At 43.7% G+C, this 60,948-nt stretch overlaps 1 protein-coding gene across 1 annotated transcript; it reads left to right on the top strand.

Annotated features, from left to right (window-relative positions):
- Positions 1-11,303: 11,303 nt before the first annotated feature.
- LOC141172001 (sialic acid-binding Ig-like lectin 13) lies at positions 11,304-37,461 on the top strand. The gene is made up of 9 exons (XM_073655762.1): positions 11,304-11,433; positions 15,079-15,191; positions 17,905-18,282; positions 21,504-21,767; positions 29,335-29,376; positions 30,925-31,182; positions 34,005-34,124; positions 34,680-34,738; positions 35,988-37,461. Exons 1-9 carry the CDS (start codon positions 11,384-11,386, stop codon positions 36,039-36,041), a joined length of 1,338 nt encoding a protein of 445 aa, XP_073511863.1. The 5' UTR covers positions 11,304-11,383; the 3' UTR covers positions 36,042-37,461.
- The last annotated feature ends 23,487 nt before the right edge of the window (positions 37,462-60,948 follow it).

The raw sequence follows: 60,948 nt of genomic DNA, 5'->3' as shown, positions 1-60,948 counted from the left end.
CCTCTCTACAGTTTAATGGGCCTCACATAGCCCTCTATACAGTATAATGGGCCCCACATATTCCTCCATACAGTACAACGGGCCCCACATAGTCCTCCATACAGAATAATGGGCCTCACATAGCTCTCTATATAGTATAATGGGCCCCTCATAGCCGTCTATACAGTATAATGGGCCTCACATAGTCCTCCATACAGTATAACGGGCCCCACATAGTCCTTCATACAGTATAATGGCCCCACATAGCCCTCTATACAATATAAAGGGCCCCACATAGTCCTCCACACAGTATAATGGCCCCACATAGTCCTCCATACAGTATAATGGGCCCACATAGTCCTCTCTACAGTATAATGGGCCCACATAGTCCTTCATACAGTATAATGGCCCCACATAGTCCTCCATACAGTATAATGTGCCCACATAGTCCTTCATACAGTATAATGGCCCCATATAGACTTCCACACAGAATAGTGGCCCCACATAAGGGTGGTGGCTCTGGTTTTGCTGGCAAAATAAAACAACCCTGCAGACCACATTTGACCCATGGGCCAGAGTTTGACATGTATGTCCTAGGGTAAGCTTCATTGTTATGGATCCAATGGGAAAGTTTGGGTGCGGAAAGCTGGTATTTATCTTTATCACTTTCAGAAGTATTTTTATTTTCTTTCATGGTGATTTTTTTTGGATGAGTGTTTCCTTTTAAAAAAAAAAAAAGAAAAAACAACATCATTTCTTGAATGTAAATTATCAAAGGGAAAAAACAAAAATTTAGATCCTACATTACGACTAAATAGTAAACTTATATGCTTATTTAGAAAAAATAACACAGTCTGGTGCGGTCCCCTGGTGACTTTTCATGGCTCTGCTCTGTATACACATTGGACTTGTCAATCACCTAGAATGGAGGGGTGAGATGCTGGCTGGGAGCCTCGCTGGACTAGTCTAGTCTCTCCCTATAAGAGTAGGGTCACACAAATGTTTTCTCTCCATCTTAGAAAAACGGTCCGATTATTCTTATCAGATTCTGATCAGAGTTTGATCAGAGTGCTATCAATTTTTCTAGGACATGGAGAGAAAAAAAAAGTTTCTCCACCTTCTCCATGTCAGTCCATCAAAATTGGATGTCATCCAAGTGCGGTCCGATGTTTTTCGCGGACCCGTAGACATGAATTGCCAATTTTGATCTGAAACTAGGATCAAAATTGACATGTCTCAGATTTTTTTCTTGGGTCATTTGGTCCAAAGAAAAAACTGGACATTTGCAAACTCTCATAGAATATTATGGAAATAAGTGCTATCCGTTAAAACCACGGATCGTTCGTGTGCACAAGCCTTAATGCTGAGTTTACCACTACCCGATTTGGAATGGAAGGAGAAGTTCAGTGTTGGAGTGAGCAGTTGGAGTGTTTTTTCAGGAGTTTTCTGGGTGGAGTTGGTTTTTGTGTTTTACTCCCTATCCTCTGCCCGTTTGTTTTGTTTCTCTTATTCCTCCCCGGATTCCCACTTTATTGATTTGTGAGTGCATTTGTATGATTGTAGTTTTCTTTCATCCCTGTCCGTTTACCCCTGCTTGTTTGGTTTGTGTTATCCTATATACTTCGCTCTCATACTTCCCTGGGTGAGGCTGAAAACTTAAAAGAGTTAACATAGGAGCATAGTCCATTGTCCTTTGCAATTACGTGAAAGATTATCTTTAATCTGTAGGAACCCAGCAGCAGGTGTTCCAGCTCCCTACAGCACCATCACAGGTGAAATACAGCATTAAACAACACCAAGGGACAACAATATGGTGTTTACAAAATGAGTGGACATATTAGGTCCTACACCATGCAAAATCTTTGCATTGAATAACACAATATAGGAGGGTCTTAAATAAGATGACTCATCTCCTGACTAAGTATTGTATAACTGTATATTCTAAACAGGACAATACTTTCAGAAAGCACCTCCACCTCTCTAAAGCGTGCAAATCTGTGAAGCAGAATATTTTAGATTTGACACTGAAATGAACATTAAGATTTAAATGAGACATTTCACAACATTCAAGATTAGTTTTGAGCGATACCTTCCGATATCGGGAAATATCGGATCGGATTGGATCGGACCGATACCCAAAAAGTATTGGATATCGCCGATTCCGATACCGGAAACCAATGCAAGTCAATGGGACAGAAATATCGGAATAAAAATAAACCCTTTCTTTCCTTGTAGGTTAATTCTACATGAAGGAAAACAACTAAGAATAATGTAGAATGTATTGGGGGAGATGGGGGAGGCAATAAAGGCATAGAGGTTTAGCCCAATCAAATGGAATAGCAGGAATTAATATTTTTTTAAGAAGTTCTGAGTTACGGAAATATTGACTATGTTAAGTTTTTTTATATTTTGTCAGATATTTATGTGTCACTACTTCCATGCTCTTCACCTTCTTTTTTACTTCTCCCACACTTTCTCCTTCATCGTCCTCAGCATCAGCATCTTTTTCATTAACTTCTTCTTCACCTTCTTCATCTTCTTCTTCTTCACCTTCTTCGTATTATTCTTTTTTTTTACATACTTCATATTCTTCTTATTCAACTATTATTCTTCTTCATATTCTACTTCTTCATCTTCGTCATATTCTTCTTCTTCAACATATTCTTATTTGTGACAGTCATTCCTGTAGTTGTTATCTATAAAAGTTTGAACATTACACTTTTCGTTCTGCCTGTCACAAAAGATTTACAGCAGGTCTTTTCCAGGGGCACCACGAGGAGGAACGGACTCACCCCCATACACTGCTTAGTCATCTTCTGCTTATAATTTAGATAATATCTTTTGCTCTGATTTTTAGTCTTATGCTTAATGTTCTTCCGCTTTTTGTTCTGCAGCTTCTTGTACTTCTGCTTCTTTGTTTTCTGTCTCTTGTTCTTCTGTATCTTGGTGGTTGTCTTCTTGTTCTTTGTCCTCTTGGTCATCTTCTTCAGGGTCATCTTCTTGGTCTTCTTCGGGGTGGTCTTCAGGGTCATCATCTTCAGGGTCGTCATCTTCGGGGTCCTCATCTTCTTCGGGGTGGTCTTCAGGGTCCTCGTCTTCAGGGTCCTCATCTTCGGGGTCCTCGTCTTCTTCGGGTTGGTCTTCAGGGTCGTCATCTTCAGGGTCGTCATCTTCGGGGTCCTCGTCTTCTTCGGGGTGGTCTTCAGGGTCGTTGTCTTCGGGGACCTCGTCTTCTTCGGGGTGGTATTGAGGGTCCTCGTCTTCAGGGTCCTCATCTTTGGGGTTCTCGTCTTCTTCGGGGTGGTCTTCAGGGTCGTCGTCTTCAGGGTCGTCATCTTCGGGGTCCTCGTCTTCTTTGGGGTGGTCTTCAGGGTCCTCATCTTCAGGGTCCTCATCTTCAGGGTCCTTGTCTTCTTCGGGGTTGTCTTCAGGGTCCTCGTCTTCAGGGTCCTTGTCAGGGAGATCCAGTGTGATTACCAAGAACCATTTCAAAAAGCTTGAACTTGGAAATGTAGCAGAAGGTACACGAAGACTGAGGAACTGCCGAGAACCAGCTGATGGGACTGAAACCCGGATGGGTAGCAGAAGGTACAAGAGCCAATGGAACTACCGAGGACCAGCTGACGGTACTGGAACTAGGTTACTAAGCAGGAGGTACCTGTGCCAGAAAGCACTACCAAGTACCAGCAGACCTTGGTGGAACTTGGATACCAAGAAGGAGGCACCTAAGCCAAAGGCACTGCCGAGAACCAGCTGACGGTACTGGAACTCGGATGGGTAGCAGAAGGTACAAGAGCAAATGGAACTACCGAGGACCAACTGACGGTACTGGAACCCGGATGGGTAGCAGAAGGTACAAGAGCCAATGGAACTACCGAGGACCAGCTGACGGCACTGGAACTCGGTTACTAAGCAGGAGGTACCTGTGCCAGGAAGCACTACCAAGGACCAGCAGACCTTGGTGGAACTTGAATACCGAGAAGGAGGCACCTAAGCCAAAGGCACTGCCGAGAACCAGCTGACGGTACTGGAACTCGGATGGGTAGCAGAAGTTACCCTTGAAAAAAAAAGCGAGCCGGCCGCAATTACCGAAACCCACAGTCCTACAGGGGGTGCTTGTCTTATTGGCACTATGGAACCAGCCTTCGTTGCCAGATCCCGCAGCCCACATAGGAGTCACCTAAACTGCAGGCACCATAGAGTCGGCTAACCCGACCGCAACACGACAGGACAACGCATTGGAGGCAAAGTGACGTTGACACTACCCGGAATCAGCTGGCGTGCTGGAACCAGGCTGGACAGGAGGGAGTACCCATGGGCAGGAGGGAGTACCCATGCCAAAGACACTGCCGAGAACCAGCTAAAGGTATTGGAACCCCGATGGGTAGCAGAAGGTACAAGAGCCAATGGAACTGCCGAGGACCAGCTGACGGTACTGCAACCCGGATGGGTAGCAGAAGGTACAAGAGCCAATGGATCTACCGAGGACCAGCTGACGGTACTGGAACTCGATTACTAAGCAGGAGGTACCTGTGCCAGAAAGCACTACCAAGGACCAGCAGACGTTGGTGGAACTTGGATGCCGAGAAGGAGGCACCTAAGCCAAAGGCACTGCCGAGAACCAGCTGACGGTACTGGAACCCAGATGGGTAGCAGAAGGTACAAGAGCCAATGGAACTATCGAGGACCAGCTGACAGTACTGGAACTCAGTAACTAAGCAGGAGGTACCTGTGCCAGAAAGCACTACCAAGGACCAGCAGACGTTGGTGGAACTTGGATACCAAGAAGGAGGCACGTAAGCCAAAGGCACTGCCGAGAACCAGCTGACGGTACTGGAACCCGGATGGGCAGCAGAAGGTAAAAGAGCCAATGGAACTACCGAGGACCAGCTGACGGTACTGGAACTTGGTTACTAAGCAGGAGGAACCTGTGCCAGAAAGCACTACCAAGGACCAGCAGACCTAGGTGGAACTTGGATACCAAGAAGGAGGCAGATAAGCCAAAGGCACTGCCGAGAACCAGCTGACGGTACTGGAACCCGGATGGGTAGCACAAGGTACAAGAGAAAATGGAACTACCGAGGACCAGCTGACGGTACTGGAACCCGGATGGGTAGCAAAAGGTACAAGAGCCAATGGAACTACCGAGGACCAGCTGACAGTACTGGATCTCGGTTACTAAGCAGGAGGTACCTGGGCCAGAAAGCACTACCAAAGGACCAGCAGACCTTGGTGGATCTTGGATATCAAGAAGGAGGCACCTAAGCCAAAGGCACTGCTGAGAACCAGCTGACGGTACTGGAACCCGGATGGGTAGCAGAAGGTACAAGAGCAAATGGAACTACCGAGGACCAGCTGATGGTATTGGAACCCGGATGGGTAGCAGAAGGGACAAGAGCCAATGGAACTACCGAGGACCAGCTGACAGTACTGGAAATCAGTTACTAAGCAGGAGGTACCTGGGCCAGAAAGCACTACTAAGGACCAGCAGACGTTGGTGGAACTTGGATATCAAGAAGGAGGCACCTAAGCCAAAGGCACTGCCGAGAACCAGCTGACGGTACTGGAACCCGGATGGTTAGCAGAAGGTACCCATGAAAAAAAAAGTTGCAAGGCCGTCAGCTGGCCACAGTTACCGAAACCCACAGTCCTACAGGGGGTGCTTGTCTTATTGGCACTATGGAACCAGCCTTCATTGCCAGGTCCCGCAGCCCACATAGGAGTCACCTAAACTGCAGGCACCATAGAGTCGGCTAACCTGACCGCAACACGACAGGACAACGCATTGGAGGCAAAGTGACGTTGACACTACTCGGAAACAGCTGGCATGCTGGAAGCATGCTGGACAGGAGGGAGTACCCATGCCAAAGGTACTGCTGGGAAACAGCTGGCAGTGCTGGAACCCAGGGTAAATACTAAAATCATAGTGGAGCCAGAGACCTAATTGGAGCAAGTTTAAAATCAATAGTAGTGTGAATGTGGACAGAGCAGGAGAAATTGCCGCACACACAGCAGGGGTACAGCTGACGTTACTGAACCCCAATAACAGGGCAGCAAATGTTGACTGTGCAGACGGCACTTCTGAGCGCCAACTGGCGGTATTGGAGCTCAGTGATAATAGTGAAAACAGAGGAGCCAGAGGTGTAATTGGAGCAACGTTAAAATCTGTAGTAGTGTGAATGTGGACAGAACAGGAGAATTTGCCGTACACACAGCAGGGGAACAGCTGTCGTTACTGAACCCCAATAACACGGCAGCAAGTTTTGACTGTGCAGACAGCACTTCTGAGTGCCAACTGGTGGTGTTGGAGCCCAGGGTAAATACTATAAACAGAGGAGCCAGAGGTGTAATTGGAGCAAGTTTTAAATTTGTAGTACAGTGGATGTGGACAGAGCAGGAGAATTTGCCGGACACACAGCTGGGGATCAGCTGACGTTATTGAACCCCAATAACACTGGAGCAAGCGTTGACTGTGCAGACGGCACTTCTGAGCAGCAACTGGCGGTATTGGAGCTCAGGGATTACAGTTCATCTGGTAGAAACATGAACGCAACAGGAGACCTGGATACTGTTGCCAACCAATTATTTATTCTGAAAGAGGACTGGCGAATTCATGCGAGATCCAGGCCTTGTTCATTTTCAGAAAAGTAAGCCGGTCAACGTTATCGGAGGATAGGCGCATGCGACGGTCTGTTAGTACACCACCTGCGGCACTAAAGACGCGTTCCGATAATACACTAGCAGCAGGGCAAGCCAGCACCTCCAATGCATACTGGCTAAGCTCTGGCCATGTATCCAGCTTAGAGACCCAAAACTTGAAGGGGGAAGAGCCGTCTGGGAGTACATTGAGAGGGCAAGACATGTAGTCTGTCACCATCTGACGGAAACGTTGCCTCCTGCTGACTGGAGCCGTCTGTGATGGTGTAGACATTTGTGGCGGCGGGGACACAAAACTTTGCCACATTTGGGCCATACTGGTCTTGCCTTGTGCTCAGGCGCTGCTTCTGCTCCCTCTTTATGCAGAGCTTCCTCCACTGCCTCGACGCACTGAGCTGCTTTGTAAAGCACTAGCAGCACTGCTCTCGGTTGGAATGGAGAACATGAAGGAATGCACCAGTGCGTCTTGGTACTCCCGCATTTTACGCTCCCGGTTCAACGGTGTTATGAGGCTTTGTAAGTTGTCCCAGTAGCGAGGATCTAGGAGGGTGGACACCCAATAATCAGCCATGTTGAGAATGTGGGTGATGCGGCGGTTGTTTCTCAGGCACTGCAGCATGAAATCAACCATGTGCTGCAGACTGCCAACTGGCCAAGAAACGCTGTCCCCTGCTTGAGGCGTGATTTCTGCCTGCTCTGCATCACCCCACCCTCGCTCAAGATACTGACTACTAGAGCATTGTGTACCTCCCTCCTCTGGACAGATGTCTTCCTCCTCCATTGACTCCTCCTCATCCTCCTCACAAAGTGTCCCCTGCCTAGGCCTTTGTGAGGAACCACATTGCGCAGACTATACAGAAGCAGATGGCATTTGTGACTCCTCATCCTCCACCTCTTCCAAAACCTCCTCCCTTAGTGCTTGCAGTGTTTTTTTAAGCAGGAAGATAAGGGGGATAGTCATGCTGACTAGTGCATGATCTGCACTCGCCATCCGCGTGCAATAATCGAACGCACGCAAAACGTGGCAAATGTCCTTCATAGAGGCCCACTCAGTGCTGGTGAAGTGTGAACGGCGCACACTGCGACTTGTTTGTGCGTGCTGCAGCTGGTACTCCATTACTGCTGCCTGCTGCTCACACAACCTCTCCAACATATGTAATGTTGAATTCCACCTGGTGGGTAGGTCACATATGATGCGATGTTCCGGAAGACGTAATCGGCGCTGCAGAGCTGCAATGCGCGATCTTGCGTTGCTGGAACCCCGCAAGTAAGCGCACTCTATGTGGACCTTGTGAAGCAGTGCATCAAGATCCGGATAGTCCCTCAAAAAGCTCTGCATGACAAAGTTGAGCCCATGTGCAGACATGGGATGTGAGTGAGGTTGCCTAGGCCCAGAGCTGCCACCAGATTTTGGCCATTGTCACACACTACCATGCCTGGCTGGAGATTCGCTGGCACAAAACCACACGTCGCTCTGCTGCTTGATGGCATTCCAGAGCTCCTGCGCTGTGTGGCTTTGATTACCCAAAGAAATTAATTTTAATGCGGCCTGTTGACGTTTGGCCATGGCTGTGCTCATATCGCTCATCATAACAGGTAACCGTTCACGGGTCGATGTGGAGGTAGACCGTGATGGCTCCTGCAGCGCCGATTAAGAGGAACAGGAGTATGAGGAGGAGTCAATGTGTACAGACTGGATTCCTGCAAACCTTGGAGTTGGCAGAACACGTACAGCGCCACTCTCAAGATCTGTACCCGGCTCCACAACATTTACCCAATGGGCAGTGAGGGAAAGGTATTGTCCCTCTCCATGCTTACTGGTCCACGCATCGGTGGTCAGGTGGACCTTGCTACTGACGGCGTTTTGTAGCGCATGTTTAATTTTTCCCTCCACATGCTATTGCAGGGTAGGGATGGCTTGCCTGCTGAAATAAAAGCGGCTGGGCACGTTGTATTGTGGGACGGCCAATGCCATAAAGTTACGGAAGGTGTCAGTCTCCACCAGCCTGAATGATAGCATTTCAAGGGCCAGTAGTTTTGCAATGCCAGCGTTCAGAGCCTGTGCTTGGGGGTGGTTTGCCGAGTATGGGCGCCTTTTCTCCCATGCCTGTGCTAACGATGGCTGTAGACTGGCCTGGGAGTGTGAGGATGACAGGGAAAGTGGTGCTGTGGGTGGAATTACACTGTGTCTCTGTAAAGCAGTGCCAGAGGTTCTTCCATGGCGATCCTGTGAGGAAGCCGAACCAGCTGTGTGTGAGCTGGAGGAAGAGGCTACAACACGAGCTGAAGAGATGGTAGGTGGCACTGTAGGTTGGCCTAGGTCTTCAGTGTGTTTTTGTAACTCCACCACGTGCTTGGTCCGCACATGTTTCCACATATTTGTGGTATTGAGGTTGCTGACACTTTTCCCTCTTTTCACCTTCTGATTACACAGCTTGCATTTGACAAAGCAAATCTCATCTGCAACTGTGTCAACAAAGGACCAGGCACTGCAAGTCTTGGGAGCGCCCGCTTTGGATTTTGGAAGAGACATGCTCCTAATGGGTGCTTAAGTGGTGGCTACAGGCAACCAAGTCTGCCCCCTCCCTCTCCCTCCTTTTTGGGCCATTCGGGGAATCTCTTCCGCAGAGCTGCTCCCACCACCTTCCTGTCCCTCACGCCATGATGGGTCAAGGACCTCATCATCTACACCACCCTCTTCAAACAACTGCTTCTCCTGGGTAGTCTCAACAGCACAGTATGCACCAGAAGTGGCACCTGAGTCTCATCATCAGATGCGTACTGAGGTGTGCTACTGACCATAGGCACTGGCCCACCCGCCTCTTCAGATTCAGAGAGACAAAACTGTTGCGCATCACTGCATACTACCTCTTCTTCAAATTCTCTAATTCTGCTTGGCTGGCCCCCTCTTTCCAAGCCAAGAGATTCAGAGAACAGAAGTAGAGATGGCTCCTGTCCAGGGCTCTCTGACTGCCTGGACAATTGGGCAGGTAGTGAAGAGACAAATGGGTGCTCTTCAGTGCTCAGGACCTGAGAGGATCTGGATCTAATTGAAGTCGATGCGTTAGCTGCCATCCATCCGATAATGACTTCAATTTGGTCCTCCCGCAGCAGTGGGATACGGCTAGCTCCTACAAAGCTGCGCATAAAGGACTGTTCCCTGGTAAAACTGGGGGATGCTGAGTCACTGGTGCCCGCAGCAGGCACAGAATCCCCATGTCCTCTCCCTGCAGGCACAGAATCTTCATGTCCTCTCCCTGCAGAAACTCCACACCCATGCCCACGACCATGAACACATGCCATACTCCCTGCCTTCTTCATCTTGGTAGACTGCTAAAGATGCACAGAAAAGTAGTAAGGGCTTAGTGTGCTTATTCCTGAACAGCTGCTAACAGGTATAAGAAACACTAATTTTCTAAAGTGTGCACTAGACTTTAATATGAGCTAATGTGGCCTACACAACTGTAAAGTGGAATGTTTGGTGAACCTTATTTAGGGTTTTTTTATCACAAAAAGACACTGTATGTGCCAAAAGATGCAATACCGATAGTATCACAAACTTTTTGTAGCTATTACAATGCAGGAAGGTAACCTACAATGCAATAGATGAGGCTTCAAAAAATAGGCTAATACTAATCTGGCTGGGGCTGCAGGGCACAATGCTGCAGAAAGGCTCCTCTATCTACTCCTATATAGTGTGTTTGGAACCAATGTAGCTGAATACGGATGGAACCACCACACTAATAGAAGAAATCAGGAAAAATGATCAATTAGCAAAAAAGGACAATGTATGAGGCAGTGACGCACGCTGAGCGCACTACAACCAGACGTGGCTGAAGCACACACTACAGCGTGAGCTGCACTCACACACAGAGACCTTGCAGAAAGGCGAGAACAGTGCAGATGCAGAGCACTGTGCACTAGCGCTGCAAGACCAAAAAAATTCTCTATCTACTCCTATATAGTGTGCTTGGAACCAATTTAGCTGAATACGGATGGAACCACCACACTAATAGGAGATATCAGGAAAAATTATGAATTGGCAAAAAAGGACAATGTATGAGGCAGTGACACACTCTGAGTGCACTACAACCAGACGTGGTTGAAGCACACACTACAGCGTGAGCTGCACTCACACACCAGACCTTGCAGACAGCGGTGAACAGTACAGAAAACTGTCCACTAGCACTGCAAGGCACAGCAATTTATAAAGTAGCTTGGGTAAAGCAGAATAGAGCAAATAGGTAGCTAAAACTGTCCCTCAGAACAACAGCGTCCTATCCCTAACTGAATTCACAGCAGAGTGAGCTCAAAATGGCGGCGGCGGCTTTTATAGTGCATCATGACATAATTTCAGCAGCCAATCACTGCCATGCCATTAGTTAACATGCCTACATGCCTAACAGGATGTGCCCACACTTCTTAGGATCCTCATTGGCTGAATAAAATGAAACTGGCTCATTGCATTATGGGAACTTCCGATTCCGGTATACGATATTCTAAAAGTATCGGAATTAAGTATCGGAATTCCGATACCGCGAATATCGGCCGATACCCGCTATTTCAGTATCGGAATGCTCAACACTATTCAAGATAGCTTCCTTGCTTGTTGCAAGCATCTGTTGTGAAATTCAGATGGACTGCTTATACTAATATGAAATATGAGCATAGAAGCGATGTGGCAACACTCTTCTCTGAGTACAAAATAGGGAAACAATAGAAACGAGAAGTAGGTGAGAATAATGTGATGTTCTCCAGTGCCAGACTGAAGAACGCAACGAAAGGAGAAGGGAGTTGGTGAGCATTATGCAGTATGATAAGAGACATATATTCATGTATTTCTTTATTTATGGTTAATATGTGTCATCTATAAAACCGGTGTCTACTTACAGTAAGTGGCAGACTGGCCTTTTTTGGGTCTCCCCAGCCGCCAGGGTCAAGGTGTGTCTGAAGATCCCTGAATATTACAGCACACAGTTGTCACAGGGCAAATACTGAGTCACTTACAAATGTGAAATCCAATAGTCTAAAGGACTTTCTAAAGATGATCAACATCAGATCTAACATTTCCATAGGAGCTGTTTATGGCTGTAGGTCCATGATGGGATCTAGGTGGAAAAATAAGATCAGATAGCAGCAGATTTTAGGAAAGTGTCTAATCTGCTCACTATGTTTACATGAGATTGAAGGGATGCAAGTGTAAGGAGGCTTGTAAGCCATGCAATGCTCCTCTGGGAAATTAAATATTGCCCTCTGAAGAGACAATTTGCCTATGTCTATATGATTATTTAAAATATTCTTTGAAAGTTTACTACCAAGAATCTTAGTTAACAGATTTTTTCAAAATCAATACATAAAATGAAGCATTCTAACCTCACCCCTCCATAACACTTGACTTCTAATATGTCCTGACCCTTGATTGGCCGCCGCTGTTGCGATTCAGTGGTGACTTGACCATCCTGGATTAAAAAGAAAGTCTCGAAGAAACATAGTAATAGGGAATTAAAATTGTGAGCCTTAATGTTTACAGTGATCATGTCTACATGATGGAAGGAAAGTATATATTGGTACTATATGAAAAACAATATTGTTAGAGTGTCTCTTCCAGTAATAAAGGCTGGATGTGAGCTCTGTGTGTCTCTCCCAGTAAAATAGGCTGGATGTGAACTCTGTGTGTCTTTCCCAGTACATTAATATAGACTGGATGTGAGCTCGGTGTCTCTCAATTAATATAGGCTGGATGTGAGCTCTGTGTGCCTCTTCCAGTACAGTAATATAGACTGGATGTGAGCTCTGTGTCTCTTCCAGTAATATAGACTGAAGGTGAGCTCTGTTTCTTGCAGTATTATAGGCTGGATGTGAGCTCGGTGTCTCTTCCAGCAATATAGGCTGGATGTGAGGTCTGTGTGTCTCTCCAGCAATATACGTAGGCTGTATGTGAGGTCTGTGTGTCTCTTCCAGTAATATATAATGGATGTGAGGTCTGTGCCTCTTCCAGTAATACAGGCTGGATGTGAGGTCCGCGTGTCTCTTCCAGTAATATAGGCTGGATGTAAGCTCTGTCTGTCTCTACCAGTATAGTAATATAGGCTGGATGTGAGCTTTGTGTCTCTTCCAGTAATATAGGCTGGATGTGAGCTCTGTATCTCTTCCAGTACAGTAATATAGGCTGGATTTGAGGTCTGTGTGTCTCTTCCAATAAAATAGGAGGGATGTGAGCTCTGCATGTCTCCCTGTAATATAGGTTGGATGTGAACTCTGCAGGTCTCCCTGTTATATAGGATGGATGTAAGCTCTGAGTGTCTCCCAGTAATATAGGCTGGATGTGAGCTCTGTGTGTTTCCCTGTTAAATAGGCTGGATGTAAGCTATATGTGTTGCTCTCAGTAATATAGGTTGGATTTGAGGTCTGTAGCTATTTCCCAGTAATATAGGCTGGATGTGGGATCTGTGTGTATCTCCTGGTAAAACAGGTTGGATGCATACATCTCTCCTAGTAATATAAGTTAGATATAAGGTCTGTGTACAGTATAGACCAAAAGTTTGGACACACCTTCTCATTTAAAGATTTTTCTGTATTTTCATGACTTCGAAAATTGTACATTCACACTGAAGGCATCAAAACTATGAATTAACACATGTGGAATTATATACTTAACAAAAAAGTGTGAAACAACTGAAAATATGTCTTATATTCTAGGTTCTTCAAAGTAGCCACCTTTTGCTTTGATGACTGCTTTGCACACTCTTGGCATTTTCTTGATGAGCTTCAAGAGGTAGTCACCGGAAATGGTCTTCCAACAATCTTGAAGGCGTTCCCAGAGATGTTTAGCACTTGTTGGCCCTTTTGCCTTCACTCTGCGGTCCAGCTCACCCCAAACCATCTCGATTGGGTTCAGGTCTGGTGACTGTGGAAGCCAGGTCATCTGGCGTAGCACCCCATCACTCTCCTCCTTGGTCAAATAGCCCTCACACAGCCTGGAGGTGTGTTTGGGGTCATTGTCCTGTTGAAAAATGAATGATGGTCCAACTAAACGCAAACTGGATGGAATAGCATGCCTCTGCAAGATGCTGTGGTAGCCATGCAGGTTCAGTATGCCTTCAATTTTGAATAAATCCCCAAAAGTGTCACCAGCAAAGCACCCCCACACCATCACACCTCCTCCTCCATGCTTCACGGTGGGAACCAGGCATGTAGAGTCCATCTGTTCACCTTTTCTGCGTCGCACAATGACACGGTGGTTGGAACCAAACATCTCAAATTTGGACTCATCAGACCAAAGCACAGATTTGCACTGGTCTAATGTCCATTCCTTGTGCTCTGTAGCCCAAACAAGTCTCTTCTGCTTGTTGCCTGTCCTTAGCAGTGGTTTCCTAGCAGCTATTTTACCATGAAGGCCTGCTGCACAAAATCTCCTCTTAACAGTTGTTGTAGAGATGTGTCTGCTGCTAGAACTCTGTGTGGCATTGACCTGGTCTCTAATCTGAGCTGCTGTTAACCTGTGATTTCTGAGGCTGGTGATTTGGATAAACTTATCCTCAGAAGCAGAGGTGACTCTTGGTCTTCCTTTCCTAGGGCGGTCCTCATGTGAGCCAGTTTCTTTGTAGCGCTTGATGGTTTTTGCAACTGCACTTGGGGACACATTCAAAGTTTTCCCAATTTTTCGGACTGACTGACCTTCATTTCTTAAAGTAATGATGGCCACTTGCTTTTCTTCACTTAGCTGCTTTTTTCTTGCCATGATACAAATTCTAACAGTCTATTCAGTAGGACTATCAGCTTTGTATCCACCTGACTTCTGCACAACACAACTGATGGTCCCAACCCCATTTATAATTCAAGAAATCCCACTTATTAAACCTGACAGGGAACACCTGTGAAGTGAAAACCATTTCCGGTGACGATCTCTTGAAGCTCATCAAGAGAATGCCAAGAAGGAGAGTCATGGGGTGCTACACCAGATGACCTAGCCTCCACAGGGTGAGCTGGACCACAGAGTAAAGGCAAAAGGGCCAACAAGTGCTAAGCATCTCTGGGAACTCCTTCAAGAATGTTGGAAGACCATTCCCGGTGACTACCTCTTGAAGCTCATCAAGAGAATGCCAAAAGTGTGCAAAGCATTCATCAAAACAAAAGGTGGCTACTTTGAAGAACCTAGAATATAAGAAATATTTTCAGTTGTTTCACACTTTTTTGTTAAGTATATAATTCCACATGTGGTAATTCATAGTTTTGATGCCTTCAGTGTGAATGTACAATTTTCAAAGTCATGAAAATACAGAAAAATCTTTAAATGAGATGGTGTGTCCAAACTTTTCGTCTGTACTGTACATCCAGGGTCCTATTGTCTTAGCTGGTTGATATATCACATATTAATAATATAATACATATAATAATCAGAGTAAATCATTTTGTTTACTTGATTTCTATTTATTCATAAAGTAAGACAATACACACATCATCTCAACCAAAAGTTCATCTAAGTGTCAAGATGTGGCACATAAGGCACAGCAGCTTGTGGATCAGTCGTGCGATTATTCTCCTCTTCTGGAAAGGTAAATACAATGTACTGATGTCTTTATGATATGAATTAGAGTTGTTTTGACACATTCAAAATTACCCTCCTTTTCTAGTGATCTTATTATGTGTGTAAAAAATAGTAGTATATTGCAGTCATCATACTATATAGCGCTGTGTACTTATTGCTCATTTTGCCCTTCTACCTGAGAAATTCTCTTTTTCCTACATGAATTATCATTAGAACTACAATTCTACATCACTGCAAAGTCCATGGCAAGGGAGAAGAGTAGAGTAGCGGGGTCGGGAGTTGAAGAGGAGATGGCGCTAGGCTGCGAGTGACTTTACAGTGATGTAGGATTGTAGTTCTAACGAAGACTCATGCAGCTTAAAGAGACATCCTGTTTCTACTTAGAGCATAGAAGGATTCAGCAAGTCACGTGATGTCATAGACCGAATGGAAAAGAGAAGGATTAACTAGTTAGAAAGGCAAAATGAGCAAGAGTTAGTACACAGTAGTGTTTTATAATATGATGATTGCTATGCATTAAGAGAATAAAAGCTTTAATGGGAGTGCTTCTTTAGTAACGCTTTAACTTAAAGGGGTATTCCCATCTCCAAGGTCCTATCCCAATACTGTATGCAGTAGATGTAATAATAGTAATATTAGCAAATATCTCCAATTAGAAATGTAGTATAGTATTTTAGATTCGCTATCTCTCTTACCTCATGTGCAGCGCATCGCAGGACCTTAGGTATCCATGGTTATGACCACTAGCAACTAGCTAACTAACTGTGACTTTATCAGTGCACGTAACTATGGATACCTAAGGTCCTGCGATAACTGAACATGAGAAAAAAGACATAGCAAATCAGAAAAAATATACTACATTTCTAATTGGAGATATTTGCTAATATTATTATTATTACACCTACTACATATTGGGATAGGATCTTGGAGATGGGAATACCCCTTTAAGTCAGGTTTGGTCAAAAGAAAGTTTTTATCATATTCTCTATACAAAAAATAAAGGGAGTTCAAAAGTAACGGTCAAAACTGGTCATTTATGTACGATGTGATGATTCCTCTTCCCATTGTGTGGAACAATGAGGTTGATCTGAAAAAGGGAGTAATACACTGATTCTTTCTATCCTGTAGAGGATTTGATAAGATCAACCGTGGCTGGACCTCCTTTTCTGATTGGCCCTGTAGCTCTGTGCTTCAATTTTAATAAACTATTAAAATAATAATAAAGGATTAGTGAAGAACCTTTGTTTATATCTTAATAGATGGTATAAAACATGTACACTACTAACAAAAGATTTAATAACAACATCTAATGATGAGCGAGCGTGCTCGGCACTGCTCAGTACTTGATCAAGCATCGGGGTGCTTGGGCATGCTCGTTACTCAGCCAAATATCTCGTGCTGATCAAGAAAATGCTCAAGTTCCCATCAAGCATGTTTTGCAGCTGTTAGGCAGCTAATAAACATGCAGGGATTGCCGCCATACAGAGTAATGTCGTTGCCATGTTGGCTACTGGCATTACTGTGATTAGCCGGCCTTATCGAGTCATGGGGTCTTTATAAGACCCTGTGACGCGATGCTCGGCATACTATCCTCCCTCCCGCCTCTAGACACCTGAGATTTTTACTGTCACTGACCTGGCGCCGAGATGTGGGAATGGAATGGGGAGCAGTGAATGTCCATTTTGAATTTACATCTGATTAACTGGGCAGCGCGCAGCTCTCACTCCTCCAGTGCTGACCACAAGAATATTACAGAAGTGATAGCTATAAAAGTTACGTATCCTGAAAAGGCTGCCCAAGCGCAATTTCAGGATATCATTAGTATAGTACAAAAAAATCCACCTGACAGATTCCCTTTAATGTATTAAATAAATAAATGTAAAAAAAAATGACCTAAGGTCCCTCATTTTTAATAACCAACTAAGAGAAAGCCTATAACTGGGGCTGATATTACTGGGCTGAGAAGGGCCAAATAACCAGGGACCCTCCCAGCCTATTGATATCAGCTCACAGCTGCCTGCTTTGCCTTTGCTGGTTATAAAAAAATGGGAGTGGACCTTAAAAAAGTCATGTGCAGTTCCCTGTCATGCACCAATCCTGTGGCATCTGCAGGCTGCTATTTTTAGGCTGGGGAGGGCCAATATTCATGGATCTTCCCGGACTGATAATATAAGCCCCCAGCTGTCTGCTTTTCCATGGCTGGTCATCAAAAAATATTTTAAATTATTTATTTACTTCTCAGCAGCAACCTGGGAGTAAAAGATGCGTCCAGGCACCTTTCCCATACTGTTCCCATTAAATTTGAGTGCTCTTTCTATCCATTTCAACAATTCTCCTGCCTCTCCTCCTTCTCTTGTTATTGTCTGCCGAAAAAATTCTCAAGTTTCCCATTGACTTCCATTGTACTCGTTACTCGAGTCGAGGATCCGAGCATTTTCTTGCTGTCTCAGCACTAACATCATCCTTTACCTTTCCACTGGTTACAAATGACTTCTGATGGTTCTAATAACAGCTGTTTTGTGGTGGCTTCTAGTGTCCAATCCCAGGTTTTGGTGTTGGATATTAAAGTATCTAAAAACCATTAATTTGACTTTTATTGAATTGAAAAGGTCATAGCTGAGGATTAGAGAAAAAAAAACTTAATATATCAATATATTTGTGAATTATTTAATACTTAGAATTCCTAATATGTCACAATGAAATGTTTCATCCTTCTACAGGTATCACATGCCAGGTGCCACGCTATTCCATCCAAGTGCCATTTAGAGTCAATGTACAGGAGGGTCTCTGTGTCACGATTCCTTGCACCTTTACTGCTAATAGTAGGAATACATTCAATAATACCTCTGGATACTGGATACGGAGGCAGGAACCTTTTTATCCATTTTATATCGTAGCCACCAATGATAAATCCAGTGTTGTGAAAAAAGCAAACTTCCATCTAATGGGGAATCCAGATACTGGAGACTGCACCCTGACCATCACTGACGCCAGGAAAGAAGACAATGGGATTTATTACTTTAGATTCGAAGCAAGTAAAGACAGTGCAGTGAAATACAGTTATGACATAGATGCAAGGACCGAAATTAGTGTGACTGGTAAGTAAATGTGCCCGAATTGTACAGAAACCACCAGATGCAAAAATTAGGATCTACTTTGAAGGGCCACGTTATTAAAAATTCCTGACCTTTCATGACTGCAGCTCTTATCTGTAGATATTACTCCACGGAGTGCAGCCTGAAATCAAGTAAACAAGTTTTTCCGTGGATTGATTTTAGTGTGACTTCACAAAGAATTGGAAAAGTTGAGTGAAATTCAAACAAGGAATCATCATCGATAATGGAATAGATAGGGACAGGATTTCAAGAAGTGAGAACATCATGGGGCTTTCTTGGTCAATAATGTCAAGAGTATTCCTAAAATGGTGTGATCAAGGAAGAATATACATCAATAGACTTAAACAGCTCGTCGATGAGGGGTCAGAGAAAAGTGTCACAAATTGTCCTCAAGAGCAGGTGAAGAACAGTAAAGCAAATTGCACCTAAATAAAATGCTGGTGTCCAACTGTTTCTGAAGGAATACCTCATCATTCCTTAGCATGGATGGGCTAAAACAGCCAATAACCAGTTTGATTGCCATTGCTGTCTAATAGAAACAGAAGAGCAAGACTTCAGTGTGCAAAAGAGCAAAAAATGTATCATTGAACTGTGGAAAAACATTGCCTGGTCAGGTGAATTCAGATTTCTTTTGCTGATGTGAAGGTCAGACTTTGATGAAATTGGCATCAATGTATGACCCTCATCTTGCTTGGCCAGGTGAATCAAGATTTCTTTTGCTGATGGAAAGGTCAGAGTTTAGTGAAATTGGCATCAATGAATGAGCCCTATGTTGCCTGGTCAGGTGAATCCAGATGATTTCTTTTGCTGATGGAAAGGTTAGACTTTGGTGATATTGGCATCAACGTGTGAGCCCTATCTGTTGAACATCAACAATTCCGGTTGGTGGAGGTAGAGTAATAACATGGCATCAATGTATGAGCCCTATCTTGCTTGGTCAGGTGAATCCAGACTTCTTTTTCTGATGGGAAGGTCAGGCTTTGGTGAAATTGGCATTAATGTTTGAGCCCTATCTTGCTTGGTCAGGTGAATCCAGATTTCTTTTGCTGATTGAAAGGTTAGACTTTGATGAAATTGGCATCAATGTATGACCCTCATCTTGCTTGGCCAGGTGAATCAAGATTTCTTTTGCTGGTGGAAAGGTCAGAGTTTAGTGAAATTGGCATCAATGTATGAGCCCTATGTTGCCTGGTCAGGTGAATCCAGATTTCTTTTGCTGATGGAAAGGTTAGACTTTGGTGATATTGGCATCAACATGTGAGCCCTATCTGTTGAACATCAACAATTCCGGTTGGTGGAGGTAGAGTAATAATGTGGCATCAATGTATGAGCCCTATCTTGCTTGGTCAGGTGAATCCAGACTTCTTTTTCTGATGGGAAGGTCAGACTTTGGTGAAATTGGCATCAATGTATGACCCTCATCTTGCTTGGCCAGGTGAATCCAGATTTATTTTGCTGATGGGAGGTCAGAGTTTGGTGAAATTGGCATCAATGTATGAGCCCTATGTTGCCTGGTCAGGTGAATCCAGATTTCTTTAGCTGATGGAAAGGTTAGACTTTGGTGATATTGGCATCAACGTGTGAGCCCTATCTGTTGAACATCAACAATTCCGGTTGGTGGAGGTAGAGTAATAACATGGCATCAATGTATGAGCCCTATCTTGCTTGGTCAGATGAATCCAGACTTCTTTTTCTGATGGGAAGGTCAGGCTTTGGTGAAATTGGCATTAATGTTTGAGCCCTATGTTGCCTAGTCAGGTGAATCCAGATATCTTTTGCTGATGGAAAGGTTAGACTTTGGTGATATTGGCATCAACGTGTGAGCCCTATCTGTTGAACATCAACAATTCCGGTTGGTGGAGGTAAAGTAATAATGTGGAGAATTTTTTCTTGGAATAGCCTGAGTCTTCTGATACTGTACCTCTGTAGAAGCTTGGACAGTAGAGTTAACCTAATCATTGCAGTTCTTCTATTAAGGACACTTTCGGCACTAATGCACCATACCTCACTAGGCACATATTCATGAATTACTTCCAAGAACATAAAGACATTTTTTTCCTTCACACTATCCAAATCCTAAACCAATAGAGAATTTCTGGACAAAGTAGAATGGGCTGTTCAAAGCATGTCACTACCTCCATCTGTAAGAAGCTGTCTTGTATGTAGAGCGTCTTCGGCACCCACTGGAACCTATGCCGCAATGAATTACTGAGATTCTAAAGGCCAAAGTATGATGTCTCTAATAAAGTGTCCATTCAATGTATTCCAGCATTCTGTGACACTATAATGTATGATAGTTGCAAGTGATATGAAACACATAACTATTTTGAGTACTTTATTCTCCATTTATTCTACGATTATATCATACCTCAAAAATATCTAAATCTCTCCTAAAATGTAGTACTCAAAAACTTGAAATATCAAATTAGGTAAAATATACATATCATGAGGAATAAAATGTGCAACTCCTACTCTGTGTTATTTATAGCCTGCCTTATATCCACATGACCAGTATGTTAAAACCTTTTTAAAAGGAATTGTATATGTCATGGATGTGTCAAAAAAGACAGACAGTTACCCTGCAGTTGGTTGCAGGAGATCTCTTTGGTTGGCATTACAGACACCTTCTTAGAGGCTGTCTATAGGACCCAGCAGCTCCCGTCCTGTGGCTAATTTTACTCCATGGCCTGGATGTATAAATTCCTGCTGTGTGTCAGAAGGAGGTGCCGGTGATGTTCATTACTCCTTGTGTCGGCTAGAGCGAGAGCAGCATTTCTTCCGCTCTGGTGCTTGAGGATGTGTGCTCATTTGTCTGGAGTTGTCTAAAGCTAAGCATTTTCCCTTGTCTGTCCTCCCTTGTTGTCTTTAGTGTTCAGTGGGGATCAACTAGTGTTCATCCCCTTCCTCCCCTAGTCAGGGCCAATTGCCAGGGAAAGACAGGGCGAGGAATGCGTGCGGCGATTGAAGAGCCAATATAGGGACGTTAGGGAGACAGGGTGATATTCTATCATCCAGGAGGTCTCCACTTCCCCCTTTCCCTAGAGTTTGGGTTTCCTTTACCTTTGTGTTGCACTAAGTCTTTCCAACACCTTGCGTGACAGTATAAACCTAATTCTTCTCGCTGGTTACATTGTAGTAGTCATTTGACTGACATAAGTGGACTCATGATATATCTTCTGTCTCACTGACCATCCCTTGAGTAGATCTCACAGAAGAACCAGTCATCGCAGACCTTGGGACAGTAGTTGCTGGTGTGACTAAGACATTGACATGTGCTCCTCCAAGAGACTGTCATCCAACATCCTTAAATTTCCAATGGAGAAAGAGTGGTGTGGCCGACGTCTGGAAGAAATCATCAACTCTAACATTTATCCCATCTCTAAATGATCACCAGAAAAACATCACATGTGAAATGACAAACTCCAAAGGGAGGACAACCAAGAAAACCATTCTTCTCGATGTCTACTGTAAGTACATATTATTTTTACAAATATTTATTTTCTTCAGCAGTGGACTGACAATGTTTTTGCTTTCGTTTTTACTCCTCACCTTGGAGAGACCATCATTTTTTCATTTGTTCCATCAACATATCTGTTTGTGGACTAATTTTTTTGTGGAACATGAAATTTTGCATGACACCATTTACTTTTCCATATTATGTTAAACAAATGGATGCAAATCCAAGGGAGGTGAAATTGTCAAAAAAAAGTATTTTGTTTTTTTGGATTTTGTTTATATAATTTTAATTTAGCCTTAAAATTACATTATAAATTTGTATTACGAGACAGTACATTTATGATAAAATAAAATTTGTAGCTTTTTTATGGTTCTCAACTTAAAAAAAACGTTCACAAAAATGGTTGTATCACTGTAATGTGACTCTGTCAGTGGTCTCCTGCCAGTTCTAAAATGGCTACTACATACAGGCTTAGGCCACGGCCCCACTATCAGTATTTGGTCAGTATTTTTTCTCAGGAGTGGGAGCCAAAACCAGGTGAGGAACAATCAAAGAAAAGGTCTAATAACAAGAAGTGCACTAATTCTGCATTGATCACCCACTCCTGGTTTTGGCTCCCAATCCTGAGAAAAAATACTGACCGAATACTGACCAAATAGTGATAGCGGGGGCCATGGCCTTAGGCAAGCCACTCCACCTACAAGATCCCACGGGTTGCCCTAGTCTTCACTGTTTAATTCCTGTACAGGGATCTTGACTTAAACAGGGACCCCTGGGCTGAAGCCATGGAACAAGGTGCTGTACGGGAGTGTAGGCAGGCAGGAGTGGTCACGTAGCCGGGTCAGAACTAGAGATGAGCGGTGTTCGACTAGAACTGTTCGCCAATCTCAAATTCGAGCTGTTTTGGGCGGTGTTCGAGTTGTTCGACGAACCCGAACGATTTGCAAAAAATTCGGCTGTTCGAGGTTATGTTCGATAACTGTTCGTGCACCAAAAGCGTGTCCTGCATGTCTGGCACTATTTAGAGCACCAATCATGCAGGGATTGTCTGCCACTCACTGTAATGCCACAGCCATGGTGGTTGTGGCATTACAGTGATTGCCCAAATCGATGGGAACAGTGCCAACAGTGAAACATGAAAAGCCGGCAATTCAGCAGCGGCATACACCGGTACCCGACAATTTAGAACCGAAAGAATAGAGCTTCACACATAGATTAGATAGATATAAACATGTCAGCCACATATATACGAAGTACAGTGAAAGTGTTGCTTCCTGTACTTGTCATTTAGCGTAAAGGATTTATAAAAAAAAATAATAGTGTTTTCATGCACCGTCTCTTTAAAAAAGCCGGCCGGCAATTCAGCAGCGGTACCTGACAATTTATAACAGACAGAATAGAGCTTCACACATAGATTAGATAGATAGAAACATGTCAGCCACATATATACGAAGTACAGTGACAGTGTTGCTTACTGTACTTGTCATTTAGCGTAAAGGATTTATCAAAAAAAATAATAGTGTTTTCATGCACCGTCTCTTTAAAAAAGCCGGCCGGCAATTCAGCAGCGGTACCCGACAATTTATAACAGACAGAATAGAGCTTCACACATAGATTAGATAGATAGAAACATGTCAGTCACATATATATGAAGTACAGTGATAGTGTTGGTTACTGTACTTGTCATTTAGTATTAAAATAAAGGATTTATTATTAAAAAAATTGGCGTGGGGTTCCCCTTAATTTTAGGCTCTAGCGGAGCTTAAGCAGACGGCTGGGGCAGATGTTTGAAGCCTGGGAAGGGGGTAATACCCACGGAGCTTCCCAGGCTACTAATATCAGCCCCCAGCTGAATACATAGCCTTTACTAGCTATTAAAATGGGGGACCCCCCCAAAAAAATGACGTGGGGTCCCCCCTAATTTAATAGCTAGCAAAGGCTAGGCAGACAGCTGGGGGCTGATATTAATAGCCCAGGAAGGGAGCCATGAATATTGGCCCCCTCCCAGGCTAGAAACACCAGCCATCAGCCGCCCCAGAAATGGCGCATTCATAGGATGCGCCAATTCTGGCACTTAGCCTCGCTCTTCCACGCTGCCCTGGTGCGGTGGCAGGGGGTAATAGGGTTGGGGTTGATGTCAGCTTATAATGCCAGCTGACATCAAGCCCAGGTTAGTAATGGAGAGGCGTCTATAAGACACCCCCATTACTAACCCCATAGTCAAAGTTAAAAAAAACACAAACACCCAGAATAAAGTCCTTTAATTGAAATAAAGACACAATCCTTTATTGTTCTAAATTAAACCATACTTACCGTCACACCCATTCCAGCTGAAGCCAACGATCTCCTGCAATAAAAGAAAAATAATAAAGCAACCTCATCCTTACCTTTCCATGGTTCCCACGACAGCTTCAGCTCTGCTACATCGAGATGACAGGCTGGACCGCAGCAGAACGCTGCCATCCAGCCTGTCATCCCGCAGACACTGAGAAGCGCAGGCTTGCTTGCGCTGCTCAGCGTCTCTCTGTGACGACATCCAGATGAGCCGAGTTCATGTCCAATGAACTCGGCTCACCTCATGCACGTCACTGACAGCGTGGGAAAATTCTCACGCTGAAGCGGTGAGGGCAGGAGAATTCTCCCACGCTGTCAGTGACGTGCATAAGGTGAGCTCATGTCCAATGAACTCAGCTCACCTCCTGCACGTCACTGACAGCGTGGGAGAATTCTCCTGCACTCAGCGCTTCAGCGTGAGAATTCTCCCACGCTGAAGCGCTGAGTGCAGGAGAATTTTCCCACTCTGTCAGTGACGTGCATAAGGTGAGCTCATGTCCAATGAACTCAGCTCACCTCCTGCACGTCACTGACAGCGTGGGAGAATTCTCCTGCACTCAGCGCTTCAGTGTGAGAATTCTCCCACGCTGAAGCGCTGAGTGCAGGAGAATTTTCCCACGCTGTCAGTGACGTGCATGAGGTGAGCCGAGTTCATTGGACATTAACTCGGCTCATCTGGATGCCCTCACAGAGAGACACTGTGGAGCGCAAGCAAGCCTGCGCTTCTTAGTGTCTGCGGGATGACAGGCTGGATGGCAGCGTTCTGCTGCGGTCCAGCCTGTCATCTCGATGTAGCAGAGCTGAAGCTGTCATGGGAACCATGGAAAGGTAAGGATGATGTTGCTTTATTATTTTTCTTTTATTTCAGGAGATCGTTGGCTTCAGCTGGAATGGGCGTGATGGTAAGTATGGTTTAATTTAGAACAATAAAGAATTGTGTGTTTATTTCAATTAAATTACTTTTTTCTGGGTGTTGTGTATTTTTTAAATACTTTACTAGAAATTCATGGTGGTCATGTCTAATATTGGCGTGACCCCATGAATTTCGGGCTTAGGGCCAGCTGATAATGCCAAGCTGGCCCTAACCCCTTTATTACCCAGTGAGCCACCGCATCAGGGCCCTGGATGAGTTGGGTACAGCGCCAGAAGATGGCGCTTCTATGAACGCGCCATTTTCCGGGGTGGCTGCGGACTGCAATTTGCAGCGGGGGTGGCCCAGAAAGCTTGGGCCTCCCTGCGCTGTGGATTCCAGCCCCCAGCTGCCTAGTTGTACCTGGCTGGACACAAAAACAGGGCGAAGCCCCACGTCAATTTTCTTTAAATTATTTCATGAAATAATTAAGAAAAAAAGGGCTTCCCTATATTGTTGTGTCCGGCCAGGTACAAATAGGCAGCTGGTGGTTGGGGGCAGCCCGTTCCTGCCTGCTGTACCTGGCTGGACACAAATATAGTGCGAAGCCCCACGTCAATTTTTTTTAAATTATTTCATGAATTTCCTGAAATAATTTAAAAAAATTGAAGTGGGGCTTCGCACTATATTTGTGTCCAGCCAGGTACAGCAGGCAGGAACGGGCTGCCCCCATCCACCAGCTGCCTATTTGTACCTGGCCGGACACAACAATATAGGGAAGCCCTTTTTTTCTTAATTATTTCATGAATTTCATGAAATAATTAAAAAAAATTGAAGTGGGGCTTCGCACTATATTTGTGTCCAGCCAGGTACAGCAGGCAGGAACGGGCTGCCCCCAACCACCAGCTGCCTATTTGTACCTGGCCGGACACAACAATATAGGGAAGGCCTTTTTTTCTTAATTATTTCATGAATTTCATGAAATAATTAAAAAAAAAGTACGTGGGGCTTCGCCCTATTTTTGTGTCCAGCCAGGTACAACTAGGCAGCTGGGGGCTGGAATCTGCAGCGCAGGGAGGCCCAAGCTTTCTGGGCCCCCCCCGCTACAAATTGCAGTCCGCAGCCACCCCGGAAAATGGCGCGTTCATAGAAGCGCCATCTTCTGGCGCTGTACCCAACTCATCCAGGGCCCTGGTGCGGTGGCTCACTGGGTAATAAAGGGGTTAGGGCCAGCTTGGTATTATCAGCTGGCCCCAAGCCCAAAATTCATGGGGTCACGCCAGTATTAGACATGACCACCATGAATTTCTAGTAAAGTATTTAAAAAAAACACAACACCCAGAATAAAGTACTTTAATTGAAATAAAGACACAATTCTTTATTGTTCTAAATTAAACCATACTTACCATCACACCCATTCCAGCTGAAGCCAACGATCTCCTGCAATAAAAGAAAAATAATAAACCAACCTCATCCTTACCTTTCCATGGTTCCCACGACAGCTTCAGCTCTGCTACATCGAGATGACTGGCTGGACCGCAGCAGAACGCTGCCATCCAGTCTGTCATCCCGCAGACACTGAGAAGCGCAGGCATGCTTGCGCTCCTCACTGTCTCGCTGTGACGGCATCCAGATGAGCGGAGGTCATGTCCAATGAACTCGGCTCACCTCATGCACGTCACTGACAGCGTGGGAAAATTCTCACGCTGAAGTGCTGAGTGCAGGAGAATTCTCCCACGCTGTCAGTGATGTGAATGAGGTGAGCTCATGTCCAATGAACTCAGCTCACCTCCTGCACGTCACTGACAGCGTGGGAAAATTCTCCTGCAATCAGCGCTTCAGCGTGAGAATTTTCCCACGCTGTCAGTGACGTGCATGAGGTGAGCCGAGTTCATTGGACATGAACTCGGCTCATCTGGATGTCGTCACAGAGAGACGCTGAGCAGCGCAAGCAAGCCTGCGCTTCTCAGTGTCTGCGGGATGACAGGCTGGATGGCAGCGTTCTGCTGCGGTCCAGCCTGTCATCTCGATGTAGCAGAGCTGAAGCTGTCGTGGGAACCATGGAAAGGTAAGGATGAGGTTGCTTTATTATTTTTCTTTTATTGCAGGAGATCGTTGGCTTCAGCTGGAATGGGCGTGATGGTAAGTATGGTTTAATTTAGAACAATAAAGGATTGTGTCTTTATTTCAATTAAAGGACTTTATTCTGGGTGTTTGTGTTTTTTTTAACTTTGACTATGGGGTTAGTAATGGGGGTGTCTTATAGACGCCTCTCCATTACTAACCTGGGCATGATGTCAGCTGGCATTATAAGCTGACATCAACCCCAACCAAATTACCCCCTGCCACCGCACCAGGGCAGCGTGGAAGAGCGAGGCTAAGTGCCAGAATTGGCGCATCCTATGAATGCGCCATTTCTGGGGCGGCTGACGGCTGGTGTTTCTAGCCTGGGAGGGGGCCAATATTCATGGCTCCCTTCCTGGGCTATTAATATCAGCCCCCAGCTGTCTGCCTAGCCTTTGCTAGCTATTAAATTAGGGGGGACCCCACGTCATTTTTTTTGGGGGGTCCCCCATTTTAATAGCTAGTAAAGGCTATGTATTCAGCTGGGGGCTGATATTAGTAGCCTGGGAAGCTCCGTGGGTATTACCCCCTTCCCAGGCTTCAAACATCTGCCCCAGCCGTCTGCTTAACTTCCGCTAGAGCCTAAAATTAAGGGGACCCCCACACCAATTTTTTTAATAATAAATCCTTTATTTTAATACTAAATGACAAGTACAGTAACCAACACTATCACTGTACTTCATATATATGTGACTGACATGTTTCTATCTATCTAATCTATGTGTGATGCTCTATCTTTCTGTTCTAAATTGTCGGGTACCGCTGCTGAATTGCCGGCCGGCTTTTTTAAAGAGACAGTGCATGAAAACACTATTATTTTTTTTAAATAAATCCTTTACACTAAATGACAAGTACAGTAAGCAACACTATCACTGTACTTATTATATATGTGACTGACATGTTTCTATCTATCTAATCTATGTGTGAAGCTCTATTCTTTCTGTTCTAAATTGTCGGGTACAGATGCTGTATTGCCGGCCGGCTTTTTTAAAGAGTCGGTGCATGAAAACACTAATATTTTTTTTAATAAATCCTTTACACTAAATAACAAGTGCAGTAACCAACACTGTTACTGTGCTTCTTATATGTGTGACTGACATGTTTCTATCTATCTAATCTATGTGTGATGCTCTATTCCTTCTTGTCTAAATTGTCGGGAACCGGTGTATGCCGCTGCTGAATTTGCCGGCCGGCTTTTTTAAAGAGAGTGTCTTCTGAGCAGTTTGTCAGCTTTTGGACACCTTTGCAGGTGTTTTCTATGTGTTTCTATGTGTTTTTGTTTGCCTGCCATTGGTTTTAACGGTGTTCGATGGTGTCCTAAGGTGTTCGACGAACAGTTCGACGAACAGTTCCTCGAACATCCCGGTGTTCGACGAACCGAACCGAACCCGAACACTACGGGGGTGGCTCAACACTAGTCAGAACCAAGATGTCAGGAAAAGGACAAAATCGGATAATGCAAAAATGGCCAATAAAACAAACCCATGTCAAAAACAACAAATAAACACACTATCATGTAGCTGATCTAACAGAACTAAAACAGAGGAGCATAAGGCTTTATCTGGCAGTTTATGGAACTAGGCTGGAAGCTTAAATAGGGTGTGGTGCTCTCCAACTGGCTGAAGCAGGGAGTTGATAACTCCAGCTGGACAGCACACACACCCATACTGCCAGATTATACAGCACTGTAGGTCCCAGCCATCCTAATATTAGTGTCTCGACAGAGCCTGAGCCATCCAGAGCTTCTAGTTCCAATGTCTCTTCTATCATGAGCACCACCCACAAAATGAATATGGTGGTACCTTGTGACACAAGCAGATATCGCAGACGAAAGGTCCCAGAGGAGATATGACAATCACCATAATGTAAGAGCTGTAACCTTTTTTTTTTTTGTTCAGTTGAGCTGTACGAGAACTCATCATTTGCAGGATCAGCCATAGTAATCAGTGGTACCATTTTGGGGTTCGCGTAACTTTCTGATCTTGTTTTATCCCACATTTTTTGGAAAGATAAACTTAGAAATTAAAAGATAACACGGCCGACATCCGAAGTGTATGTAGTAGCCTCAGCTTCTTAATTCACCCCAAACATGTTTTCAAGGTCTTAAAGGGATACTGTGATAGTTATAGAACACAGTTTCAGACACTTTTATGGGATAAAGTATTTATTAAAATTTTGCGGCTTTATGTTATATTATGTAACACATCGTGACAGTATAACAAGTCACAACAATGGGAATGTGATTTCTTAAACAAATTTTCCTTTGTAGCCCTACCTAGAAGCATGGAGATCACCATTCATTCTTCTAAAGGTATGATAATATCTTTCTATACTTATTTTACATTTATATATAAGAAATCTTAGCTTTATGAAAAATAACTGAGTATGCCTTTAGGCATTTGAAGTTACTAGAGTATGGAAGATAAAGATGGAATCATATAACTCTGGTTAGGTCCAGCACAATGAAGGACAAACTCGTAGATTGGAAAAATTTTGCCCCTTCAATGTGATAAGAAAGGAATTATTGGTTGAGGTTTGTGTGTAGTAATCCAAATCCAAAGGATATGCCATAAATGTACATTCGACACCAACGACACCCAAAACTATCTCGAGAGCATGGCCTTGCTGCACAGTACTGTTAATGCTGAAGTAGGGTAAATTCCATTACAATTGAATGGGAATTCTGAGCCCGGCGCCATCTAAATCCTCAGGATTGATGGAGGTCTCCTTAGTGAGTCTGACATCTACTGAACATTTATGACATAGCCTGTGATTATAGTGTATATGTAAGAGATAAGAAACCCCTATAATGATGCTGTAGTGAGCTCATGTGACCACCACTTTTTTTTAGATGATTAATGCACCATTAAGTATCAATGAGGATGTGCGACCATTGCTACACTAACCACGTATCGAAAAGATGATCGCACATGCTCAGTAATCTTTCAATCTTACAGGGATCTTCTACACTAACCATATATCGAAAAGAAGATTGCACATGCTCAGTGATCATTCAATCATTCAGGGACCTTTGAGACCCCCATTCTCCTGATTGATCATGGTCCCAATAGTCGATCCCCCAGCAATTGTACATTGATCACCAATCCTGGTGATAGATGATATACTGTATATTGCGTATGGTGCAACGTCTTTAAGCTCACAATGCACAATTCATGTACTGATGTTTCCTCCATAGTTTCTGAATAATTTCTTACAAATTGGTTTATTTTAACAACTGAATCAAGGGCCAGTACAAAGATAAAGTAAAAATTTTCCAAGTGGATGGGACAAGTGAAAAATAATAACTCAGTCATATTCATCTACTAGCTCCCAACTGAATCCTCCAAAGATCTCTTCATGGAGGAAGAGGTGAAGTCTTCATTCCACCATCTGTGACTTGTGATTGGCTGCAGCAATTAGGTGACTTTGAGCAGAGCATCACCATAAAACTTCCAATAATGCGTTACTATAGTCACCTGACAGCTGCAGCCTATCACAATCTGCAGTCGTCTTATTGCTGGTGGAATGGTGAGGATTCCTCTTCTTGTGTAAATGCCTACCATGGAATGGCCATATGGGTGCTTATGGCGAATATTACCTAGTTTGTTGTTTTTTATAGCTCCAAGCCCCCTATGCACTTTTTGTTTTGCCCAGAATGGCCTTTAATACAATCTTATGGCCCTCTGACTCTTTAATCCAGAAGGGCTCAGAACTCCATTCTCTTTTAATCAACATTACCTCAAGTGTCTTTTTTTTCGTACTTCCATTCTCCATTTTCCACTATTTTACCTAGACTTGTCCTTCGATCAATATTTCCTATTTGATCTATTTTTTGTTGCATAATGGTAACATATTACAGGTGGAGATCTCCCAGTGGATCAACCAGTGCTTATGGATGAAACGGAAACATTGACCCTTGTCTGCCGAGCCAATGATAATCCAACTCCCAATGTGATCTGGGTAAAGGGGGAAATTGACATGGAGACAACTAGAATTAGTGACAGTGGGTTGTCAGCAATCATAAATGTGACATCCTTGATGGTCGATGTCTACCGTTGCCTGGCATGGAACGCATTTGGGTTTACAGAACGACGTATTAAAGTTGGAACAAAACCTGGTAAAACAAATGTTGTCATCATGTCTTATGTGTTAAGTATTTTCGAAGGGGAATACTTTAAATTTCTATAAAGATGGGTTAGTCTGTATTACAGGCACTTCTGTGCTATGGAGCTGCATTGTTCTGTATGGAAATACTCTACCCAAGAAACAATAATTTATGGGATTGCTTCTCATGTGGCACCATGTCATGGAAAAGATTTCAAGAATAGAAAATGAGAAACAAAAAAATATTACTAATGTAGGACCCAACCCTGGTCATAAGAATGGCTTCCAGGAGGACATATGGCTTAAATACTAAAATCCCCAAAAAACATCAGTTGATAATGTTATAGTAAAAAAAAACAAATGAAAAGAAAAGGGTAAAGTCTATGGCCCCAATTCATCATTCATCACTATTCTTTTCTTGTCTTGTAGCATTCATTGCCAGTTTTTGCACCTAATTTTTCAAAAATCATCTTTATTTTCTATAAACTTTTTTGGAACTTTTTAGTGCAAAAAGTTGCAAATTTTTCAAAATATAGCAAAAAATTATCAACTTTTTTTTAGCCTACAAAAATCACTCTAAGGCAAAACTCGGTGACGCTTGCGTAAAAATGAAGTAACTTTTTGAAATGTCACAAATGATGAGTCAGGCAAAAAGCAACTGGAAAACATTAATCTCCACTCACAATGGTGAACTAAAAAAAACAAAAAAGAACAGACTAAAACATAAAAAAGTGACTTTAAGATGTACAAATAAAAAGATTAAAATAGAGCTAAAAAATGTCCAAAACTAGGCAAGCCACAGAGCAAGGATGAATGGGCCACAAAGTGTGGTCAAATAAACTCATTAGGAAATGCTCGTGGCATATACAGTACAGACCAAAAGTTTGGACACACCTTGTCATTTAAAGATTTTTCTGTATTTTCATGACTATGAAAATTGTACATTCACACTGAAGGCATCAAAACTATGAATTAACACATGTGGAATTAAATACTTAACAAAAAAGTGTGAAACAACTGAAAATATGTCTTATATTCTAGGTTCTTCAAAGTAGCCACCTTTTGCTTTCATGAGTGCTTTGCACACTCTTGACATTCTCTTGATGAGCTTCAAGTGGTAGTCACCGGAAATGGTCTTCCAACAATCTTGAAGGAGTTCCCAGAGATGCTTAGCACTTGTTGGCCTTTTTGCCTTCACTCTGCGGTCCTGCTCACCCCAAACCATCTTGATTGGGTTCAGGTCTGGTGACTGTGGAGTTCAGGTCTTCTGGTGTAGCACCCCATCACTCTCCTTCTTGGTCAAATTGCCCTTACACAGCCTGGAGGTGTGTTTGGGGTCATTGTCCTGTTGAAAAATAAATGATGGTCCAGCTAAACGCAAATCGGATGGAATAGCATGCCGCTGCAAGATGCTGTGGCAGCCATGGTGGTTCAGTATGCCTTCAATTTTGAATAAATCCCCAACAGTGTCACCAGCAAAGCACCCCCACACCATCACACCTCCTCCTCCATGCATCACGGTGGGAACCAGGCATGTAGAGTCCATCCGTTCACCTTTTCTGCATCGCACAAAGACACGGTGACTTGAACCAAAGATCTCAAGTTTGGACTCATCAGACAAAAGCACAGATTTCCACTGGTCTAATGTCCATTCCTTGTGTTCCTTAGGCCAAACAAGTCTCTACTGCTTGTTGCCTGTCCTTGGCAGTGGTTTCCTAGCAGCTATTTTACCATGAAGGCCTGCTGCACAAAGTCTCCTCTTAACAGTTGTTGAAAAGTTGTGTCTGCTGCTAGAACTCTGTGTGGCATTGTCCTGGTCTCTAATTTGAGCTGCTGTTAACATGCGATTTCTGAGGCTGGTGACTTGGATAAACTTATCCTCAGAAGCAGAAGTGACTCTTGGTCTTCCTTTCCTTGGGCGGTTCTCATGTGAGCCAGTTTCTTTGTAGCGCTTGATGGTTTTTGCAACTGCACTTGGGGACACTTTCAAAGTTTTCCCAATTTTTCGTACTGACTGACTTTCATTTCTTAAAGTAATGATAGCCACTCATTTTTCTTTACTTAGCTGCTTTTTTCTTGCCATAATACAAATTCTAACAGTTTATTAAGTAGGACTATCAGCTGTGTATCCACCAGACTTCTACACAACACAACTGATGGTCCCAACCCCATTTATAAGGCAAAAAATCCCACTTAATAAACCTGACAGGGCACACCTGTGAAGTTAAAACCATTTCCGGTGACTACAACTTGAAGCTCATCAAGAGAATGCCAAGAGTGTGCAAAGCAGTCATCAAAGCAAAAGGTGGCTACCTAGAATATGAGACATATTTTTAGTTTTTTCACACTTTTTTTTTAAGTATATAACTCCACATGTGTAAATTCATAGTTTTGATGCCTTCAGTGTGAATGTACTATTTTCATAGTCATGAAAATACAGAAAAATCTTTAAATGAGAAGGTGTGTCCAAACTTTTGGTCTCTACTGTACCTTTGAATAATGTTCTTTTGGCTCCCGTCAAAATAATCAAGCAATTAATGCCATTTCTCTGGATTTGTTCATTTTGAATACCAAAAATTTCAAATTCACCACAATCTATTTTTTGGGAAATTCATAGTCAAGTCGATAAAGATAAAGGAAACATGCGATATCCTAAACCTGGCCAGTATCAGGATCTTTATCCCAGGCTCTAAGGTAGTTCTGCTAAAGTTGGCAAATTCTTTGCCATCCTCCAATGCATCTATGATGGCGGGTCAGCTGGCGTCCCTTCGCCGACTAGTTGTTCCACTGTTATAATACTATGAAATATGAAGCTAATTGTTATTTTCTGTGTAGTCTGTACACAAAGAACCGTGGACTCTGCCATCATTATTGGGATCGTTATTGGTAATATTGCCATCCTCATTCTTATTATTGTGGGATCCTGTTATTTTCTGAGGAAACATGTGGAGAAAGGTAAGGGTGGATAATGTTTTCTTCATTAAATATAACCTTTTACTGTTAGAAATCTATACATAATGTTGAATAAAATTGTAGAGATTTTGCTGGATGTTTATACTCGTCTGTATTCTCTACCTCTTTGTGATTTTCTCTCATATATCTGTTTTCCTTGTGCTTTCCTTTTCTGGTGGTTTTTCCTTTATATTTTGGTGCCCAGTCGTAGTTGGAATCAGGAGGACAGCAATGGTTGGAGCAGTGGTTGGAGCAAGGCATCAACATTGTTATGGCAGTGGTGCTCGGCTAGAGCCATGCACCATGAACAAGATGTCCTAAGCATGGTGGGGTGGAGAAGATCTTTACCTGCATTGGAATGTATTGTGAACCAAGGCTTATGGATCACTGGGATGCAGTTGAGAGGGGAAGCCTAATATATTAGGATGTAGAGAGGGTAGTAGTATGGTATGTGGCTGAAGCCTCATGTTGTGCCTTGAGAACCTGTTCGATGAGAGCAAAACTTAATACTTTTAAATTTGGGGCATACAGCTAGCTAAAATGTTCTTTCTTTTCTAGCAAATAAATCTCTGGATTCCAGAACACAAGTAACTGAAGTAACTGAATCCACATATCAGGTAGGAGAGATTCATGGGAAATTATTGCTTGTTAAATAAATAAGTACCATAGTTCTATCCCATCCCATCTTATTGGACTATGAAGCGCAGCCACTTAACGGGAACCTATCATCAGGTTTTTCCCATATAAAGTAGGGCCAGCACATTTAAGCCCTCATATGTAACATTCTAGAATGCCATATATAAGTCCCCAATCTACTCCGCGTAACACAAAAAGTAGTTTTCATAATACTCATCTATGGCGCAGTCCAGTCTGACGCGCGTCTCTGGTCTTGATCTGGTGCCACCTCTCTGCTTGCGATTTCCATCTTCTTTCTTCCTTCGTGTGGATGACATGTCCTACCTCATCCACAGTGTCCTTCGTCACATTCCTTCGTTGTATTCTAAAAATCACCTGGCCTAGTGTAAATAATAACAGTATTTTGTAAAAGAAAAATTGTTTGGGTTGCCAAAATTTGGTTTCTCTTGTTTTCTAAGAACTGTAAAATTTTTTTCCTTAAATGGATCTGCGTAATGGTTTTATTTTTTGCATGGCAAGCTTTGGTTTTTACAGTAGTCATTTAGAGGTACGTGCAACATTTTTTGTATTTTTGAGGGAAGTTTTGCGACCGAAAAACTGCAAATCTGACTTTTATATTTTCTTTTCCTTGTCATTTACCTTATGGGTTAAATTAATTTATATTTTTATAGATTGGACTTTTGTGGATGTAATATGTGATACCAAATATATTTATTTTTAGATTTTTTTTTTTTTTTTTAGAAAACAGTGGTGATTCAAACTTTTAAGTTTTATTTTAATTTTTCAAAGCTTTGTTTTAACTTTTTTTAGTCCTCTAGGGGATTTCAATTTGATTATACTACTGAAGCCCCAGAGACTGGACTTTACTGGAGTACAAAGATGCTGTAGACAGAGACTTTCATTAGGACCCCAGCTGTCTTGCCCAATCACAACTCCATTAAGGCACCCAAATAGTTTCAATATTGGGAATATGCCTTCAACTGTCCCTGTTAATCTCTGATAGTGGCATTTAGGTGGCTAAACAATAGTGGTCAGAGGGAGCTCTGATCCCTGGGGTTCGAGGTAGGTGCTGGCAGCTGTCAACCTGCACATGTACAGCTGATGTTGGGAAGAGGAGGACAAATTCTCTTAGCGCTGCATGTTGTTTGATGCTCAACTCACAAAAATAAGTTTGACCTATGTTGTTATTTTGCTTTTAACTATGTTTTTTGATCATTTTTTCATTTCTAGGAACTAAAAGGGCAAAAAACAGATATCTACTACAACATGAGAGCACAAAAATAAAGAAGACTTTTATTACGTGATTTTACTTATTTCGGCACTATATTCTGCAAAGTTGTTCAGACATTGTCACAAATGGTTTGTCACACGATTGATCCTTGGACTCCAGTGCTGCAAGACAACAGTTCTAACTACTGAAAACTTTTTGTCTCTGGTGCACTCACTCTCCTCTTGCAATCTTGGACAACTTAGACCACTACTGGCTTGGTAAATGTTGCAAGACTTAAACTCCCAGTATTCCTTGACAGACATTAAAGGAAATCTGTTAACAGGTTTTTGCTATGTTATCTGAGGACAGCATAAGGTTGGGACCGAGATACAGATTTCAGTGATATGTCACTTACTGAGCTGTGTGTTTCTATTTGAATAGAAACAGTGTTTTATCGACAGAAGATAATCACTTCAGGACTAGATGTCTCATGCCTGCTAGTCCTGTTGATCTGGGAAACTCCGCCCTCACACTGATTTTAAGCTTTTTGTCAATATACAGTGTACACAGAAAGCTGTTAATCAGTGGTGTTGGTGGGATTATGCACAGCTCAGCATTCTGATGAATTAATGTTTTCTCACCAGGAGATTATCAATGCCTGGACTACATGGCTTGAGAGCTCTGGTCCAACCACTCCCCCTCCTCTAATAAGCAGCTCACTGACAGTAGACAATGTACATAGAAAGTTATGGTGTGGGTGAGGTTAGCTTTCTGAACTGTGCTTCATGATATATCTATGAACTCTGATTGTATCACAACTGCTGTACCCAGTAAACTAAGTGACACATTATTGGAATCAGGGCGTATATTCCTACATTATGCTGCTAACAGATGAGTTAGCAAAAACTTGGAGACAGATTTCATTTTCCCACTGGGTAATGATTGGCTGCAGTGGTCACATGTCCATATGACCTGAATTGTTGTTCCAGACGTTCCAGACAAATGGGTATGTCACCACTGTGGTCAATCACCGACCTCTGCGGTGATCTTTTGGTCAGCTCTAAAGTCACTGATTGGCCAAAGCAGTCATACATCTATCCTTTCTAGAGGAAGCAATGAGAACAACAAGGACAAAAACAGGTCTAGAAAGGGGATCGTTCCGTAAATGAGTATGATTTTTTTTTTTCATTTTAAATCAGTCTTGGAGTTTTTAAAGAAAAAAAATAAATACATGTGGGATGGGGAAGGGAGGACCCAGTTAACATGTTGTTATCCCATAGTTTTATGTATTGCTTACTAATCAGTTATGAATTTCTTTTAGCCATGCAAAGTATAGTAATTAGGGATGAGCGAGTATGTTCTGTCCGAGTATGCTCGGGCCGAGCTCCGAGTATTTATAGCTGCTCGGTGATATGGTTGAATCGCTTCCGTGTGCATGATTTGTAACTGTTTGACAGCTTTATTACATGTGAGGAATGTGTAAGAAATAGACATTCCTCACATGTAATAAAACAGTCAAACAGTCGCAAATCATGCACACGGGAGTAGTGTTGAGCCACCCCCGTAGTGTTCGAGTTCGGTTCGGTTCGTCGAACACCCGTGTGTTCGCCGAACTGTTCATCGAACTGTTCGTCGAACACCTTCGAACACCATTAAAACCAATGGCAGGCAAACAAAAACACATAGAAACACATAGAAAACACCTTCAAAGGTGTCCAAAAGCTGACAAACTGCTCAGAAGACACAACTAACACATGGAAAAGTGACAAGTACATATAGTCATGTGAAAAGAAAAGAGGTGGAGGAGTAAAAGGAGGGGGAGACACAAATATAGGCATGTCATGCCTTTCTAAAATCCAAAAAGTGAGAAGCCGACACGTTCAATCCGCTCCTGCCCGTGCCACCTCCGTGTCGCCGGGTTTGTTCCAGAGCCGTGGTGAACCCTGATGGCCAGCCCCCCTCTCCCAATACTGGTGCCTGTCCGCTGGTGGGTTGAGCGAGCCCCCCTGTGGTGGAGGCAGCTCTAAGCTTTTTAATTTAAATTGTCTCTCTAATTTGAATGAATACACTTTAAATCCATTTACAAGGATCTATTGGAGGGCAAGTCTCATGCCAGCAGCCGCGTAATTCCAGCTCCAGTAGCGTCCACTAAAGCTGCTGCAGTTAAAAAGCTTTTATAAGGATCGAGCTCGGCTGTCCACCGCAAGGCATCCTACTGCCAGTCCCAGCCCCTATGCCTTGGGGTGCCTCCTGATGCTCTTCACTGAGTATCCCGTGGTCCCGAAGCATTTCCTTTGAAAAAATTAAGTGTCCAAACTACAGGTGGTGTAGCTTGCTTAACAGCCGGGATAATCCGCTGACTAGCAGACACTGCTACTAGGCACAAAGTATTTCCTGGGCTAGATGCAGTTAAAAATTTGTAATTAGATACTCTAGTTGGATGCTGAGAAAGCATTCCATAGAGTCTCCTGGCACGCCATATATGATTCTCTTAAAAAGCTTGGGGTAGGGGTCTAGGGGACCCTTTTATAGCCAAAATCACAGCCCTGTATCGTAATACGTCACCTAGGCTGAAGATAAATGGAACTGTAGCACCCTGAGGGCTCGGTTGCTACAGAGGTATTGCACCTCACCCAGAGGTGTGATATCTCACTCTCAGGTAAGGATGGAGGGTGGATCAGGACCCGACACCTGCATGCATTACACCACATTGCTGTGGGGCAGGGCGACCAATATGCCCCTGAGATGGGCACGACAGTCCCTGTCCCTGGCTGGAGTGGGGGGAGGGAACACTGAGGAAGGGGAACCCTGTAGTGCAGGAGCAGGGAGGAAGCAGTTCCTGGGTGCATTGAGAAGGGAGTTTAAAAGGTGGGCACCATCTTAGTTCAGTGCAGAGAAGTCTGAGCTGAAGTGGCAGGGAGCAGTGGCTCTGCATGAGCTCTGCTCCGGAGGCGGGCCTAGTAACAGAGGCCCAGGCCTGGAAGAGGGAGAAGGAAGGAAGAGGAGCGGAGAAGGCTCCAGGAACAAGGAACGAAGGGATCCCAGGGGTGCGGACGGGCGAGTCGCCACCGCACTCCCGAATCCACCTGCGTGGAGGGGTCAGGCCAAAGGTGGAGACCGGTCCCCGAAACTAGTGGAGGCAGGAAACGACCCTCAGCTAGAAACCGGAGGCTGTGACATTTTATGTGGCGCAGCCCCTCGCTACACCCGCTAGGAGGGCAGCACATAGGGTCAGGGAAACTGGCGCCAAGTTTACCAAGAGGAGGCCCGAGGCAGCCGGACAGAAGGGTTGGTAAGAAAGGCCAGACAAAGGACACACAAAGGGGGTCCTGTGAAGCGCTCCAAAGTTATCTGGGAGTTGTCTGAGCCCCTCACCTGGTGAGCACAGTACGACGTGGGCGGCCGTTACCTGCAGACGTGGTCTGGATAATAAGAACTGTGAGTAAGGGCCCTGGACTGCATCACTGACTCCGTGTCGTTACTGCTGCTGCCCTGCACCATCACCCCCATCCTCCGCATACACTACCCTGAGGCTATACTCCTCCCGTGGGGAGTTATGCTACGCTCTGCTGCACCCACAACACCAGCCTCAGCGGTCTGCCCTGCAGCGGCGGTTCACTCTGATCGCAATCCACGGGTGGCGTAGTCGGACATTTAAACATCAAAACCACATAAATAGTTCCGCCACTGGTTTGACCACCCTGAGCCACGGAACCGGGTCACCGCCACGAAGACTACAACCACCAGCATCCACCAAAAAGGGTCCGACTCCGGGTGTCCCAAGGCCCAGGGGGTGCATCAGAACATTTTCATCACCTTTCACAATTACCAATGGGACAAGGCAGGGATGTCCTCTGTCCCCTCTCTTACACATCCTAGTGACGGAGCACCTGCTCTCATCAATTCGCCATAACCCCAATATTAGGTGGATTGAGGTGGGAGGCACCGAGTACAAGTGCTCTCTATTTGCTGATGATGTCCTAGTATATATCACTCAATCACAAATATCCATCCATGCTGTTATGGCTGAAATAGATCACTTTGTTACATGGTCAAATTTTAAAATCAATGCAGCGAAGTCTGAGGCCCTCGATGTCTCCCTCCCCAAATCCATATAGGATTCCATCCAGTCCAACTTTCCCTTTGCCTGGCCCTCACAGGGTATCAAATACTTAGGAATTCCTATTCATAGAGACCTCTCCCATCTATGTTATCTTAATTTTGGGCCCTTTATTGAACAACTCCATACAGACCACGGTTGGCAAGTTAGAGCTGTAAGATTCACTACTTGAACCACTGTTGTTTTGTGGAAAAGCACATGTACACTGTGTTCCAAATTATTATGCAAAAAGTGTTTAGGAGTGATAAGGGAAGAATTTGTTTGTTTGTCAGTTAAACTCATTGATGGTGATGTGTGTCAGGGCTCTTTATATCACTGCAAGCAATTGCAGACACCTGTGCTAATTAGTTTGGCAGGTGTGTTCAATGAAAGGCAAGACTACTTAAGAAGGCTGTCTCACATTATTAAGCAGCCTACATTTTCTGCCAAAATGGGGAAGAAAAAGGATGTGTCGGCTGCTGAGAAGCAACAAATTGTGGAGTGTTTAGGTCAAGGCATGACTACAATCAACATTGTGCGATGATCAGGATGAAGTGTCTTGGCAATGAAGAAGTATGTAGCTGATTCACAGTACACATGTGTGCGTGCTGATAAGGGCAAATTGAGGACTCTTTCCTACAGGCAATTACGTCAGGTTAAAAGAGCAGCGGCAAAAAAGCCTTGTCATAGCAGCAGACAAGTTTTTGAAGCTGCTGGTGCCTCCAACGTCCCCCGAACAACAAGATGCAGGGTCCTTCAGAGGTTTGCAGCTGTGCATACGCCAGCCTGTCGATCTCCTCTATCCACTTCACACAAGCAGAAACGGCTCCAGTGGGCCAAACATTACATGAAGACTGATTTCAAAACTGTTTTGTTCACGGATGAGTGCCGTGCAGCGCTCGATGGTCCAGATGGATGGAGTGGAGGATGGCTGGTTGATGGACACCCCACGCAAACACGGCTACAGCGCCCACAAGGAGGAGGTGGAGTAATGTTTTGGGCTGGAATCATGGGGAGAGAGATTGTCGGCCCCTTTAGGATCCCGGAAGGCGCTAAAGATGAACTCCATAATGTATGTGGATTTTCTCAAACAGCACTTCCTGCCATGGTTCAAGAAGAAGAACCGTGTATTTCACAGCTAGATCATTTTTTTGCATGATAATGCACCATCTCATGCTGCACATAAAACATCTGCATCTCTGGCTGATATGGGCATAAAAGGGGACAAACTTATGGTGTGACCCCCATGCTCCCCTGACGTCTACCCCATTCAGAACCTCTGGAGCATCATCAAAAGGAGTGTCTATGATGGCGGGAGGCAGTTCACATCTAAGCAACAGCTCTGGGAGGGTATTCTGTCCTCATGCAAAACAATTGAAGCAGAAACCATCCAAAACCTGACAAATTCAATGGACGAGAGAGTTCAGAAGCTCCTTTCGAACAAGGGGTCCTATGTGAAAATGTAACATCACCTAGAATAAAGTTTTGAGTTGAAAACTGTTTGATTTCAGTTTCTAATAACCTGCTAATGCTTATAATTTCAAAAATGACCATTTTTTTGGTCTTTATTAAAATGAAAAGGTTGATCGAAAAGTTTGGGGGATCTAAGAGTGTGGCAACCCAGTAGTGATGATTACTTCGAATTCTGACAATATGAGGGTCATGTTGCAGGTAGTGCAGCAAGAAGGCACTTATATGTCTTGCGCATCTCGGAGCCCCAAAATTATTTTCCGGCTAGATGCAGCTAAAAATTATTATTAATTTTAAATCTGGTGGAGCTTAGTATAGATGGGCTAATAGGATCAGTGCTGCACACTGCTACAAAGCCCAAATTATTTTCCAGTCAACATACAGATAAACATGATTAGTAATTTTAAATCTGGTGGAGCTTATTATAGATGGCCTAATAGAATCAGTGCTGCACACTGCTACAAAGCCCAAATTATTTTCCAGCCAAGATACAGATAAACATGATTAGTAATTTGAAAGCTTAAAACGGTTGGTAGGATGATTTTAACCAATCATCAAGCTTTTACTCTCCCCAGGATGACACAGGGGTAGAAAAGTTGTTTCGGATCCATGATTTGTTCATCTTTATGAACGTGAGTCTGTCTACATTATCAGTGGAGAGCCTCGTGCGCTTATCTGTCAGCACACCACCAGCAGTGCTGAACACACGTTCAGACAGAACGCTGGCTGCGGGGCATGACAAGATCTCCAAGGCGTAAGTGGCTAGCTCCGGCCATTTATCCAGATTGGAAGCCCAAAAAGAGCAAGGGTCCAGTGACACAGTCATGGCTTCAATGTTTACTTGGAGATACTCCTGTACCATCGTCTCTAGGCGTTGACTATGTGTCAGACATCTTGTCTCCTGTGGCCTTGCAAAGGATGGGCTAAAAAAGTGGTGAAATGATTCCGCAAAATTGATGTTACCAGCAGATACTGTGGTTCTGTTATGGTTTGAGTGCTGAACACTTGACGGTCCCACGTTTGGCAAGTTGGAACTGTGAGATTCACTACGTGCACCACTGGTGTTTTGTGGAAAAGCACATGTAAGATTCTGCAACAGTCTCTGCTGATACTCCTGCATGCGTGCAGCCCTTTCTATGGCAGGAATAATTTCTGCAAATTTACTTTTGTACCGGGGATCTAACAGTGTGGCAACCCAGTAGTCAGGATTATTTCTAATTCTCACAATTCGAGGGTCATGTTGCAGGTAGTGCAGCAAGAAGGCACTCATGTGTGTTGCGCATCCAGGAGCACCAAGTCCCTGTTGTGTTTGTGACGAGGTAACAATCATGCTTCCTTCCTCTGTCCTCTCCCCCCAACCTCGCACAACAGAAATGTGATCAAGGTCTCCCTCATCTGATGAGTCTTCCATCAATTCGTCCTCCACTTCTTCCTGGGCTCCTGCACCTTCCTCACTAGTTTGGCTGCTACCATGCGCACTGGTAAAACCATCTCCCCCACCCTCACATGCCTGCCGCCTTGGTGCTGCCGACCGTCTGGACGTTGCAGATGTTAGCCCTTCCGCATACAACTCCTCCTCCTCTACTTCCTCCACCTCCTCTTGTGCCACCACCTGACTCCGAATTCTGTTTAACATGTGCTCCAGCATGTAAATCACCGGAATAGTCATGCTGATAATGGCATCGTCAGCACTAAACATCTTTGTCGCCATTTCAAAACTGTGCAGAAGGGTGCATAGGTCCCTGATCTGAGACCACTCCTCCAGCGTGATTTGCCCTACCTCTAGATCTCGTTGGCCCAGGCTATACGTCAGAAGGTATTGCACCAAGGCTTGTCGGTGCTGCCACAGTCGCTGCAACATGTGCAGAGTTGAATTCCACCGGGTAGGCACATCGCATTTTAGCCGGTGAAGTGGCAGGCCCAACGACTTCTGTAGAGATGTAAGTCGCTGAGCTGCGGGATGCGAACGGCGGAAGTGAGCACACAGCGACCGTGTCCTCTGCAGAAGGCCATCTAGTCTGGGATAGTGGGCTAAAAATTGCTGGACAACCAGGTTCAACACGTGAGCCATACAAGGCACGTGTGTGACATTGCCCCGGCGAAGGGCCGCACCCAGGTTTGCAGCATTGTCGCACACGTCCTTCCCTGGTTTCAGGTCCAGTGGAGACAACCATTCATGAAATTGGTTCTCCAGAGCTGACCACAACTCCTCAGCTGTGTGACTCACATTTACCAGACATTTCAAAGTAAAAACCGCCTGATGACGTTGAGCCCTACTGCCAGCATAGTAAGGAGGTGTGCAGGATCCCTTCTGCGCAGTTAGAAAGCTTGTGGCATGACCAGACAGGCTTTGGGTGCAGGTGGAAGACCGAGAGGAGGTTGAGGAGGCAGAAGCAGTGGAGGAAATTTGACATAAAGTGGATTGACGCACAACTCGTGGGGACGGCAAGACTTGGACAGCAGCCCCTTGTCCTGCTGTCACCATAGTTACCCAGTGCCCAGTCAGCAACATGTAACGCCCCTGTCCATGCCTACTCGTCCAAGTGTCTGTGGTGAAATGCACCCTGTCACACACAGAGTTTCTCAAAGAAGCGGTGATGTTGTGTGTGAGATGCTGGTGGAGCGCAGGCACACCTTTCTTTGAGAAGTAGTGCCGACTGGGCATCTGGTACTGGGGCAACGCGACGGACATAAGGTCTCGAAAATCCTCTGTGTCCACCAGGCGGAAAGGCAGCATTTCTGTAGCCAAGAGCTTGCAGATGGTGAAATTCAACCTCTTAGCTTTCTCATGGCTAGGACGAAATGGTCTTTTACTTGTCCACATCTAAGGGACCGAGGGCTGGCTATTGTGCTTAGACGGGGTTGATAAGGGTGTCCCCGGCAAACTGCCGGTCTGTGAGGAAGATGCAGGCGGACATGTTAGGTTGCCTTCATCCAAAGGTGGTGCTATCGATGTCGGAGAGCGCTCAACACCAGCTGGTGTTACCACCTCCAAAGAAAATGATGACCTGCCAATCACGCTGGCTGTTGCGGGTAAAGAGGTGGCAGGTCTGCGCCCCAAAACAGGTGTGACTGCTGTCCCACAAGTCACAGAGGATGAAGAGGCCGCGGATGCACAAGATATGGCAGACGGTGGTTGGCCCGGCCTTCTAGGCCGCATTGTAGCACACTGAGCTTCCCACTGCAACTTTGCTTCATGTCCATGTGCCGGTTCATGCATGAAGTTCTCAAACTATGTATTTTTTGGCCTCTACTTAGCTTTTGCTGACAAATGTTACAGATAACACGAGTTGGGTCATCTTTATCGATCTGAAAAAATGCCCATGCTATGCAAGGCTTAGCACCCATGCGACCTGAAGAGCCACCACGTCTTGTGGTGAGAGGCAGAGTTGTGTTTGAGGATGCAGTTGTTGACGTGCTTCCAGTACTACGTCTTTGTCCAGGAAGGCGCAACCTGACCTCGTCGTCACTAGCATCTTCTTCCACCTCCTCTGCTGACCTCATCTCTTGGCTGACTGTGGGTTGACAGTAAGTGGGATCTCCAATAGTGTTGAGCCACCCCCGTAGTGTTCGGGTTCGGTTCGGTTCGTCGAACACCTTAGAACACCGTCGAACACCGTTAAAACCAATGGCAGGCAAACAAAAACACATAGGAACACATAGAAAACACCTTCAAAGGTGTCCAAAAGCTGACAAACTGCTCAGAAGACGCTTTCTTTAAAAAAGCCGGCCGGCAATTCAGCAGCGGCATACACCGGTACCCGACAATTTAGACATGAAGGAATAGAGCATCACATATAGATTAGATAGATAGAAACATGTCAGTCACATATATATGAAGTACTGTGACAGTGTTGCTTACTGTACTTGTCATTTACTGCAAAGGATTTATTAAAAAAAATAATAGTGTTTTCATGCACCGTCTCTTTAAAAAAGCCGGCTGGCAATTCAGCATCTGTACCCGACAATTTAGAATAGAAGGAATAGAGAATCACACATAGATTAGATAGATAGAAACATGTCAGCCACATATATACGAAGTACAGTGACAGTGTTGCTTACTGTACTTGTCATTTAGTGTAAAGGATTTATTAAAAAATATAATAGTGTTTTCATGCACCGTCTCTTTAAAAAAGCCGGCCGGCAATTCAGCAGCGGTACCCGACAATTTATAACAGACAGAATAGAGCTTCACACATAGATTAGATAGATAGAAACATGTCAGTCACATATATATGAAGTACTGTGACAGTGTTGCTTACTGTACTTGTCATTTACTGCAAAGGATTTATTAAAAAAAATAATAGTGTTTTCATTCACCGTCTCTTTAAAAAAGCCGGCCGGCAATTCAGCATCTGTACCCGACAATTTATAACAGACAGAATAGACCTTCACACATAGATTAGATAGATAGAAACATGTCAGTCACATATATAATAAGTACAGTGACAGTGTTGGTTACTGTACTTGTCATTTAGTATTAAAATAAAGGATTTATTATTAAAAAAAATTGGCGTGGGGTTCCCCGTAATTTTAGTCTCTAGCGGAGGTTAAGCAGACAGCTGGGGCAGATGTTTGAAGCCTGGGAAGGGGGTAATACATCCTATGGATGCGCCATTTCTGGGGCGGCTGACGGCTGGCGTTTCTAGCCTGGGAGGGGGCCAATATTCATGGCTCCCTTCCTGGGCTATTAATATCAGCCCCCAGCTGTCTGCCTAGCCTTTGCTAGCTATTAAATTAGGGGGGACCCCACGTCATTTTTTTGGGGGGGGTCCTCCATTTTAATAGCTAGTAAAGGCTAGGTATTCAGCTGGGGGCTGATATTAGTAGCCTGGGAAGCTCCGTGGGTATTACCCCCTTCCCAGGCTTCAAACATCTGCCCCAGCTGTCTGCTTAACCTCCGCTAGAGACTAAAATTACGGGGAACCCAACGCCAATTTTTTTTAATAATAAATCCTTTATTTTAATACTAAATGACAAGTACAGTAACCAACACTGTCACTGTACTTATTATATATGTGACTGACATGTTTCTATCTATCTAATCTATGTGTGAAGCTCTATTCTGTCTGTTATAAATTGTCGGGTACAGATGCTGAATTGCCGGCCGGCTTTTTTAAAGAGACGGTGCATGAAAACACTATTATTTTTTTTAATAAATCCTTTGCAGTAAATGACAAGTACAGTAAGCAACACTGTCACAGTACTTCATATACATGTGACTGACATGTTTCTATCTATCTAATCTATGTGTGAAGCTCTATTCTGTCTGTTATAAATTGTCGGGTACCGCTGCTGAATTGCCGGCCGGCTTTTTTAAAGACACGGTGCACGAAAACACTATTATATTTTTTAATAAATCCTTTACACTAAATGACAAGTACAGTAAGCAACACTGTCACTGTACTTCATATATACAGTACAGACCAAAAGTTTGGACACACCTTCTCATTTAAAGATTTTTCTGTATTTTCCTGACTATGAAAATTGTACATTCACACTGAAGGCATCAAAACTATGAATTACCACATGTGGAATTATATACTTAACAAAAAAGTGTGAAACAACTGAAAATATGTCTTATATTCGAGGTTCTTCACAGTAGCCACCTTTTGCTTTGATGACTGCTTTGCACACTCTTGGCATTCTCTTGATGAGCTTCAAGAGGTAGTCATCGGAAATGGTCTTCCAACAATCTTGAAGGAGTTCCCAGAGATGCTTAGCACTTGTTGGCCCTTTTGCCTTCACTCTGCGGTCCAGCTCACCTGAAACCATCTCGATTGGGTTCAGGTCTGGTGACTGTGGGGGCCAGGTCATCTGGCGTAGCCCCCCATCACTCTCCTTCTTGGTCAAATAGCCCTCACACAGCCTGGAGGTGTGTTTGGGGTCATTGTCCTGTTGAAAAATAAATGATGGTCCAACTAAACGCAAACCGGATGGAATAGCATGCCGCTGCAAGATGCTGTGGTAGCCATGCTGGTTCAGTATGCCTTCAATTTTGAATAAATCCCCAACAGTGTCACCAGCAAAGCACCCGCACACCATCACACCTCCTCCTCCATGCTTCACGGTGGGAACCAGGCATGTAGAGTCCATCCGTTCACCTTTTCTGCGTCGCACAAAGACACGGTGGTTGGAACCAAAGATCTCAAATTTGGACTCATCAGAGCAAAGCACAGATTTCCACTGGTCTAATGTCCATTTCTTGTGTTCTTTAGCCCAAACAAGTCTCTTCTGCTTGTTGCCTGTCCTTAGCAGTGGTTTCCTAGCAGCTATTTTACCATGAAGGCCTGCTGCACAAAGTCTCCTCTTAACAGTTGTTGTAGAGATTTGTCTGCTGCTAGAACTCTGTGTGGCATTGACCTGGTCTCTAATCTGAGCTGCTGTTAACCTGCGATTTCTGAGGCTGGTGACTCGGATAAACTTATCCTCAGAAGCAGAGGTGACTCTTGGTCTTCCTTTCCTGGGGCGGTCCTCATGTGAGCCAGTTTCTTTGTAGCGCTTGATGGTTTTTGCAACTGCATTTGGGGACACTTTCAAAGTTTTCCCAATTTTTTGGACTGACTGACCTTCATTTCTTAAAGTAATGATGGCCACTCGTTTTTCTTTACTTAGCTGCCTTTTTCTTGCCATAATACAAATTCTAACAGCCTATTCAGTAGGACTATCAGCTGTGTATCCACCAGACTTCTTCACAACACAACTGATGGTCCCAACCCCATTTATAAGGCAAGAAATCCTACTTATTAAACCTGACAGGGCACACCTGTGAAGTGAAGACCATTTCCGGTGACTACCTCTTGAAGCTCATCAAGAGAATGCCAAGAGTGTGCAAAGCAGTCATCAAAGCAAAAGGTGGCTACTTTGAAGAACCTAGAATATAAGACATATTTTCAGTTGTTTCACAATTTTTTGTTAAGTATATAATTCCACATGTGGTAATTCATAGTTTTGATGCCTTCAGTGTGAATGTACAATTTTCATAGTCATGAAAATACAGAGAAATCTTTAAATGAGAAGGTGTGTCCAAACTTTTGGTCTGTACTGTATGTGACTGACATGTTTCTATCTATCTAATCTATGTGTGATTCTCTATTTCTTCTATTCTAAATTGTCGGGTACAGATGCTGAATTGCCAGCCGGCTTTTTTAAAGAGACGGTGCATGAAAACACTATTATTTTTTTTGATAAATCCTTTACACTAAATGACAAGTACAGTAAGCAACACTGTCACTGTGCTTCTTATATGTGTGACTGACATGTTTCTATCTATCTAATCTATGTGTGAAGCTCTATTCTTTCGGTTCTAAATTGTCGGGTACCGGTGTATGCCGCTGCTGAATTGCCGGCTTTTCATGTTTCACTGTGAGCACTGTTCCCATCGATTTGGGCAATCACTGTAATGCCACAACCACCATGGCTGTGGCATTACAGTGAGTGGCAGACAATCCCTGCATGATTGGTGCTCTAAATAGCTCCAGACATGCAGGACACGCTTTTGGTGCACGAACAGTTATCGAACATAACCTCGAACAGCCGAATTTTTTGCAAATCGTTCGGGTTCGTCGAACAACTCGAACACCGCCCAAAACAGCTCGAATTTGAGATTGGCGAACAGTTCTAGTCGAACACCGCTCATCTCTAATCTCCAACCTCATCATCATCACCCTGTGCATTATCACACCCGTCGTCCTCAGAGCCAACCTGTTCCTGCCCTGACAAAAAACTAAAGTTGTCGCTCCAATCAGGTATTTGAGTCTCATCATCATCTTCCTCATTGTCTCCACCAACAGGAGTTACAGTTTGGGAATGAGGGTCTACATTATGGTCAGAACCTTCTGCGTCTGGTCCTGGATCCGACTCATAAAGATTCTGGGCATCAGTGCAGATCATTTCCTCGTCTGGATTCACAGAAGCGCTGGAGTCGACCTCTGATTCCCAGGCTATAGTATGAGTAAACAGCTCTGCAGACTCAACCATCTGTTCTACCTCATACTCAGACGGGCAGCTGGAGATTTGGGAGCTGTGAGGAAGCAAGTGCGATTGGGGTGACACCTTTGAGGACTGGAGTATTTGTGATGTTGAAGTTGATGTGGAGGAGAGCCCACTTAAAGGAGCACTTGATATCCGTTGAAGCACCTGCTGTTTTTGTGCCTCATCTGGAATTTGTAGCGATTGGCGTGGCCGTAAGAAAGGGATCTTATCACATTGTCCGCTAAAAGAAGTAGACATTTTAGTTTGGCTGGAAGATGGTCTTTCTTCTGCAGATGTTACGGTTGCTTTAACACCTACCCCACGGACACAACCTTTTTTCCCCTTCCCAACACGCCTATTCCTCTTTCCACCAGCAGCAGGCCTTTTTCCACTCATTTTGGTGGTTAACTAATTCACAACTCTGGAGTTGTTTGCACAAAAAAACAATGGATGGGAACCGAGCAGAGCTGAGTGGCCAAACTGTGGTATTAGGCCAAAACTATTGGCTGGGTTAGATGCAGAAAAAAATTATATTCAATTTGCAACCTGATGGAGGTCAGTATAGATGGACTAATAGAACAAGTCCCACACACAGCTAGAAGCCAAATATTTTTTCAGAGGTAGATGCAGAAAAAAAATATATTCAGTTTGCAACCTGATGGAGGTCAGTATAGATGGACTAATAGAGAATGTCCCACACACTGCTAGAAGCCCAAATATTTTTTCAGAGCTAGATGCAGACAAAAAAATTATTTTGAATTTGCAACCTGATGGAGGCCAGTATAGGTGGACTAATAGAACAAGTCCCACACACTGCTAGAAGGCTAAATATTTTTTCAGAGCTAGATGCAGAAAAAAATTATATTCAGTTTGCAACCTGATGGAGGTCAGTATAGATGGACTAATAGAACAAGTCCCACACACAGCTAGAAGCCCAAATATTTTTTCAGAGGTAGATGCAGAAAAAAATTATATTCAGTTTGCAACCTGATGGAGGTCTGTATAGATGGATTAATAGAACAAGTCCCACACACTGCTAGAAGCCCAATATTTTTTCAGAGGTAGATGCAGAAAAAAAAATATATGCAGTTTGCAACCTGATGGAGCTCAGTATAGATGGACTAATAGAGAAAGTCCCACACACTGCTAGAAGGCCAAATATTTTTTCAGAGCTAGATGCAGACAAAAAATTATTTTGAATTTGCAGCGTGATGGAGGTCAGTATAGATGGACTAATAGAGAAAGTCCCACACACTGCTAGAAGCCCAAATATTTTTTCAGAGCTAGATGCAGAAAAAAATTATATTCAATTTGCAACCTGATGGAGGTCAGTATAGATGGACTAATAGAATGATGCTATGCCCAAAAGATTTTACTTCACTAGGTGCAGTGAAAAAATTGGTATTCTATACACAGGTGGTATATCTTGCAACACAGATAGGCTACTCCACTGACTAACACACTCTGCAATAGGCCAAAAAGGATTAGCTTTGCTAGATTCAGCCAAATGCTGTGAAAAAAACTTGCACAGCACTGGCACAGACCTGCCTGGCAAAAACTGATAGGAACTGATGCAACCTAGTCCTGAAAAGGACTGCAATTACAATTAGTCTTTACTCCCACAATCTATCTATTTAAGAGCACAGACCTGCCTGATAAAAGTCGTAGGAAATGCTGTAACCTAGTCCTTAAAAGGACTGCAATCACAACTATTCCCTACTCCCAAGCTATCTGTAGATTTGTGCGAAAATTGGCTTGAAATTAACAAGGTATAGCGCACACAGCAACAGCGGTGGCGTCTAACACGCAGCTGCAGCAGTGAGAAAATGGTGGCGACGGGGAAAATGGCTTGGTCTTATAGGGCAAGGACATGTGACATACACTGCCAATGACACATGCCCTTGCTTGTGTGAAAAAAGCACTTCGCTCCGTGTGTGCGCTGCTGATAGGCTGACAGACTGCACCGCCCCACTGTAAATACGGGAAAAAGAAAAAAAAATGGAGATCTTCATTATTCCTGCAGAGATCCATCCCCTGCCCCTACCCCCACCCCGCTGTACACTCAAACTGCGTATTAACATTAATTTTCATCAATACGGAGAAAAAATCCAGTTATGATTTTGGTGCACGAACAGTTATCGAACATAACCTCGAACAGCCGAATATTTCTCAAATCGTTCGTGTTCACCGAACGGCTCGAACACCGCCCAAAACAGCTCGAATTTGAGATTGGCGAACAGTTCGAGTAGAACAACGCTCATCTCTACACGGGAGCGATTTAACCTTATCACCGAGCAGCTATAAATACTCGGAGCTCGGCCCGAGCATACTCGGCGAAAGGGTTAATAGAACATACTCACTCAACACTAATAGTAATCTCTTCATGTAATACTGTATGAATATGGAGACATAACCTTATCCATTGCTCACATTTCATTGTATAATTTGTGTCAAGATTTGTTCATAATGCTGTGGGGCTAAAGTTTCTCCTGCGTAGAGCACTAAGTTGGTGCAAAGAAACTTATAGGCCGTGCCATGCTCATTTGGGAATTGAAATATCCAAATATTCTCTTCAGAGAGTAAGAGGACAGGAACTCTAGTGGCTCCTATTGGATGTAGTACTTCTAGAAGTCAATATTGACCCTTTGAAGGGCATTACCATATGACTTAAGAAGCAAAAAACAGCTCCATTTACAGAAACATGTTTTGGAGTTATTGCCCCTCATCAGTGCAAAGAAGTAAACTGGTTTGGCTGGATGAGAGGCCACTGTCCGAGAGTTTCTAACCTCTTCTCCTCTGAAGAAGATATTCACATCCATAAATTTACAAGTATTAGTGATAATCGAGCACTAAAATGCTCGTGTGCTTGGTACTCGATTCGAGCAGGTCGGATGCTCGGACTGGCTCGACTCCAGTACCGAGCATAATGTAAGTGAATGGATGACTGGAGCATTTTTCCAGTCCAAAGATAGATTCGTATACACCATTGGTAGACTTGTGCTGAACTTGGTTGGGCCTCCCACCAGGTTCAAAGACAATATAAAAGTTCAAGAAAGCCGAGGCACCACAACAGCATGTTCTTGATAAAAACTTGTTCTTTATTCCATGTCAGTTAAAAACATCACAGGAGGACAAAGCAGGCAACGTTTCGGCCACAATTGGCCTTTTTCAAGCCCTCAAAGTGATGTGAAATCTCTTAGGGGCATCTAAATTGTGTATAGGATGCTGTACTGGTTTGTAGATTTTCCTTTTACTCAGTTTTAGTGGACACATAAGAAATCATAGGGAATTAGATGGGAGATGATGTTCAAAGGAGAAGATTCCATTTAAGGGCTGTCAAATTGTAGAAGGATCATCTTTATTCTCATTTGCACAAGGAAAGACGAGAAGCAATGGGATGAAACTGAATGGGAGGAGACACAGATTAGATATTAGAGAAAACTTTTTGACAATTAGGGTGATCAATGAGTGGAACAGGCTGCCACGGGAGGTGGTGAGTTCCCCTTCAATGGACGTCTTCAAACAGAGTTTTGACAGACATCTGTCTGAGATGATTTGGTGAATCCTGCTTGGAGCAGGGGGTTGGACCAGATGACCCAGGAGGTCCCTTCCAACTCTGCCATTATATTCTATTCTATGAAGGAGATAATTCGAGATATGCAAATATCTGAACATTCAAATCCGGCAGATCATTCAAATGTGGAATTTTAATTCGATTTGCATCAAAGTTATTTGATGAAGAGTTCTTTACAAAAAAAGGAATACTCACTTTATTGCTCACCTGTCTTGCTGACCAATTTTAGAAAGCTTGGACCATCAATTTTGCCCAAACTATTAACTTTTCTTAAGTTTATCTTCAGTTGACAAGGCTCTTCAAAGGGTCTTACAATTTCTACAAATATGCATTTCAAAAGGAAGTAGGGCATCTACTTTTCTACTGAACACTGACATAAAGTTGCAGATTGAAATTGCTCAACGTCAAGGTCATTAAGTTATTGGAATTAATAAGGAGCATACACATCAGATGGTATCTAATGCCATACAGTTTGTCCCACAAGTTGCATCATGTTGGAGAGGATGTGTATCTCAGTGCATCGTAAAAGGGTTGTACCAAGTATGGAAATTATCCATTGGATAGAAGCTAACTTCTTATTTGCTGAGTATCTGAACACTGGGACCCTCACGGATTCTAAAAAGGGGCCTTTCAAGAACCCCATTAGAATGAAGTGGAGGTCGAGCATGCAGACATCTGTTCTATTCATTTTTAATGGGCTTGCCCAAGACCAGCAGAATGCAGTACTCAGTACTCTTCTGTGGTCACATTGAGATTTAGTGGAGCAGAGATGAGTATGCTCATCATCAGCTCAATTCAGAAAATGCTCTTTAGTTTCTGTTTCTAGGGATTGGTAGGAGTCCGACAGGTAAGACTCTAGGGTTGAGGAAGTCATTGTCACGGGTGTGTCAGATGTGACAGACAGTCGCCCTGCAGTTGGTTGCAGAAGATCTCTTTGTTTGGCATTACAGACACCTTCTTAGCTGTTTCACTCTAGTACCCAGTGACTACCTCCTTCCTGCTAATTGACACACTGGCTTGAGTGTTTAAATAGTTTCACTTTGCAGCAGGAAGGTTTCGGTGGTATTTACATGTTTCTCCATAAACACTTGGAGCTATTTCAGACTGCTTTCTACTTCTCTGGTGTGAGGCGTACACTTGGAGTTATCTCTCTGAAGTCGGCTCAAGCTAAGCTATTTTTCCACGTGTTTGTCTCTTTTGTGGTCTTTAGTTGTAAGTGGGGATCGACTAGTGCCCATCCCCCCCTTTTCTATCCAGGGTCAAGGACTAGAGAAATACAGGGGTAGGTTCCTGTGCGGCCATTGGTGAAGAACCAATATAGGGATGGTAGGGGAGACAGGTTGATATTAGATCAGCCTAGGAAGTCTCCACTCCCACCTTTCCCTAGAGTCTGGGTTCCCTTCCCCTATTCCCTTTGTGTTGCACATAGTCTTTCCTACACAGTGCATGACAGTCATCAATTATCCCAAAAAAATGGAAAAACAAAATTGAAAAAAATAATCATAAGTAGTATAGATGAGCAGATTGCTTCATAGAACCCCAGCCCACAGATCAGACCAGTACTCTCTGGCTGTGAACAGGAACTGCGTGGATATCTTTACAAGAGATGAGCGGTGTTCGACTGGAACTGTTCACCAATCTCAAATTCGAGCTGTTTTGGGCGGTGTTCGAGTCCTTCGACGAACGCAAACGATTTGCTAAAATTCGGCTGTTCGAAGTTATGTTCGATAACTGCTCGTGCACCAAAAGCGTGTCCTGCATGTCTGGTGCTATTTAGAGCACCAATCATGCAGGGATTGTCTGCCACTCACTGTAATGCCACACCCATGGTGGTTGTGGCATTACAGTGGTTGCCCAAATCGATGGGAACAGTGCTCACAGTGAAACATGAATAGCCGCCAATTCAGCAGCGGCATACACCGCTACCCGACAATTTAGAACAGAAAGAATAGAGTATCACACATAGATTAGATAGATAGAAACATGTCAGTCACATATATAAGAAGTGTGAAACGAAAAGAAAGGGCGCATGTGTAGACTCACAGGGCTATTTAATTAATTTAAAAAGTGCCAGTACACTCACCTGTGATGGTTGTGTACGTCTACACAACCAAGATTAAGCGTGTGATTAATGAGGCTCCGGGTCGCCTCTATTTGTAGTACCGTCCTGTCGGTGTTGCCTCGCAACTCCGTGCTCCTCAAGTGGTCACACGATCCTGCTGGACCAGATACTACGTCACCGCAGGTCCTCAGTAGTTTAACCCGGTGGCTGGATAACCGCAGGTCCTCAAACATCCAAATAGACCAGGCTGCTCCTGCCGCTTTGGCTCCGTATGGAGATATTTCACAAGTAAACAATGGTGCAGCGGTCTCAGGGAGCGCCAAAGGAATACTGGAAAATTTAATAGATGTCAACTGACTTTTATTCTTCCTCCAATACCACTGCCACAACGCGTTTCAACGGTCTAAGCCGTCTTCATCACGTGGGAACAGTGACAGTGTTGGTTACTGTACTTGTCATTTAGTGTTAAAGGATTTATTAAAAAATTCTTAGTGTTTTCATGCACCGTCTCTTTAAAAAAGCCGGTGGCAATTCAGCATCAGTACCCGTCAATTTATAACAGAAAGAATAGAGCATCATACATAGATTAGATAGATAGAAAAATATCAGTCACATATATAAGAAGTACAGTGATAGTGTTGATTACTGTACTTGTCATTTAGTGTTAAAATAAAGGATTTATTAAAAAAAAAATTGGCGTGGGGTTCCCCGTAATTTTAGTCTCTAGCGGAAGTTAAGCAGATGGCTGGGGCTCCCACGCTGTCAGTGACGTGCATAAGGTGAGCTGAGTTCATTGGACATGAGCTCACCTCATGCACGTCACTGACAGAGTGGGAGAATTCTCCTGTGCTCAGCGCTTGAGCAGGAGAATTCTCCCACGCTGGGATGGCATTGAGATGACAGGCTGGATCACAGCTGAGCGCTGCAATCCAGCTTGTCATCCTTCAGAGACACTGCGGTCATTGACGTGCATGAGGTGAGCGGAGTTCATTGGACATGACCTCGGCTCATCTTTATGCCATCACAGCGAGACATTGAGGAGCACAAGCATGCCTGCCCTTCTCAGTGTCTGCGACATGGCAAGCTGGATGGCAGCTTTCGGCTGTGATCCAGCCTGTCATGTGAATGTAACAGAGCTGAAGCTGTCGTGGGAACCATGGAAAGGTAAGGATGATGTTGCTTTATTATTTTACATTTATTACAGAAGACATTGGCTTCAGCTGGAATGGGCGTGATGGTAAGTATGGTTTAATTTAGAACAATAAATAATTGTGTGTTCATTTCAATTAAAGGACTTTATTCTGGGTGTTTGTGTTTTTTTTTAACTTTGACTATGGGGTTAGTAATAGGGGTGTCTCATAGACGCCTCTCCATTACTAACCTGAGCTTGATGTCAGCTGGCATTATAAGCTGACATCAACCCCAGCTCTATTACCCCACTGCCACCGCTACAGGGCAATGGGAAGAGCAAGGCTACGTGCCATAATTGGCGCATGCTATGGATGCGCCATTTCTGGGGCGGCTGAAGGCTGGTGTTTCTAGCCTGAGAGGGGGCCAATATTCATGGCACCCTTCCTGGGCTAATAATATCAGCCCCTAGCTGTCTGCCTAGCCATTGCTAGCTATTAAAATAGGGGGGACCGTACGTCATTTTTTTGGGGGTCCCCAATGTTAATAGCTAGTAAAGGCTAGGTATTCAGCTGGGGGCTGATATTAGTAGCCTGGGAAGCTCCGTGGGTATTACTCCCTTCCCAGGCTTCAAACATCTGCCCCAGCCATCTGCTTAACCTCCGCTAGAGACTAAAATTACGGGGAACCCCCAATTTTTTGTAATAAATCCTTTATTTTAACACTAAATGACAAGTACAGTAATCAACACTATCACTGTACTTCTTATATATGTGACTGACATGTTTCTATGTATCTAATCTATGTGTGATGCTCTATTCTTTCTGTTATAAATTGTCGGGTACCGATGCTGAATTGCCGGCCGGCTTTTTTAAAGAGACGGTGCATGATAACACTATTATTTTTTTTAATAAATTCTTTAACCATAAATGACAAGTACAGTAAGCAACACTGTCACTGTACTTCTTATATATGTGACTGACGTGTTTCTATCTATCTAATCTATGTGTAATGCTTTATTCTTTCTGTTCTAAATTCTGGGGTACCGGTGTATGCCGCTGATGAATTGCCGGCCGGCTTTTTTAAAGTGAGTGTCTTTTGAGCAGTTTGTCAGCTTTTGGACAAATTTGAAGGTGTTTTCCATGTGTTTCTATGTGTTTTTGTTTGCCTGCCATTGGTTTTAACGGTGTTCAACGGTGTTCGACGGTGTTCTAAGGTGTTCGACGAACAGTTCCACGAGCATCCCGGTGTTCGACGAACCGAACCGAACCCGAACACTACGGGGGTGGCTCAACACTAATCTTTACCCTCCGGGATCCCAGGTTTGACTTATGGTAGCTGGAATGGTAACATGTAACCTATGCATCACATATGACACAGATAATATCACGCTAGGCTGGCAAATAAAACACTTTACAAGGAAACCTGGAAGCTCAGGAAATTTGTTCAGCTCCTGTCCATGACCAGGGAGTGCTGACTTATACTATGGACCAGGGTTGCACAAAGAGGTCTGGAATCTCTATTAAGAAGTGATGAGCGAATCAGCCCAAATTAGAATTCAGAAGACATTTCAAATTTGTCAGGGAGATTTGATTCACATCTAAATTCAATGTGAATCGTATGTTCCTTATTATGTAGTAAGGTCTATAAAGATCCCAGAGTATGATAAATGTAAGTTGTTAAAAAAATGATACCCATTTAGCCACTCACCTGTCCCACCTGATCCTTCATGAAGCTCCATCTGGCCTATTCTTTCCTTCATCGTGCAACATCCTTCTTGTTAAAAAAAGGAATAATATGCAAAGACAGATTGGGATCACCTAATATATTTTTATTATTAACCACATATAGACACTTACAAACAATTAAAAACATTTAAAACCAGAGGGTTACAATTCTCATAAAGGTATGCAAAATAGTATCATCTTTCCTCATCTGCTCCACAATATATTCATAAGGACTGTAAACAAAATGAATAGAGTGCTGCAATGATATATAGATGAATATCTAGTGACTCATCCGTGGTTTTACTGCAAACAAACAGTTACTGAATAAGCCCAAGGAAAATATTCCCTTATAAAAGAAAAAAGTATGTTCATGTACCAGCATTAGAGGCAATAATGGATCAGAGCAAACAACTTATTGTCACGCAAGCTGAGGGAAAGACTAAGTGCACAATGACGGGAAGAGGGGGAGGAAGCCCAAACACTAAGGAAAGGGGGAGTGGAGACCCCTAGGCAGATCTGATAACACCTTGTCTCCCCTAATATCCCTAAATAGGTTCTGCACCTACCACAGAGCAGGAAGCCTAATCCCTGACTGTCCCTAGCGATAGGTCCTAGATAGGGATGGGACAGGGTGAGCGATAGACAGCCCCCACTGCAACTAAAGACAAACAAGTAAACAGACAAGAGAATACACTTAGCTTGAGAAGACACCAGAGAGATCACATCAACTATCCTCCAAGGGAACTCCAAGAAGGCATTAGCCGACTACTAGTACTTCAAGCCTGGATAGAGGAAAAAAGAGCTATCACCAGTGACTCTCTGGAGAGACTGAGGTTATTGAAACATCCAGCAAGGGTGTGTCAATTAGCAGCAGAATTTGAAGGCTACTGCTAGGTCCTAGAAAGAGCAGGATATCACTGCACTGGAGAAATGGAAAGATCAAGAAGGATACTGCAGAGCTAAGCGCAATGACCTTCTACAGCTGGATCCAGAATGACTGTCTATCAAACCTGACACACCCATGCACTTATGCTCAATAGATAATGGTATCCCTATAAAAGTTTGTTACACAAACAATGCAAATGGTCTCTTCAGAGAGGAAGAGAACTAGAACTCTAGTGCCACCTATTTTGGCTTTGGCTATTATCCTAAGTCATGTGACAATGCTCGTTGGAGAGTCAAAATTGATTTTTGAGATTTCTACTTCCTATAGATGTCACTAGAGTTCAAGTGCATAAAGTTTAGGAAGGTATGAAAAATATGCTCTGAAGCAAAAAATAGAAGTATTAATAGTTTATTTGTATCAATTATCAAAATGCAAAGAGAATACATTTGGTGTCACTGCCATTTGCAGTCAAAACAGCATTAACTCTTCCTATACACAGTTTTTAAAAAAACTCGGCAGGAGGTTGTTCCAAATATCTTGGAGAACTGACCCCAGATTTTCGGTGGATGTAGACATGGATAAGTACCTGAATGAACTTCTAATCATTGAGGACAACAAGAAATAGGTGACGTTGGACACTGCAGACGCCGGAAAAGAAAGTCTTAAGTAGTAGATGAATGACACATCATGCTTACTTCCCTTCAAAATCAGGAGATGCCCAGCAGTGCCATTAGCTCAAAACTTCAACTAGTGTGACTCAGCTACAACCATCTGTTGCTGGAGAAGTTTGGACAGAAGTCGTCGTTATGGAATAATTGCTGCCAAAACCTGTCAGAATTCCTGTTGTCCTTCTACAGTTTGACCATTAGTAGCTGCTATTGTTCACCTTAATAATTGTGCTGCAATCCCACTCCTTACCACTGGAGGCTGCTGTTGTGTTCTGCAATTGCCCTTTACTAAGATGGCAGATTCTGAACCTAAGGGATCCACCTTGTTTCCTGTTTGGGCCTCCTTAAAGCCACATGGATCATCTCACTCATTGCTTGAGTATTGTGTCTAGCTGTTAGCCTAGTTCCAGTCTCCATCTCTTGAACATTCTTACCCAGGATTGTTTCCTCCAACTCCTTTTGCTAACTCCAAAAACTTCTATTACCACTTGCTGTTCTTGCTCGTACTCTTTCTGCCACTGGTTTCCAGCAGTACTATGCAAGCATATTAACAAACTCCTACCTTCTAAATGGAAAGAAGAGCAAACAGGCACAAAACATAGGAGCTGGGGTGCAGAAAAATGGCAGCAAGTGCTCTGGTCTAATGAGCTACAATTTAAAATATATATTTAAATCTAGAACAGGAGGCAGTTTGTTTCATGGAGGATTGGAAAGTGGCACAATTATGTGCCTGCGGACAACAGTGAAGCACAAAGGAGGGTCTTTGCAACTTTGGGCTGAATTTCATCCTGGAAGTGATTATTTGGTTGCACATAGCCCTAATCTTAACATCATCGAGTCTGTGGAGGATTTAGATGAATAGACATTAGGCTTTCCACAAATGACATTCAAATAAAACAATCTCCCTGCCAAGCTCAAAAACTATATGTAAGTGACAAGTATACCTAATTGATCAAGGCAAAGGGCAGTCCCTAAATATTGATATAAATTAGATTTCTTTGTTAGAAAAATAATTAAAAAGAACCAGCAAGTTTAAATGAATAAATACTTAATATAGCAGCTACTAGACGACCAGTGGGAGCCCCGCGCATACTCCTTTGTGTGCAACTGTTGGATTTTTCTTGTGTTCATTCCCTTTGCATTCTGGTAACTGATAAAAAAAGAAACTATTAGCAATAATTTCTGCTAGAAAAATAGACAGAATATAAAAAATCCAAATATATCTGGAAAAAATGTAATGACAGCGATATTAAATGTTTTGCCATTTATATGAATACTACTAGTGATGAGCGAGCGTGATCGCCTCTACTCGGTACTTGCCCGAGCATCACGGTGCTTGACAAGCTAGGCGCTCGGCAAGTATTTCCTTGTAGCTCAGATGGGAGCTTGAGTC

The sequence above is a fragment of the Phyllobates terribilis genome, unplaced genomic scaffold, assembly GCF_046119375.1.
Source record: "Phyllobates terribilis strain yellow unplaced genomic scaffold, ASM4611937v1 Scaffold_12__6_contigs__length_324123572, whole genome shotgun sequence".
In the NCBI taxonomy this organism is placed as follows: Eukaryota; Metazoa; Chordata; class Amphibia; order Anura; family Dendrobatidae; genus Phyllobates; species Phyllobates terribilis.
The sequence above is the reverse complement of the archived record's forward strand: the minus strand, read 5'-3'. Positions and strand labels throughout refer to the sequence as shown.

Excerpts from the sequence above, each read along its gene's own strand:
- LOC141172001 (XM_073655762.1), top strand. The coding sequence starts at position 11,384 with ATGTTCTCCAGTGCCAGACTGAAGAACGCAACGAAAGGAGAAGGGAGT. Across the intron at positions 18,283-21,503 it reads GACCGAAATTAGTGTGACTG|ATCTCACAGAAGAACCAGTC; the intron begins GTAAGTAAATGT and ends TCCCTTGAGTAG. Across the intron at positions 21,768-29,334 it reads CATTCTTCTCGATGTCTACT|CCCTACCTAGAAGCATGGAG; the intron begins GTAAGTACATAT and ends TTTCCTTTGTAG.